General features: G+C 43.8%; 5 protein-coding genes across 5 annotated transcripts; 4 read left to right on the top strand and 1 right to left on the bottom strand.

Annotated features, from left to right (window-relative positions):
- The first annotated feature begins 239 nt into the window (after positions 1-239).
- On the top strand, positions 240-20,680 carry LOC146990573 (receptor-type tyrosine-protein phosphatase-like N). The gene is made up of 23 exons (XM_085795427.1): positions 240-454; positions 4,088-4,138; positions 5,646-5,756; positions 5,939-6,062; positions 6,439-6,607; positions 7,955-8,402; positions 8,870-9,013; positions 9,105-9,142; positions 9,230-9,420; positions 10,076-10,162; positions 10,379-10,458; positions 10,919-10,983; positions 11,066-11,275; positions 12,448-12,741; positions 15,782-15,929; positions 16,480-16,553; positions 16,646-16,723; positions 16,817-16,936; positions 18,164-18,330; positions 19,396-19,449; positions 19,726-19,790; positions 19,884-19,957; positions 20,071-20,680. The coding sequence occupies exons 1-23, from the start codon at positions 340-342 to the stop codon at positions 20,140-20,142; spliced, it is 2,979 nt and encodes a 992-aa protein (XP_085651553.1). The 5' UTR covers positions 240-339; the 3' UTR covers positions 20,143-20,680.
- Positions 20,681-21,497: 817 nt separating this feature from the next.
- On the top strand, positions 21,498-30,655 carry LOC146990572 (tubulin alpha chain-like). Its single transcript, XM_085795412.1, has 4 exons — positions 21,498-21,560; positions 28,960-29,182; positions 29,320-29,468; positions 29,560-30,655. The coding sequence occupies exons 1-4, from the start codon at positions 21,558-21,560 to the stop codon at positions 30,532-30,534; spliced, it is 1,350 nt and encodes a 449-aa protein (XP_085651538.1). The 5' UTR covers positions 21,498-21,557; the 3' UTR covers positions 30,535-30,655.
- Positions 30,656-30,690: 35 nt separating this feature from the next.
- LOC146990571 (receptor-type tyrosine-protein phosphatase-like N) lies at positions 30,691-32,119 on the top strand. Its single transcript, XM_085804204.1, has 5 exons — positions 30,691-30,699; positions 30,877-30,926; positions 31,189-31,247; positions 31,359-31,432; positions 31,546-32,119. The coding sequence occupies exons 1-5, from the start codon at positions 30,691-30,693 to the stop codon at positions 31,615-31,617; spliced, it is 264 nt and encodes an 87-aa protein (XP_085660330.1). The 3' UTR covers positions 31,618-32,119.
- Positions 32,120-33,458: 1,339 nt separating this feature from the next.
- Positions 33,459-36,365, top strand: LOC146990570 (tubulin alpha chain-like). The gene is made up of 4 exons (XM_085795397.1): positions 33,459-33,503; positions 34,668-34,890; positions 35,027-35,175; positions 35,265-36,365. The coding sequence occupies exons 1-4, from the start codon at positions 33,501-33,503 to the stop codon at positions 36,237-36,239; spliced, it is 1,350 nt and encodes a 449-aa protein (XP_085651523.1). The 5' UTR covers positions 33,459-33,500; the 3' UTR covers positions 36,240-36,365.
- Positions 36,366-37,347: 982 nt separating this feature from the next.
- On the bottom strand, positions 37,348-39,146 carry LOC146990569 (tubulin alpha-1A chain-like). Its single transcript, XM_085795383.1, has 4 exons — positions 39,091-39,146; positions 38,777-38,999; positions 38,545-38,693; positions 37,348-38,471 (listed from the first exon to the last, which is right to left on the bottom strand). Exons 1-4 carry the CDS (start codon positions 39,091-39,093, stop codon positions 37,491-37,493), a joined length of 1,356 nt encoding a protein of 451 aa, XP_085651509.1. The 5' UTR covers positions 39,094-39,146; the 3' UTR covers positions 37,348-37,490.
- Positions 39,147-52,153: the final 13,007 nt, after the last annotated feature.

The following is a 52,153-nucleotide window of genomic DNA, read 5'->3' as shown; positions in this document are numbered from 1 at the left end:
CTCTCTCTCCCTCCCTCCTTCTCTCCCTTCTCTCTCTCTCTCTCTCTCCCTCCCTTTCTCTCTCTCCCTCCCTCCTTCTCTCCCTTCTCTCTCTCTACTCTCCCTCCCTTTCTCTCTCTCCCTCCCTCCTTCTCTCCCTTCTCTCTCTCTACTCTCCCTCCCTTTCTCTCTCTCCCTCCCTCCCTCCTTCTCTCCCTCCCTCTCTCTTTCCCTCCCTCCCTCTCCATCTCCATCAGTCTCGTGCAGCAGCAGCAGCAGCAGCGTCTCCTCAGACATGGATCTCTGGTGAAGTCTCCCTCCTCCTCCTCCTCCTCCTCCTCCTCCTCCTCCTCCTCCTGGATGTTGGATGTTGGATGTTGGACCATGAGGTCTCCGCGGCTCCGCGCGGCTCTGAGCCTCCTCCTCCTGCTCCTCCTCACCGCCTCCTGCCGCCTCAGCGCGGCCGCCAGACACGGTAAGACTTCTCCTCCTTCTTCCCTCCGGCTCGCGTGAATCACGACTCCCACCACCACCACCGGTTCGATTCCGGCGGCGCGAGTCGCTGCACTTGATCTTGTTCACGGTGAAACGGATTTTTAGAAAAGGAGCAGGAGTTTGGATTTCATGTTTTTTTTCTGCAGAACTCGTGTTTAAAGCAGGAAATGAACTGAACTCAGCTGGATCCCGATCAATAACTGATCAGTTTAGGTCAATAATAATAACAATACCCTAATAATAATAATAATACCTCAATAATACCTAGTAATAATAATGATAACTCAGCTTCTTCCTCTGACGCACACACTCTGAGCAGTGTGTGTGTGTGTGTGTGTGTGTGTGTGTGTGTGTGTGTGTGTGACTGCACCAATTGATCGATCATTTTGTTGTCTACAAACAAACAATCAATCAATCAATCAAACAAACAAACAAACAGAGAGGGGAGGGGGGATGATCTGGTTTGTTGTGGTTCATTTGGAGCCAGCATCCGGTCTCCAGACCAGCAGTGATTATAGTTTATTGATTATATATATTTAATCCAGACCATCTTTTATAGATTATATATCAGGAAGCAGTAATTCCAATTCATAATATAGTCGACTGAAAACCACTGAAGCTCTTTATTATAACAAATCAATGATCAATGTGTCAGAAATAAACAGAGTCACGTACAGAGGAGGAGATACTATTATAATATTTAGTATAAACACTTGTGCAACATCTGTTTCTACCTGCGAGGCTTTAATCCACACTGCAGGATCAACAGATGGGCTCCAGTCTGTCCACTCTGCCTCTGGGCTTTAAAACCAGTACGATCCAGTATAACTTCACTGCTGGGAGCCGCCGAGACACCAGATCTCGACATTATGAAGCCATTAAGTCTGTAATTGACTCATAAACGTCCTGAGAGGAACATGTGCAATAAAAGGGGCGACGCTTACACTTTTACACTGCCATTTACCAAAATAAAAGCGTAAAGCAGGAAATAACAGGGATCAGATGGATCAGATGCAGGTGAACTGTCTGTGGATGTGTTGAAAATCGAAGCAACAGATCGTGACTCATACGTGACCTCTGGCCTCCTCCGTCTCCGTCTCGCTCCTCGCTGTAATTACACTCATTTCCTGTTTCCACGGTGCCACAGTGTTTCAGCACCATGGACAGAGAGCGGAGAGTTTCAGCACCATGGACAGCACCAGATCCTCTGTTTTAATGTGAGAAAGAGACAAAAATAGGAAAAAATCCACTGCTCACACACTCACACTGGGATTTCTATGATTCACTTACACACACATGATCATTTTTAATATTATTTTAACACTTAAACACACTCTAAATAGGCTTGTGTTGAGTTTTATGATGCTTAAACTTTTCTTTGTCATCTTTGTACATGATGATAGTAACATACGTAATATTTTATAATAAAAACCCACTATGAAGCATCATTGAATCTATATTTTGTTATTTATAAAGCTATATTCTAATCAGTATGTAATAATAATTGTGTTTCCATCCTTAATAATTATAATAATATTGTAAAGATGGAAGAGTTGGATGTTTTATTAATGATGAATTATGTTTTTAATGATGCTTCACTCGTTGCCGTGACATGAATGCACATCATGCGGACGGTGTGTGTCTCCATGGCGATGAAGGGGGGGACAAAATGTCGCCTGGAATCAGAGTGTGTGTGTGTGTGTGTGGAGCTGAGCGGTCAAAGGTCGAGCAGAGAGCTGCGCAGTGTCACAGCCTCAACACCACACAGGTTTGAGTCTGTCTGGTCCAGGCTGACTCATTCCACCTTAAATACCCTCTGGCAGCCAACACACACTCACACACACACACACACTCTCTCTGAGCTGCAGCAGCCACAAATGCCAGCAGCACCATTATGAAAACGACACTGTGGACGTTAATGGAGGGTAAAAGCGAAGCACAGAGACACTGACGGTGATGAGTTCAGTGAGTCAGCCTGAATTTTCTCTTCTTCTAATTAAACCTTTTCACTGAAAACACACTCTGAATATATATAACACACACACACACACACACACACAGCTGCAGAGAAACAGTGAAGTCACTGTCGACACTTTCAGCTTTTTAAAAAAATCTTAAAAGCTGCTTCAGTTTCCTGCTGTGGATGTGTGTTAAATTACTTTTTTAGATGAAGAATCCTGGACCATGTGGGCCACCGTAGACGGATTATTCAACATACATAACACATCGTACACCCCGGAGGAGAAGTTTCATACTTTGCATTTGTTTTAATTGAAGGATTTCCCCATAGAATTCACTATATAATATAAACAGTACATATTTGGGCTTTTATTTTGACACAGCCTCGGCCCAGGAAACAAAATGGAGCTGGAGAGGCGGCGGCGTGTGATGGAGCCACAGTCTCTCTCTCTCTCTCTGATTGGATCTAAGTGGTGGGAGAAGTTGTGTTGTGTTGTGTTGTTGAGTTTCCCCCAGAGAAACACGAGCTGCTGCTGCTGCTGCAGCGACACAACAACGACTCTGAGTCACTTTCTGCACAAACTGCACCGAGCTGCACGGTTTATTTGTTTCTTTGTCTGTTTCTATGACTCCCAGGATTCAAACGCTGCAGCTGCTGCGTAGCCACACACACACACACACACACACAGAGAGAGAGAGAGAGAGAAGGTTTTGCTCTTATTTTATCAAAACAGAGGAAGATCTGAAGAATAATTTTAATGCAAATCCACTCTGTGCAGCAGCTTCACTCGTCCTGCTGTGTTTATTGTTCTTTGCTGACTGTGCAGACTGTTGAGAATAAACTACAGGAGTAGAATTAGATGAATCACCATGTTTTCACAAAAATAATAATGAAAACATGCTGTTAAAATCATGATGGAAAATATTTAGTGAGAAATACAACTTATTTTTATATTATAATTATTATTATAATAAATAATGTTTCTGCAGAAACGTTCCTGCCATAAATGTGCAGTGAGACTGAGGAACATTTTTTACAGTGCGTGTTCCGCTAATGAGAGATTCAATTAGACAGAATGAGCAGTAATTAGTCGGTAATGTTGTGTTTTACAGGTGACTGATGATGGAGGGAGGGAGGGAGGGAGATGTGTGGGCGGAGGAGAGAGCAGAGATTAGTCATCATGTGAAGTTTGGACGGAGAGAGAGAGAGAGGGATGGATGGATCCAAAAACACGCACTTAGCAATAACAGTTAATTATGAGGACGTTTTGTTAAAATCCAGTAAAAGTGGATTTAAAATGATAATTTAAACATATTTTCTGGTGATTTGATTTAGTTTATTTGCATCCCCATTAGTTGATGCAATACTACACATCAACTATTCTTCCTGCTTAAAACATAAAACAATAAGAATACACAATCAAGGCATAAACCAAAACAAAAAGATTTTACAAATAAGAATTATCTACAATTATATAATATAACATATGACCAGTAATTAACCACACACAAAGAAGCAGAAATGAATCATTTAAAAGTTAGGTAGGACTACAATCTTGTATGAGCAGTCAGTTTAATTATTCTATTTAATTATATTTAATGAACTTTGTGTGTTTGTTGTAGTTTTGATGTTTTTCTGCTTGTTTGTTTGCAGGTTGTTTGTTTGAGAAGAAGCTCTGTCCCAGAGATCAGCTGTGCAACGATGGTGAGTGTTGACCGGCGCTTCGTTGTGACATCACAAAGTACAGGAAGTACAGGAATAAAAAGGACACACGACACGGACGGACGACGTCCTCCTGTCCTGAGTCCAGGCTGCTTCCTGTTCAAACATGATGAGGACGTTGTTACAGGAGTGTGCGTGTGTGTGTGTGTGTGTGTGTGTGTGTGTGTCAGCCTTGAGACACAGCTGCATTATTGATGGCCGAGTGTGTGTGTGCGTCTGTGTTTCCCAGAGACGTCAGAACATCTGGTTACCAAGGTGAACACGTGGAATCAAATCAACGTTTTATAAAATCTGAAACATCTTCAAATAATCTGAATGAAACCAGTTTGAGTCCAGATTTCATTCAGAAAACGAAGACTTTTCAACATCTGGATTATTTACATGAATACGGATTAAAATCGAGATAAATAAATGTCACATTAGACAAATAAATAGAAACATGTCACAGTCTGTAATCTGTCTTCACACGTTAAACGTTACATCTGAGTGAACTGCAGCAGTTTTGTGTCACAGATGCTGAATTCAGTTTGTTTCACCGCTGCGTTCGAGTGTGTGTTTGCTCTGAGTCATCGCTGGAGTGTGTGTGCGTGTGCGTGCGTGTGTATGAGAAGAAAGACCAGTTAGTCCGTGAGGTTCATCACAGTGGCAGCGATAACCTGGCAGACACACACACACACACACACACACATAGAGGATGTTGAACATAAACAAGGTCTCCCTCCGTCAGCTGCTCGCCGGCCAATCGCAGCTCAGCCTGCTCGTCTCTATGACAACAGTGACATCACTTGCCTGACGACTGTGTGTCTCCCTCGTGTGTGTGTGTGTGTGTGTGTGTGTGCGTTTGATGCGATGAGACGGGAGGGGATGACTCACCAACACAAACACACACACACATTGTGCTTTACTCTCTGTGCAGTGGAGTGTGTTTTCACACTTGTCTCTGCACAGTGTGTGTGTGTGTGTGTGTGTGTGTGTGTGTGTGTGTGTGTGAACCCGAGGTGTTTTTTGTCGGTGCAGATGTGGTGTCATCCACATCGATGTGTGTCATATCGATGGCTGTGATTATACAGCCTGTAATCACCAATAACATATATAGGCTATATTTCATAGTAATAATATTCCAGTTATAGTGAACTTAAATTATTAAACTATTCTTATAGTAAAATAATAATATGATAATAATTTAGATTTCCTTTATTAATCTGATCCAAAACTATTTGTGTCACTCTCATTTTATTCAACGTTAAGTTTATTTATTTAGCGCAAAAAAAAATGCGTATAACACTGCACAAGTAGGGAACAAAGACATACAGTACATGAGCTAAACAAAAACAAGAGACAAAAGATCAATAGCAGCAGGAATCAAGGTCGGACTTCAAGCAAATAACAGCAAAAATTTTTTAATTAGATTCATGTGGAAAGTAAAAATTCCTTCAGATTCTTTTATTTTGGCGGGGTGCTGACATGCTGCTCTCTTCCTGCCGTTCAGACGGGTTGTTCGGACGCTGCCAGCCTCCTCGCCAGGACCCGGTCCAGTACCAGGTGTCGGTTCCCGTCCTGCACAGACTACAGGAAGTCCTCAAAGAGCTGATGGAGCAAGGTATGTATATTGCATGTTTTGATATATTATATTATGTATATTTATATTTATTCTGTCTTTATAACATGGATGGGCATGGATGAGTGTTTCTGCACAGGGAAAGTCTCCATCGATAGGTTTAGGGGTCAGAACGAAGCGTGGGAAACCAGAGTGTGATGCAGTGTGTCTGTGTCTGTGCTCAGGTCTGACGTGGAGGGACGACGTCACCCAGATGATCATCAGACAAGAGCTGAGCAACGTCCCGACCGCCAGCTCCTCCTCCTCCTCCTCCTCATCCTCCAGGCTGCAGGAGAAGACGCCGAAACAGTGAGTCCAGAGAAATAAAACGGATATAGGAACAACAACAGAAAGAAGGATTTAATTTACAGGCCGATAATTCTAGAAATAGTCTAGAAATAACCATCAATTTCATAGTAATGTCGTGTTTTTCATAAAGGCAAAAGATTGTGGCAGCCTGCATGCATGTCCTAAGGGACAAATACTTTAAAATACTTGAAAATTTAACTAACTAACTAACTTTTCATGCCACCAATTCCTTGCAATTGTCAGTTACAGTCAGTTATTTCTAGGCTATTTCTCGACATTATGACACAATTACTTGTTATTTCTTGACATTATCACGTACTTCGCGGCCTGTAGATTAAAGGGTGACCGGATTTTCTTTTCTTCTCCTCTCTCCCAGGTCCCTCAGACTGCCGGGCCCCGGTCAGCGGCGGCTCCAGGGGCCCCAGGATGCAGCCGACTCCGAGATGCTGCAGCAGTACGTGGACTACATGGTGCTGGATCCGTCCCGCTCCTCGTCCTCGGTCCACATGCAGACGCCCCTGCTGGACCCGTACACCTACCACCAGGTAGAGAGCACGTGTAGCGGGCCGGGGTCTATTCTGCGTTGTGTCTGGCTCAGTGTAGGACAGGACGACCACGTGGATTCAGGCACATTTATTACTCCTGCATGAAAACAGCAGAGCACAGTGGTTTTCTGAAATGGTTTCTTCACAAGGATTCCTGTGCCTTCTCCCATTGAATCCAGAGAAAAAGGGCCGAGAACACATAAATAACATGCATTACCTTAGAAAAAAAAGATATATATATATAAAAATATATAAATCTGAATAAAACAATATCCATCACATTCCCATCAATATTTTACATTAATAGAATTACAACATAACTCGCATTGGGGGACAAAACAACAAACAAGCAGAGCACAGTGGTTTTCTGAAATGTTTTTTTTTATTTATTTAACCTTTATTTAACCAGATAAAAGCCCATTGAGATCAGGATCTCTTTTGCAAGGGTGACCTGGCCAAAAAGGTCAGCAGCACAAGACATAGCAGCAGTACATGTCAACACAGATTACAAAGAGTAACAGATAGAATAAAACATACACATTTTAGAGATGCAACAGTAGCACAACAAACACACAAATGGAAATGGTTTCTTCACAAGGATTACTGCGCCTGTTTGACCACCAGATGTACTATTTTCAGTATGTGAACACAGTAGCCATCACTAGCAATGCAACACGGAGCACTAAGCACTTGATGCAACCACGCTATCATTTTCCGGACCATAAACATCCCTGAATGCATTCAAAATTACATTTTACAACACACATTACTATTAATACATTTTTAATAAGAAACAGCGACACAAAAATCATATTGCTCCGATTATTATAACAACATTAACCGAGTAAAGAACTGCATTCCTTCTCCCATTGAATCCAGGGAAAAAGGGACCGTTGCTATTCCGGTGACGGGTCATCTCAGTGCAATGGGAGAATCCATTAAACTACTTTCTCTTTAAACACATACCAGCCACCCCACACCACAACCCATGGGTTCTGTGCGATTCAAAATAAAGAAAATAATTTGCTTTTACATTTTTAACAACACAATAGCTCCAATAGAATAAATGCGGAAGTTACCCACCCTTTCTGAAGTGAACTTTACCGCCTTTCAAAATAAAAGTTCTTGGAGCACGTATTGGTTCCTATCAAAATAAAAACTGATAGTCATATTCTAGGGTAACAACATCTCCATGCTACACACACACACTCTGCCCCCTAGTGGCTGAAACCCTGAGGTGTGTGTGTGTGTGTGTGTGTGTGTGTGTGTGTGTGTGTGTGTGTGTGTGTGTGTGTGTGTGTGTATGCGTGTGTGTGTGTGTGTGTGTGTGTGTGTGTGTGTTTGCAGCAGCAGCTGGGCCTGCAGGAGGAAGAGGAGCGCTCCCTCAACTCCCTGGACGACGGCCCGGCCTTCCCGTCCTCTCGCTCCAGATCCAGAGGAAACCCTGTGGACCAAGACCGGCAGCTCCTCCAGGACCTGGTCTCCTTGTACCTCACCTCCCCTTCCTCCTCCTCTTCCTCCTCTTCCTCTTCCTCCTCTTCCTCCTCACCTGTGCAGTCATTCTCCCGTCACAGGGGGATGGAGGCAGGTTTCCCCTCTTCACTGTCTTCCTCTTCATCCTCCTCCTCCTCTTCCTCCTCCAATTTCTTCCCGGAGCTGGACTTCCCTCTGGACTACGGCGAGGACTACATTTCCCAGGTGTCCCAGCTCAGCAAACAGCAGCAGCAGCAGGAGAAGCAGCAGGAGCAGGAGCCTGCAGAGAAGAAGGCGCAGACGGAGTACGACTCGGTGGACGGTGAGAGGAAACACACCCCGACCTCCGTTCAATTAAAAACACATCACACTCTGTTGTGTTTTTACTGCTCTGTCTGTTAAAGAGTTGAAGTCCAGAGCGTCACAGGTTGGAGATATGAATGAATGGATGTATTTCAAACGAATGTGTCTAAAATTGAGAAGAAAAACAAACAAATTAATTAATGCATGCACCACTCATCATGGTTTATATATCTACTACATAATTATCCATATCAATAAACATATATATCCATAAGAATATATAAAACATATATATACTACATAATTATCCATATCAACTTATAATATCCAATATGTTTAGCAATTTTTATCCTTCATCTTCCATACACCTTTTTGGAAATATGTTTTTATATCTCTTTTTAGATATTTATGTTTGTACTTTGCTTTATCTCTTACTCGAGACTATAATAATATACATAATAATAATAATCTGTGTTGTGTTGACAGAGCGCTCTCTGCAGAGACTCGCTCTCCTGCTCGACCGCTACGGCCTGGACATGAAGGACTTGTTACCGGAGCAGAAGGACGACGTCCCTGCCCCTCTGAAGCAGCTGCAGCTGGAGAGCTCCTACGGCCACAAACAGACCAAAGGTTGGTCAAAGGTCAAAAACATGAAAAACCTCCAGAAAGAAAAGAAAAGACACGTGTCTTTATTCTGATGTTCTGTCTTTGTGTTAATCAGATAAATACGGAAACGACGCGGCGGCTGCAGGAAAGAAGGTGAGACGGTGACAAACATCATCGCTGCTGCAGAGAGAGAGAGAGAGAACCAAGCTTTAACTTCCTGTCTTCATCTTATCCAATCAGATCTCAGAGGGATCCGTGGCGAGCAAGATGGCCGCCGCTGAGGCCCCGCCCTCCTCCACCGCCGCCACCACGCCCCCCAAAGCAGAGGGCGCCAAGAAAGAGACGACGTCCAACCAGGACAAACCAGGAAGGAAGGAGGAGGCGAAGGAGGGAAGAGTGGAGGGATACGGCTACATCGTCACCAACCAGAGGTAAGGAGGGAGGGAGAGAGGGAGGGATGGATGGATGGATGGATGGATGGATGGATGGATGGATGGATGGATGGATGGATGGATGGATGGATGGATGGATGGATGGATGGATGGAGGGATGGATGAAAGATGGATGAATGGATGGATAGATAGATGGATGGATGGATGGATGGATGGATGGATGGATGGATGGATGGACAGATGGATGAATGGACGGATGGATGAATGGATAGACAGATGGATGGACGGGTGGATTGATGGACAGATGGATGGACAGATGGATGGAGGGATGGATGGATTGATGGATAGTTAGTCTGTAATCTATGGATGGAGGGAGTGAGGAAGGGAGGGAGGGAGGGATGGATGGATAGATGGATAGATTGATGGACAGATGGATGGACGGATGGATGGATGGATGGATGGATGGATGGATGGATGGATGGATGGATGGATAAAGGATGGACGGAAGGATGTGGTTTCAGCTTATGAATGTTTTGCTGTTGAACGTCTGTGTGGAGGAAATTAAAGATGAAGAAAGACGAAAGAAAGAAAGGAGAACGAGTGGCTGAGTCTGTTTATGTGTTGTGTGTGTGTGTGTGTGTGTGTGTGTGTGTGTGTGTGTGTGTGTGTGTGTGTGTGTGTGTGTGTGTTGCAGCCCCCTCAGTCTGAACGACGGGGTGCGACTGCTGCAGCTGCTCTCGGAGCGGATCGGCCTCTCCGCCGGCTCCTTCATCAACATCAGGTAGGACGGCGGCCGTGACCCCGCCCCCTTTCTGCACCTGGCCCCGCCCACGTTACCCTACGCCTCCCTACTAACCTGCCTGCACCTGCCCGCCCCGCTCGCTCGGTGCCTCTGGATCGCTGACCCGAACCCCTCTGCCTCTTCCTGCCTCCTCATCGTCACCTGACTAACCTTTCCTCTTCTCCTTCGTCTCCTTCTCTTTCCTCTCCTCTGCAGCGTCGTCGGTCCTGCCATCACTTTCAGGATGAGACCGAACTCCAAGAACCTGACGGCTGGAGACGTGGCGGACGCTGCAGGTGAAGTGTCTGAAAGCTTTTATTTTGAAAAACTAAACAGCTTCATCAATAAGACGGACAATTAAATAAAGTTTTGTTTTGAAATATGCATATTCTAATCCTTCTCCTATATTGCCATATATGACATTCTGTGTTGAGGTCTGGGGAAATGTATAAAAAAACAAACATAGACCCAATAATTAAACTTAAAAAAAAGAGTAATTAGAATAATAAACAACATGTGATATTGTGAACCTACAAACCCACTATTTATAAGATCCTGTGCATTCAAATGATCAGATTTTATGTTCTTAAAAACAATGGAGATCATTTTTCGAGTAAAGAATAACAGCCTTCAGTTATTTAAATTAAGAAAAGGAAATTATAATTTGATTGGGTTATTGATTTTCAACATGTGTAAAGTGAGAACAAAAGTAAGGACAGTTTAATAAAGTTATATTTAAATGTTTCACGCCTGCAGTTGCAGAGAAGAAGGTCCTGGAGTCGGAGACGGGCCTGAAGGTGCTGCAGAGTGGTGTCGGAGAGGTGGGTCAACCTGTCAATCAAACTCCGTCCCCCTAAGGCTCGACCTTATTGGCTGACACACGTTGATTTTTCCCACCCACAGAGGAATAATGGGAAATCGTTGCCCCTGGTGACCCGGGTCCAGCCGGGCTCCCGCTGGCTGTTCGCCACCCTGGTTGCCATGGCGTGCATCGGCGGCATCCTGGTGGCGACCATGACCATCGCCTGCCTGCGTCACCACGCTCACCGTCTGGCGGCAAAGAAGCTCGGCCTCGGCCCCGAGGGCGGCAGCTTCACGCACCAGGAGTACCAGGTGAGGGGGAAGATGGTGGACTCACTACACTGATGGTTTTCAATATTTATTTCCATAAACCAACTCCATAAAACCAACGGGAGAACTGATGAAACACAGAAAATACACCAGTTACATTTCTGTTTCCACTCAGCACTAAGGATGTTACAATTACTTGTTTTCACAATTAACCGTGGTATTAAACACCACAATTAAAGCAGAAGTAAGCGATCCAGTGGTTTTGGCTAACTTCCTGTCAGCAGATGGAGTTAGCAGTCCCCGCCCTCGTCCCTACGTCACCACATTCACGCGCATCCCTTGGCTGCACACACAGAGAGGACCGCCCCTTTATGCCGTTCTCTCTCCTCATTGGATAAAGGTTGTAGGATACAAGGAAAGTTTTCTCCTCAGATTACAGCAGAGCAGAGGGACTGACAGACCCGTGTTTCAGACCAAACACTCTATATAAGTGATTGCTGTAGGAAGATTTAACTATTTAAGACTTATATTAACACAAATATTCCGCTTACTTCTGCTTTAATTAATCGTAAAGATTCCTAAATACCGTCACTTCCCAAAAAAAGATCATGTATGAACTGTATCGTCAGATGTGGCGCCAAAGTAAAGGTAAATGCACAGATACTGGTCCATTTACCTACGTAGCATTGAATTGGTAGGAGTTTGAATGCTAGAGTGTCATTTATAATAAAAAAAAAAACATTTGGTATCGATGACACTTCCCCTGGCGGATTAATAATTGGTCATATTTTAATAGATATTTAAAATATTTTATAATTAGTAATGTAACTATATTTGATTTTACACATTAATAGTGTTGTGAAATTAATTAATGCATAATAATCATCGTGATAATCGTAATACCGTGATTATTTCTCTGACAATAATCGTACCAAGAAAATCTATTATTGTGACATCCCTAGTGACCAATATATATAATATATGTAGACCTATAGGGAGCTGTCCAGCTGTCTGTGTATTGTTGTGTTGTGTATCTGTTTGTATTCCTTTGTGTTTTATGTTGTATTTGAACATGGATTGTATTGTATGGGACATAAATTGCATTGATAGATTGTAAATATGTCGTATGGACCCCAGGAAGAATAGCTTTGGCATTGCCATGGCTAATGGGGATCCAAATAAATCAATCAATCAATCAATCAATCAAAAACCAGGACCTGTGTCGCCAGCACATGGCCTCCAAAGGCGCCTTCGGACGCCTGGAAGCCGCCGCGCTGGGCGCCGTGGGCGGAGCCAGCGGAGGAGGAGGAGGAGGAGGGGCTGGTGGAGTGGGAGCAGCAGGAGCAGCAGGAGGAGCAGTAGGAGGAGCAGACTCCAGAGTGAGCAGCGTGTCGTCCCAGTTCAGCGACGGAGCGCAGCCCAGTCCCAGCTCGCACAGCAGCACGCCGTCATGGTGCGAGGAGCCGGCGCAGGCCAACATGGACATCTCCACCGGACACATGATACTGGTCAGTACCGGTCCGACACACACACACACACACACACGCACACTGGTTTCACGGTATTGATGTTCGATACCACAAATTTCTCAAAGGAGTTTAACCCTCTAGGTACCATGTTGCCACCACTTTTTGGCCTGTCACATCTCCACAATTCATCCCATTTAATGCTGTAATACTTTAAAAAAGAGAGGAGACCTTAGAGAACCAATAACAATGCTTTAATTTATCACATGACTTTCAAGAAGCCATACTGAAACCCTTTTTTGCAGACTTTTTCAAAGGAAACATGTTTTCCATTTTGCTCCACTAAAACGGAACTTCCTGGCCATTTTTCACCTGGAAAAAAATATATTTACACTAATATATTAGTAAATGTTGCCTACAGTCAAAAAATCCCCCAAACTTCCAAAAATAAATAATTTTTTTGAAATTTCTTTAGATTATGTTTATTTAGTCTATTTTGAGACATAAAAACACTCCAAACATTTTTTCCCCCACTGGCATCATAATGCGTACCATAGAGGGTTAAATCGAAAGCAACTGGACTTGGTTATTAGTCTAGAAAGACGTTTCACCTCTCATCCAAGAGGCTTCATCAGTTCATGTAGCATCTGACCAGACTGGGACTAAGATGCGAACATGAACTGATGAAGCCTCTTGGATGAGAGGTGAAACGTCTTCCTAGACAAATAACCAAGTCCAGTTGCTTTCGATTTAAACTCCTTTGAGATACTATGACCTGGACAAATGAGAATATGCACAGGCTACCACAAATTTCCTTTCCGATCCGATATCGATACTTTATGCAAATACACCTAATTTGCCTGGTAAATCTAAAAAAAAAGTAGCGTATTTCAAGTCATAGCTTCCTAAGGATACAAGACATCAGAGTAACGTATTCATTTATTTATTTTAAACTCTGAAGTATATTGAGGTAGCAGCCTCGTTTACAATATAGCCGAGCTAATACAACAACATTAAAAAACAAACAGAGGACACAATCATACAAAATATGTGAAAATGGTGTTTCAGACACTAAAAAAAGCGTCAGCGTGTGGCGTGTAGAGGTCAGCGTGTGGCGTGTAGAGGTCAGCGTGTAGAGGTCAGCGTGTGGTGTGTAGAGGTCAGTGTGTAGAGGTCAGTGTGTAGAGGTCAGTGTGTAGAGGTCAGCGTGTGGCGTGTAGAGGTCAGCGTGTGGAGGTCAGTGTGTGGCGTGTAGAGGTCAGCGTGTAGAGGTCAGTGTGTAGAGGTCAGTGTGTAGAGGTCAGCGTGTAGAGGTCAGTGTGTAGAGGTCAGCGTGTGGTGTGTAGAGGTCAGTGTGTAGAGGTCAGCGTGTAGAGGTCAGTGTGTAGAGGTCAGCGTGTGGTGTGTAGAGGTCAGTGTGTAGAGGTCAGCGTGTAGAGGTCAGTGTGTAGAGGTCAGTGTGTAGAGGTCAGCGTGTAGAGGTCAGTGTGTAGAGGTCAGCGTGTAGAGGTCAGTGTGTAGAGGTCAGTGTGTAGAGGTCAGCGTGTAGAGGTCAGTGTGTAGAGGTCAGCGTGTGGCGTGTAGAGGTCAGTGTGTAGAGGTCAGCGTGTAGAGGTCAGTGTGTAGAGGTCAGTGTGTAGAGGTCAGCGTGTAGAGGTCAGTGTGTAGAGGTCAGTGTGTAGAGGTCAGTGTGTAGAGGTCAGCGTGTGGCGTGTAGAGGTCAGTGTGTAGAGGTCAGCGTGTAGAGGTCAGTGTGTAGAGGTCAGTGTGTAGAGGTCAGTGTGTAGAGGTCAGCGTGTAGAGGTCAGTGTGTAGAGGTCAGTGTGTAGAGGTCAGCGTGTGGCGTGTAGAGGTCAGTGTGTAGAGGTCAGTGTGTAGAGGTCAGCGTGTGGCGTGTAGAGGTCAGTGTGTAGAGGTCAGCGTGTAGAGGTCAGCGTGTAGAGGTCAGCGTGTAGAGGTCAGTGTGTAGAGGTCAGCGTGTAGAGGTCAGTGTGTAGAGGTCAGTGTGTAGAGGTCAGTGTGTAGAGGTCAGCGTGTAGAGGTCAGCGTGTAGAGGTCAGCGTGTAGAGGTCAGCGTGTAGAGGTCAGTGTGTAGAGGTCAGTGTGTAGAGGTCAGTGTGTAGAGGTCAGTGTGTAGAGGTCAGCGTGTAGAGGTCAGCGTGTAGAGGTCAGCGTGTAGAGGTCAGTGTGTAGAGGTCAGCGTGTGGCGTGTAGAGGTCAGTGTGTAGAGGTCAGCGTGTAGAGGTCAGCGTGTAGAGGTCAGCGTGTAGAGGTCAGTGTGTAGAGGTCAGTGTGTAGAGGTCAGTGTGTAGAGGTCAGTGTGTAGAGGTCAGCGTGTAGAGGTCAGCGTGTAGAGGTCAGCGTGTAGAGGTCAGCGTGTAGAGGTCAGTGTGTAGAGGTCAGCGTGTAGAGGTCAGCGTGTAGAGGTCAGTGTGTAGAGGTCAGCGTGTAGAGGTCAGCGTGTAGAGGTCAGCGTGTAGAGGTCAGCGTGTAGAGGTCAGTGTGTAGAGGTCAGTGTGTAGAGGTCAGCGTGTAGAGGTCAGCGTGTAGAGGTCAGCGTGTAGAGGTCAGCGTGTAGAGGTCAGTGTGTAGAGGTCAGCGTGTGGCGTGTAGAGGTCAGTGTGTAGAGGTCAGCGTGTGGCGTGTAGAGGTCAGCGTGTAGAGGTCAGCGTGTAGAGGTCAGCGTGTAGAGGTCAGCGTGTAGAGGTCAGTGTGTAGAGGTCAGTGTGTAGAGGTCAGCGTGTAGAGGTCAGCGTGTGGTGTGTAGAGGTCAGTGTGTAGAGGTCAGTGTGTAGAGGTCAGTGTGTAGAGGTCAGCGTGTAGAGGTCAGCGTGTGGTGTGTAGAGGTCAGTGTGTAGAGGTCAGTGTGTAGAGGTCAGTGTGTAGAGGTCAGTGTGTAGAGGTCAGCGTGTGGTGTGTAGAGGTCAGCGTGTGGTGTGTAGAGGTCAGCGTGTGGTGTGTAGAGGTCAGCGTGTAGAGGTCAGCGTGTGGTGTGTAGAGGTCAGCGTGTGGTGTGTAGAGGTCAGCGTGTGGTGTGTAGAGGTCAGCGTGTAGAGGTCAGCGTGTGGCTCTCTGACCTCAGGCCTACATGGAGGACCACCTGAGGAACAAGGACCGGCTGATGAAGGAGTGGGAGGCGCTGTGCTCCTACCAGGCCGAGCCCAGCGCCGTGTCCGTGGCCCAGAGCGACGCCAACGCCAAGAAGAACCGCTGCCCCGACTCGGCGCCCTGTGAGTCCAACACACACACACACACACAGAGTACACTCTCCATTTTTATTTCTGTGTATTTGTCTAGTTGTTGTGAATGTTGCTGTAGACGGGCCAGCCTGGTGACCTTTTATGCTTACTACATTTGTATGTATGCCAATTTTCTGAAATAGTTCTTACATAACTACATCTATGTACAGTATCTATCTATGTATGTGTGTGCAAAATATGTGCACTTTGGCAATGTGCAATATCCATTCAGCACCTTAAAACTCTAGCACTTTAACATTCAATGATCACTTTATTCTTATTCTTGGTCTGTCATGAGTCATTGTCTGTCTATGATGTACTGTACCTGTCAATTACCATGTTAAACACCAACCTGCCTAAGGGCAACGGATGGAAATTAGCTGATTGCTATAATCCTGCATATTTACATGAAAGTGTCCATTAATAAGTACTAGTGTCCCCTGATTTTTATTATAATCAAAATAAATATTCATTCATTCATTCATTCATTCATTCATATTCATTCCATCAACCACAACATGACCATCTGTTCTGGATCCAGACGACCACTCCAGGGTGAAGCTGAAAGCCGAGGTCAACCCGTCGCGCTCCGACTACATCAACGCCAGCACCATAGTAAGAGCTCCGCCCCCTTCATGATGTAACACACACACACATGTTAATGCAGTCGACCTGACGTGACCTCTGTTTGCCCCCCCCTCCCTCAGATCGAGCACGACCCCCGGATGCCGGCCTACATCGCCACCCAGGGTCCGCTGTCTCACACCATCGCCGACTTCTGGCAGGTCAGCGCTCACTGCTCCTGATGGCGGCGGCTGCACCTGAACGCACCGTGACACACTGACCCTCTATGTGTGTGTGTGTGTGTGTGTTTGTAGATGGTGTGGGAGAACGGCTGCACTGTGATCGTGATGATGACGGCTCTGGTGGAGGACGGAGAGAAGCAGTGTGACCGCTACTGGCCCGACGAAGGCTCGTCCCTCTACCACATCTACGAGGTGAGAGAGAGCAGCACAACCACACACACACACACACACACACACCTTTCATTATTACAACAACTAGTGTGTGTTTTATTTATTTATTTATTTGTTTATTTAGACGGGACAGTGTATACTGATGTTACATTACATGGACACGGACTAAATTTCATCCGTAGTCCCCAAACAATACAACAATTGACATAAAAAATCCATAAAAACAGAGGACTGATAGATAAGAAAATAAGTAGATTGACATGATTGCAGGAAGATTGGACATGATTCGTTGAGTTGTAAAAATATACAATTACACACGCTCAGACTAGATATGATTACTTTACCCAGACTGAGCATGGTTACATGATTGCACCCTGACTACCTTATTACACACGTACCGGCCATAGACATTCACAAATAATAACTAGCTACACTATTGCACACGCACCAGCCATAGGCATACAACTGCACACACAAGAAAAACCCAGATTAACCCTCCTGTTGTCTTCTGGGTCAAATTGACCCAATCTGTTCCCTTCCTTCCTTACTTCCTTCCTTCCAGCCTTCCTTCCCTTCATCCTCACTTATTCTTCCTTCCTCTTTTGATCCAATTGACCCTCCATCTTTCTTTCCTTCCTTCTTTCCTCCCTTCTATCCCTTTGTCCTTCCTTCCCTTCGTCCTTACTTCTTCTTCCTTCCTCTTTTGATCCAATTGACCCTCCATCTTTCTTTCCTTCCTTTTCCCTTCCTTCTTTTCTCCCTTCTTTCCCTTCTTCCTTCCTGCTTCCTTCCTTGAATGAATCTATTCCCTCCCTCCATCTTTCTGTCCTTCTTTTTTCCCTTCCTTCTTTCCACAATCCTTTATCCCTCCCTCCCTCCCTTCCTTCCTTCCTTTTTGACCCAATATGTTCCCTCCCTCCATCTATCTTTCCCTCCTTTTCCCCTTCCTTCTTTCTTCCCGTCTTTCCCTTCGTCCTTCCTGCCTTCCTTCCTTCCCTCCCTCCTTCCTTCTTTCCTTCCTTCCTTCTTTGACCCAGGTGGACAACAGGAGGGTTAAACATGATTACAGGTGCTCACAAGTTTGTTTGTCTAATATCCAGTCTGTAAGTTGTGCTTTAAAAGTCCTAAAAGTCGGACACTCTCAAATATTGATGGGTAGCTTGTTCCATCCTAAACATCCTTGGATTGATAACACGTTTTGAGAAAATGTTGTGCGTCTAAATTGTGTGTGTGTGTGTGTGTCCTCAGGTGAACCTGGTGTCCGAGCACATCTGGTGCAACGACTTCCTGGTCAGAAGTTTCTACCTGAAGAACGTGCAGACGCAGGAAACCAGGACGCTCACCCAGTTCCACTTCCTGAGCTGGCCGGCCCAGGGCATCCCCACCTCCACGCGGCCCCTGCTGGACTTCCGCCGGTACTGCAGCCGCCCGACACACACATTTATTTATGTTTTAGTAAAAATATTTCAACCTTTTTCTAGACGTTCTTGTAAATATTTACATTTAAAGCAGAAGTAAGCAATCCGGTCGTTTTGGCTAACTTCCTGTCAGCCGATGGAGTTAGCAGTCCCCGCCCTCGTCCCTACGTACCACATTCACGTGCATCCCTTGGCTGCACACACAGAGAGGACCGCCCCTTTATGCCGTTCTCTCTCCTCATTGGATAAAGGTTGTAGGATACAAGGAAAGTTTTCTCCTCGGCTTACAGCAGAGCAGAGTGACTGACAGACCCGTGTTACAGACCAAACACTCTATGTAAGTGATTGCTGTCGGAAGATATAACTATTTAAGACTTATATTAACACAAATATTCCGCTTACTTCTGCTTTAAATATATAAAAATATGAGTAAAATAATATTCAGATTACAGATTTCCAGTTCTGGAGCTTTGGATGCCATCACACAACATTTGCTGTAGTTGTTGTGAGATAGTAGATTATAAATTAATATTATTTATTTACTGGTTAATAAAAATAAAAATTTGATTTTTAATCAAATTCTAATGCAAAAAAAAATAAAAAGCATTTACCTTGAACGTGATCGGCCAGCTGGAGCTCTCCCATCGTTCAGTCTTTCCTCCCCCACTCCCTCCTCTTCCTCCTCCTCCTCTTCCTCCTCCTCCCTCCCTCCCGTCCTCTCACCCTGTGCGATGGAGGTCAGCGGGGCCCTGGTTTAATTTTGAACATATCTGTCTGTGTCATTCTTGTGGTTTGCAGCTAGTAGTCTGGGTCCAGTTGCATAGTCACAAAAATGATCATGGACTGATGTGGCTGCAGCAGGAGGTCCATCGCCGAAAACCCCACCCCCCTTTCCCACCCACTCACTCACTCACTCACTAACCTACCCATCATGCATCATGCCTCTGAGAAATGGAAATGTGATCAATTTTTATTTTGAAAAAAACCCAAAAAAACTTCAGAATTAGGAGGAAGCATTCAAAGCCAGTGATGGTCGTCTTGTTTCTCATGTTTTTGCCTCAGGAAGGTGAATAAGTGCTACAGAGGACGCTCCTGCCCCATCATCGTGCACTGCAGGTGAACCCACGTCTTCGTTTTTTCTTAATAAGATGAAATATAGTTTAATTTAGATTAAAAAATAACACATTTAAATGATTCAGATGCAGACACATGGCCTGCACTGTAGTACCACCTCAGCCCACTAGGTGGCAGAAACCTGCAGTGTTTTTTGCAGCAGAGCAGGTCTCGGATCAGATTAATTGTTGATTTTAAAGTTTATTGTGAAATTTCAAGCAGAATTTCATCATTTTGATTTTTTTTTTTTAACTCTGTCTTGGGATGCTGTTTCCATAGCGACGGCACAGGCCGGACGGGGACGTACATCCTGATCGACATGGTTCTGAACCGCATGGCTAAAGGTGAGGCTGATTCAGAGTCACGTTTATCGGTACAGTGTGAATGTTTTAATGTAAAAGTGCCTCTCACCTGTTGTTGTGCTGCTGCTGCTGCAGGTGTGAAGGAGATCGACATCGCCGCGACACTGGAGCACGTCCGTGACCAGAGGCCTGGGATGGTTCGCACTAAGGTGATTCATTCAGTTATAAAATGCACAATAACACAGAAATGAACAGGTGTGTGACTGCTCCTCTGAATAACTCAGCCATCTTTAACTGTAACTGTCCTTCTTCTTGTTTCCAGGACCAGTTTGAATTCGCTCTGACCGCCGTGGCCGAGGAGGTCAACGCCATCCTCAAGGCTTTGCCCCAGTGAAACCAGTTTGACCTCCTCCCCCCTTTGACTCCTGCACTCAGACTTACCTTTGCTTTTCTCTCTATGATGATGATGATGATGATTGTCATGATCTGTCTGTCGGGCGAGGCCTCCAATTGTAACATCGTGACCTTAAAGGTGTCGAAGGCCGATTTCTAAGTGTTTGTGCTGTGATGTGTTCAGGGACGATCAGAGCTATTCTAACAAACTGCATCAAAAATAAAGAGATAATGAAGCTGCATGTCCCAACACTAACATTCCCAGCTTCGTTTAACAGCCACTGGAGACGACTCTGAAGGGATGAGTTTGGATTCTGCTCGTTTCCACATCTGTCGCTTCCCTCCCTCCTCACACCACTAACAGACTGCGTCCTTCTCTTTGTGCCATTCAGATCATTTGAAGTGATAGATCGTTGTTTACCTCATGCAAGTCAGAAAATGAAATAAAAAAATTAATAAAAAGAAAGAAATGCTGTTATATGGAAAAAAAAATGCTATTTTGTATCTGTGGGACCGTAAATAAATCTTTTTGTGTTTAAGTGCTGCAATCACTCGGTTTGACTTTTTATTATTCACAGCCAGTTTAAAACCCTTTAATGTATGGTGTCCACTGTCCGTGGGCAGAAATTTGAAAGCCATTTTCAACTATTTAGGTTTTAGTCATGCCCCAAACTCTTGTCTACAATCCCATATGATTATTATCTTTGTACCTTTTTGTCATTTTGAGGTATTGTAGCCTATCATAAATTCATAATGACGGACTGAGAGATGCACAAAGTTGGTCAGGAATAACAGCTAAAACCTTAGGCTATATGTCCAGGGAATCAGGCAGGTTATCATAAAAATAATAAAATAAATTGATTTCGAAAGATACAGCAAAGAAACACGCATGAAATCACATGGGAAATGAACGTGGGTCATTTTTGATCCATGTCGTGGTTAAAATAAGAGTTTGTTACTTTGTTATCTAATAATTCATGCATGAAAGGGATAAGTTGTTGCAGTGTTCAGGGAGTGTTCAGGGACTCTTGTCTACAATCGTCTGTTTTCTTGCGCTGAAGCTGAATAAACGTAAAAAGTGCGTTTCAAAGTAGAATTACAATAAAACAGAGCGCGGGTTTTTCGGCGTATTTGTAATTTTATAAACAAAATCGATCAGATCAGCTGACAGAAGTTGCCGTTGTGTTATTTTTTCATTGTTTCAGGCGAGTCGTCAGTTTTGTTTGTTTTTTTCAGTTGCACTTGAACGCACCGCCGGCTAACGCCTGCTCCCGCCGACGGGAAATTCAAATCGTCACTTTGGCCACGCCCCCAGCTCGCGGACTATAAATACGACGCGCTTCACTTCCTCCTCCCAGTACTGCCTTCAGCAACCGATACTTCACGTCGGAGAGAAGGAGAAAAACAGTCGTAACAATGGTGAGTTATCAAGTTTGAACGCATTTTACATAGAACGTATCACTGGGTATTTAAAACTGTCAAAAATCTGTCTGTTGTTAGTAATGGGGGAAAAAAACAATTGATAAAAAGAAAACGCCCTTTTTTTTCTTTTTAAGGCAATTGTATAGGATGGTTTAACATCACATAATTAATCGTGCATGTAGAACTATTAAAGATGCATAAAATGGGTTTAATTTACGTCAAGTCGTTTGTCGGCCATGTTTCCGCCTGTGTGAGTAACGTTAGGCCTAGTGTCAAGCTTTGAGGATAATGGGTGTGTGTGATCTGCGTCAGTGAACGCACCGCAGAGAACTGAACAAGCCAACAACAGAGACGACGTCATTAAAACTGTTTAAAGGTGTAAAGAAATGGCCGTTTGTCCTGTTTGTCGCGCCGAGTTGTCACGAGCTGCAACACGAGTTTACCCGAGTAAGGAAAACGAATTTGGTTGGTCGTTATCGAGCGGGCGGGATATTCAAAGCTGGGGGCGAGCCCCATGGATGTATTATATTAACTGGATACCGGACCGGAAAATGGCCGCCGTTCATTTCAGTGGAAGTTGCTCGCCTGGCGCATACGCCGAAAAGGTTTATGACTTCCGGGTTTACTTCCGCGTTATGCGGCCCATAGAGCAACATATGCTACGTGCTTAGATAATTATGTTATGCTTACAATAAAGCACAAAAAAAAGCATGTCACTACCCTTTTTTTTTTTCAATAAATCTTTATTGACAGAAATATAATCAATACAAAGGCAGTTATTATTAATGTATCTTCAAACAAACAATTGAACAACAGCCAGGGGGTAGGCTATTACATAAATACAGAGAATAAAGAGCACAAATCATATGTTTTCATAGCTTTCTTATTATTCGAGTCACAGATACTTTGCATGTACTGTTCCGTTTCCCTTTGGAATGCCACAAACCAGGGTTTAGAGTGACTAAATTTAGCTTTGTGTATGTGATATTTCCCTAATATTATTATCAAGTTTATGACATACAGTTCTTTCTGTTTCTTACTTTTGACATCGTGGACACCAAAAAGTACCTTGTTCCAATCTAAAGAAAAATCTGAGTCAATCTTCAATGTGATGTAATGCATTACTTCTTTCCAGTAGGTGGCAGTATAGTTACAGTTCCAAAACAGGTGCATCACAGTTTCAGGCTCAGACTCACACAGAGAACAATTCACACATAAATCTTTCTTAAATTTTAACAAATAATGTTTGGCAGGGTAATATATGAATTAGTTGAAAGGAATTCAGTGTCATTTAGTAAATTTCCATTATCATTGAGTAGTTGGGTAACTAAAATAATGTTATTATCAAACCATGAATTAAGAAATAGAGATTTATTTTTATATTTGATGTGTTGATTTTTCCAAATAAAGCATCTATGTGGAGAGAAGTTGTGCTTATAGATTAAAGCCCATGCCAACAGCATTTGTTTATGAAAGTTGGATATAATTTGGGGAAGTTTTTCTATTTTATAATCACATAATAACACATATTCAAGGCCTCCAATGGTAGAAAAAATAAATTTGGGTATAAAATTCCAGATGGATGTAGGATTATGTAAGAACTGCTTTATCCAGTTAATTTTAAAGGTATTGTTGAGGGTAGTAAAGTCAAGAAAATTGTGAAAAATAGTGTTCATAATAACAGATTTTTTCACATAATGCGTCTTGTTTTTCCAAATAAAATAAAAACTATCAATGGCACCACATATTTGCTTTTCGACAGACAAGGGAATAGCTGCATAAGTAAGACGAGACAATCCTTCTGCCTGTTAGCAGTATTCAACCTTTTAGAGATAAATCCCTTTGAAGCCATTGGTTTAGCTTTTTCCTTGTCTTAATAATCATATTAAATTTTTCAGAGCACCTATCTGTCTGATTTTTTACAATGGTTATCCCAAGGTAGGTGATTTTGTTTTTAACAGGTATATTAGCCGTGTTTCCACTGCAGGAGTTCCTGGTAAAGGGAGGGGGTAGGAACTTCTACAGGAACCGTCCTCTCACTCGGCCCTCTCAGTGGCCGTGTTTCCACTGCAGACAGGACCCCGGTCACCCCGCGGTGACGTCATGAGTTTCGATCGCCGCTTAATCGCTGTGCGACAGTTTCAACCGTGACGTCACCCAGGCAGGTCACAAGCACATGCACAAAAATCATAACAACGAAGAAGGATGGAAGGAGCTGAGGCAGTAGGCGCGTTTCTGGTGTGTGTGTGTGTTTGTGCACATGGCGGTTGATTGTAATCCTGCTTGAATTTTTTTTTTTTTTTTTTACTTTTCACAGCATTGTTTTGGGGCGTGATGGATCCCCAGTGTGTCGAGGTGCGCTGATATTTTAATTTCGCCGCGATGACTCAAACCCCCTCTGAATCTCCTCGGTGCCGTAGACTGCAATCAATGCCTGCACCTCATCGTCGGTCCATTTGTGTATATCTTCCTGCTGTTTTCTTGTTGTTTACAGCGGTGTCTGCTAGGCTAATGCTCCCCTTCTGCTCCCCCTTTTTAAAATGCCGGTTGTTTTGGTGCTGTCTGGTAGCGTCAGAGCCTGCTCTAGCTTTAGCCAATCAGCGCCGGGTTAACCTCGAGCCCCACCCAGGAGCTTTTCAGGGCCGAACGGAGTACCTACCCTGGAGTAGGTACTCCGTTGGCCCCTGTAAAAGTTCCTGTAAATGGCCCTGTGGGGGAGGTTCCTGCAGTGGAAACACGCACCAATGTGGCCGGCCCCGTAAAATTACCCCAGAGTTCCTGCAATGGAAACGCGCCTATTGTAAATCATTGAATCATCGCAGTTTTTAAGAGGAAAAAGCTCACATTTCTTCAGATTTAAGGCAAGTCCAGAAGCTGCAGAGAATACATCTATTGTATGGATAGCAATGGGAACTTGTGAAGCATTTTTTAAGAATAATGTGGTATCGTCTGCCAGTTGACTGATTATAATTTCTTTATCTGCAATAAAGATACCTTTTAACAAGCTATTTTTAATATGAGTAGAAAGTAGTTGAGTGCATAGGATAAATAGATAAGGGGAGGCGGGACAGCCCTGTCGAATGCCCCGCTGTAAATCAAATCTCGGGGAAGTCCCACTTTTTAGTCTGATGGAGCTGTTACCTTTAAAGTACAAAGTTAACAGCTTTTATTAAAAAAAATTACCAAATCCAAATTGTTCAATTGTCTGAAATATAAAATTATGTTCTACGGTGTCAAATGCCTTATAAAAATCAAGGAAGAAGATAAGATTGTCATCAGAACACAGAGAAGAGTAATCAATTAAATCTAAAACAAGTCGAATATTATTGGAGATACGTCTTTTTCTCATAAATCCCGATTGGGTCTCATCAATAATTGGGTCTAAAACATTTTTAAGTCGTTTGGCAAGTACTGAAGCAAATACCTTGTAATCAGTGTTGAGTAATGAGATGGGTCGCCAATTATCAATAAGTAGATGGTCTTTTTTAGGTTTTGGAATCAAAGTAATCAGGCCTTGTGTTAGTGTAGGAGCTAAAGCCTCTTGTTCCACACTTTCTAAAATTACCTTAAAGCAGAAGTAAGTGGTCCGGTCGTTTTCGCTAATGCTGCGTTCCAGGCAGGCTTTTGAAATCGTAAATTACAGCTTCAAGTCACAACTTACGACTTTGTAGCGTTTCAGGCAACCCACTCGTGTTTTTCCGACCTGTTTTACCGGTGAAAGTCACTATAACGGCCACTCGTAACTTCCGACCGGTGAACTCGTACCAGATCGAACTGGTACGACTTCACGGTCGGAAAAATACGAGTTTCTTTGAACGCACCATAACAGTCCTCGTCCCTACGTCGCCACATTCACGGCGTCCCTTGGCTGCACACACAGCCCTGCATGCCGTTCTCTCTCCTCATTGGATAAAAACTGTAGGATACGATAAATGTTTTCTCCTCGGCTCAGAGCAGAGCAGAGGGACTGACAGACCCGTGTTTCAGTCCAAACACTCTATGTAAGTGATTGCTGTCGGAAGAAACTATTTAAGACTTATATTAACACAAATATATCACTTACTTCTGCTTTAAGTAGAAAGGGTGCTAAATCTTCAATAAATGTTTGATAAAACTCTGTGGAGAGACCATCAACTCTGTGGAGAGACCATCAATTCAACAACCAACAACAAGACTAACAAGATTTGTTAGTCTTGAGGTGTTCGATCACATAAGTGACTTCCTGTAAAGTTATAGTTCCGTCACACATCTTTGTCATCTTCAGAAATTTTAGTGATGTTACTCAGAGAATTGAAAAATGAAGATGCTGACTGCTGACAGTATTTTGTTTTATATAGCTTGCTGTAAAAACTGGTGCAAAAGTCTGCTATTCTATTAGAATCATCAGTTATATCACCATTAATATTGAGTTGTTGGGTTAAATTGAGCTTCCATGATTTCTTTCTAGGTTAAAAAAAAATAGGCCGAATTCTGTTCTCCTTCTTCGATCCATCTCTTTCTTGATCTTACGAAGGCACCTTTAGCCTTAAGTAAATAGATTTCATTTAGTTTAATTTGTTCTGAGATCAAGTCTGACCGATCCCTTTCTGACATATCAGCAGGGCTCTTCTGTGATAATAAACTACTTTCTCTTCCTCTAGTCTTTGATTTTTGGAGAAAGTACTACCATAGTTTCTTAAATATTGAGCTGCTTTAAATTTCAAAAGTTCCCAGTTGCTACCATAAACATCTTCAGCACTTGCCTTATTCCAAAACTCTGCTATTATCCTCTTTATGCCTAATTTAACAGTCTCGTGTTTTAAAAGAGAACTGTTTAGCTTCCAGTAAGCATTTCTATATATCTTTGTGGAGGCAGAGTGTAATGGTATAAAAATGGAGACTGCATTATGATCAGTTAGTGGTGTTGTAATAATGTTAGCTGATATTTTATCAATGTTCAGATTATTAGAAACTAACCAAAAATCTAGGCGCGATTTCCTGGTGGCACTTCTGTTACTCCATGTAAAGCTACTGGCGTTATGATGATGATATCTCCACACATCGATTAAATTAAATTTTTGCATGAAGACTTTCAGGTTTTCATCGACTGTTCATTGAGTTGCGTTGAGGCCAGCAGTCCAGGTTGTGATCAAGTATCATGTTAAAGTCTTCCCCTACTACAATACCTGAGATAGGAAAGTTATTAGAAGCATTTTGAATATGATTTTCTAATGTATCCAACAGTATGTCATTATCATTGTGTGAATTATAGCCATATATGTTAACAGTTAAAGGGACAACGAGGAGTTTTGGAAAAGCGAAGCGTTTTCACACTACATTTATGAGCCTCCGCGCACACCGTAAAATTCTTTTGACCGGCGCAAGACGGACTCATGTTTTCATTCATCAATAATTAAAGTCAGAGGTTCAAAGAGGTTCACACACCGTCGTAGTTCCCACCATAAACGGCGATTCAGCTACGTTATTCTCATGACTCGTTGCGAAACTGAAAGTAAAGAAACGCTGGTCGGCTCGACCAGCATCTCCGCCACCACTAATAGTAACAAAATAACGATAGAGACAGAATGATATATTTATCGAAAATGGGCCCATTAAGAAGTGTGGGTAGCGGAGATTCATCCACATTAACGTGAGACTTTTTTATAACCGATTAGAAATCTTCGTTGTCCCTTTAACAATATGAATTTTTCAATGTCTACCACTTGGAGAATAAAATGACCTGAGGGATCACAAGTAGTTAATAACACGGATCCTGAAAAGTTGTGCTTTAAATTGGTAACACCGGCAGAATGTTCAGATCCATGAGCCTGCCACAACTCATTACCCCATTGGGATCTCCAAAACTTTCGGTCATCAGGGACTGAATGTGACTCTTGGATAAAACAAAAATCAGTTTTGTGCTTCTTGGCAAACAGAAAAAGTGCCTTGCGCTTAATATTATTTCTTAACCCCCTGGCATTGAAAGTAACAATGGATAAAGACATATTAATAACAACGAATAGAACAATATATGTGAAAAGGATATAATAAACTTTAAGAGTATTATCCTCCTTATCAGGAGCTGACCCATCTTAGGTTCTATGTGCAGTGAAACATATTCAATGTAAACATAGAGAGGCACCTATGTTTTTTTTTTGTTTTGTTTTTTTTATGGCAATTGAACTCAACAAGCCATATAAAGTGTAAACCAACAGGGCAACATGTAAAGAGTGACCTGGTGTTATCAAAAAACGAGGTAAAAAAGATTCCTGAGTGAAATTGTCTTTGCTTATCAAAACTTCAGCAAAACAGGGTGCTTGGCAGATGTATATCACCTCAGTGCGGACGTCTTGCTCCTTATTTTCGGGCACTCCATACAAGCGCAGGTTCCAGCGTCGCGAGTAGTTCTCCAGATCGGTGACTTGTTGGTCCACAAGTGACACTTTTTTCTCCATCTCTTTGGCTCGAGCATCGACCTGTGTCACCTTTCCTTTTACCTCCCGAATCTCAGCGCAGGCAAAGTCAACTGTTTTTTTTTTTTCAGCCCCTCAATCTTCAGTGTATTGTCAGAAATCAGTTTCTCCATGTTTTTTTCCAGACTATCCAGCCTGGTGTTTAAGACGTCGGATATTTTTTGCACTAGACCCCCGTCATCCATATCCAGGGAACGGTGTGTCTTCTGTTTCTTTGGTGCGGGGGGTTTGGATGGTGTAGAAGCTGGTGTCGTGGGAAGAGGAGGGAATTCGGAATCCACAAGGGAAATCACAGGTTTATCTGCCATACAGTAGTCATGCAGGTTGTGCATAAGCGGGTTCTCTTTTGTTGACGGCGCCTCCATGCAGTGTCGTTGTGGTGCGCTAGCTTACTGATGCACTTAGCTTAGCAGCTTTCTTTCATCGACGTATGTCGTTGTACGGTAACAGTTCTTCATAAATAAAGGTTGTTGCCAGTTCAACACAGTGTACTCACCACAGCTCTAAAATTGCCACGAGTGGCGTTCGGTTTAAGATATGTTTCACTATTTTTTTTTTTTTTTTCATTTGTTGGTGTTCAGCTCCCAAACGCGCATGTGCTCACGCCGCCATCTTGGAAGCTCGTTGCCCCGAGCTCCATGTGTGTGTGTCTCAGATGTTTGAATGACGGATTACGGATCCAATATCAGTGGCTGGTGAATCGTGTACAGGCTGACGTATAATCCGTGCGCCTGCATTATCCAATGCGGGGGGGGGGAAAAATCCCGGATTTACTCATAATTAGAATTTTGCACAAAGTTTGGCCTACATCGTCTGATAGATGAGTTATCACATTAATTTTATGATCCAGAGTGGGCTCAAATTAGTTTTCTTTTCTGTACACCTTTTAAAGTGGTTTCAGCTTTGTCTGACTTTGTTCCTCTTTTCTTTCTCTCTCCGTGCAGCGTGAATGTATTTCTATGCACGTCGGCCAGGCCGGCACCCAGATGGGTAATGCATGCTGGGAGCTCTACTGCCTGGAGCACGGCATCCAGCCGGACGGTCAGATGCCCAGTGACAAGATCCGCGGAGGTGGAGACGACTCCTTCAACACCTTCTTCAGTGAGACCGGCGCCGGCAAACACGTCCCCAGAGCCGTGTTCGTGGACCTGGAGCCGACCGTCATAGGTAAAACACAGACTTCACTAGACGATTAAGGCGTGTCTGCAAGTTATGAAACTTAACGAGCAGTGTAGTTGGGTTTATGCCTGAAGGAAAAATGGGTCAATAATTGAGCTAAATCTTGTTTTCTTGTTGCTCCTCAGATGAGGTCCGGACAGGAATCTACCGCCAGCTCTTCCACCCCGAGCAGCTGATCACCGGGAAGGAGGACGCCGCCAACAACTACGCCCGTGGTCACTACACAGTCGGCAAGGAGATCATCGACCTGGTTCTGGACAGAACTCGTAAACTGGTGAGTTTGTTTTTAGAAAAAAAAAATATATGAAGTGTGTTGTGTTTCCAATATGACGACATTTTAATAATTAAACGGTGTTTCCCTGCAGGCCGACCAGTGCACCGGCCTCCAAGGTTTTCTCATCTTCCACTCCTTCGGAGGAGGAACCGGCTCCGGCTTCACCTCCCTGCTGATGGAGCGTCTCTCCGTCGACTACGGCAAGAAATCCAAGCTGGAGTTCGCCGTCTACCCGGCGCCCCAGGTGTCCACGGCCGTGGTGGAGCCGTACAACTCCATCCTGACCACCCACACCACGCTGGAGCACTCGGACTGCGCCTTCATGGTCGACAACGAGGCCATCTACGACATCTGCCGCAGGAACCTGGACATCGAGCGTCCCAGCTACACCAACCTCAACAGGCTCATCGGACAGATCGTCTCCTCCATCACCGCCTCTCTGCGCTTCGACGGCGCCCTCAATGTGGACCTGACCGAGTTCCAGACCAACTTGGTGCCCTACCCCCGTATTCACTTCCCCCTCGCCACCTACGCTCCCGTCATCTCAGCAGAGAAGGCGTACCACGAGCAGCTGTCCGTCGCCGACATCACCAACGCCTGCTTCGAGCCGGCCAACCAGATGGTGAAGTGCGACCCTCGCCACGGTAAATACATGGCGTGCTGCCTCCTGTACCGCGGAGACGTGGTGCCCAAGGACGTCAACTCCGCCATCGCCACCATCAAGACCAAGCGCACCATCCAGTTCGTGGACTGGTGCCCCACCGGCTTCAAGGTGGGCATCAACTACCAGCCCCCCACCGTGGTTCCCGGTGGCGACCTGGCCAAGGTGCAGAGGGCCGTGTGCATGCTCAGCAACACCACCGCCATCGCCGAGGCCTGGGCTCGCCTGGACCACAAGTTCGACCTCATGTACGCCAAGAGGGCCTTCGTCCACTGGTACGTGGGCGAGGGCATGGAGGAGGGAGAGTTCTCCGAGGCCAGAGAGGACATGGCCGCCCTGGAGAAGGACTACGAGGAGGTGGGGACGGACAGCGTCGGAGAGGAGGATGAAGGGGAGGAGTATTAGATCCCCCAAGCTGAACGCCAAAAAAGTGTCGACGCTGAACCGCTTGGACTCGTTCCTCTCTGCACATTCCACTTTCATGTCTCATTTTTATTCATCTTCACCAATAAAGAGAATAAATTGACGTCTGTGTGCTGTGTTTACTTGACTCATGTGACTATGAACAGTGTTAAAGGTCAGTTTCTGAATCCCTGAGATAGAAGTGTGAAGTTTACATCATCAAATCAATCAAAGGTTTTATTATTCTCACTATCAAGAGCCCAACCCCAAAAAACTTCAGAATTAGGAGGAAGCATTCAAAGCCAGTGATGGTCGTCTTGTTTCTCATGTTTTTGCCTCGGGAAGGTGAATAAGTGCTACAGAGGACGCTCCTGCCCCATCATCGTGCACTGCAGGTGAACCCACGTCTTCGTTTTTTCTTAAGATGAAATAAAGTTTAATTTAGATTTAAAAAATAACACAATTAAATGATTCAGATGCGGACACATGGCCTGCACTGTAGTACCACCTCAGGTGGCAGAAACCTGCTGTGGTTTTTGCAGCAGAGCAGGTCTCGGCTCTGATTATTTGTTGATTTTAAAGTTTATTGTGAAATTTCAAGCAGAATTTGATATATATATTTTTTTTTAACTATGTCTTGGGATGCTGTTTCCATAGCGATGGCACAGGCCAGACGGGGATCCTGATAGACATGGTTCTGAACCGCATGGCTAAAGGTAAAGCTGATGCAAAGTCATGTTTCTTGGTACAGTGTGAATGTTTTAATGTAAAAGTGCCTCTCACCTGTTGTTGTGCTGCTGCTGCTGCTGCTGCTGCTGCTGCTGCAGGTGTGAAGGAGATCGACATCGCCGCGACACTGGAGCACGTCCGTGACCAGAGGCCTGGGATGGTTCGCACTAAGGTGATTCATTCAGTTATAAAATGCACAATAACACAGAAATGAACAGGTGTGTGACTGCTCCTCTGAATAACTCAGCCATCTTTAACTGTAACTGTCCTTCTTCTTGTTTCCAGGACCAGTTTGAATTCGCTCTGACCGCCGTGGCCGAGGAGGTCAACGCCATCCTCAAGGCTTTGCCCCAGTGAAACCAGTTTGACCTCCTCCCCCCTTTGACTCCTGCACTCAGACTTACCTTTGCTTTTCTCTCTATGATGATGATGATGATTGTCATGATCTGTCTGTCGGGCGAGGCCTCCAATCGTAACATCGTGACCTTAAAGGTGTCGAAGGCCGATTTCTAAGTGTTTGTGCTGTGATGTGTTCAGGGACGATCAGAGCTATTCTAACAAACTGCATCAAAAATAAAGAGATAATGAAGCTGCATGTCCCAACACTAACATTCCCAGCTTCGTTTAACAGCCACCGGAGACGACTCTGAAGGGATGAGTTTGGATTCTGCTCGTTTCCACATCTGTCGCTTCCCTCCCTCCTCACACCACTAACAGACTGCGTCCTTCTCTTTGTGCCATTCAGATCATTTGAAGTGATAGATCGTTGTTTACCTCATGCAAGTCAGAAAATGAAATAAAAAAAATTAATAAAAAGAAAGAAATGCTGTTATATGGGGAAAAAAAATGCTATTTTGTATCTGTGGGACCGTAAATAAATAAATCTTTTTGTGTTTAAGTGCTGCAATCACTCGGTTTGACTTTTTATTATTCACAGCCAGTTTAAAACCCTTTAATGTATGGTGTCCACTGTCCGTGGGCAGAAATTTGAAAGCCATTTTCAACTATTTAGGTTTTAGTCATGCCCCAAACTCTTGTCTACAATCCATAGACTGTAAAAAGAATGGACGTAGCGTCCGTGACGTCACCCATTGGTTTTGGGGAGTCGTTTTTGTGACTCAAATATGGCGGCCTGGACAGCGCCATGTTGGATTGGCCGGCCGAGAACCCGCCCACTGGCCTCGAAGCAGCTGTTCACGGAGCTGCTCGGACCTGTCACTCAACGTTTCCGCGCCCTGATTGGCCAGAATTTTAACCTAATAACAGTAAAACTATAGAGTTAAAAAAAAATTCACCCCCCTCAGAGTGTGTGCGGGGGTAGAAACTATCGATTGAGACGAAAAAACGTTCTGACACCAGGCTTTTAACATGTTTATTGAGGATGTAAAGTCGGCGATTTTAACATGGGGGTCTATGGGGAATGCTCCCTTCTGACACCAGCCCCCAGAGGAATCCGAGGGGATTGCAGTTTTTTGAACGCGGAAGTGAGCTTCACTTCTCAGACCGACAACTGCCCCCTTGCTACAATCCCATATGATTATTATCTTTGTACCTTTTTGTCATTTTGAGGTATTGTAGCCTATCATAAATTCATAATGACGGACTGAGAAGGAGATGCACACAGTTGGTCAGGAATAACAGCTAAAACCTTATGTCCAGGGAATCAGACAGGTCATCATAAAAATAATCAAATAAATTGATTAAAAAAATTACAGCAAAGAAACACGCATGAAATCACATGGGAAATGAAAGTGGGTCATTTTTGATCCATGTCGTGGTTAAAATAAGAGTTTGTTACTTTGTTATCTAATAATTCATGCATGAAAGGGATAAGTTGTTGCAGTGTTCAGGGAGTGTTCAGGGACGTCCGTTTTCTTGCGCTGAAGCTGAATAAACGTAAAAAGTGCGTTTCAAAGTAGAATTACAATAAAACAGAGCGCAGGTTTTTCGGCGTATTTGTAATTTTATAAACAAAATCGATCAGATCAGCTGACAGAAGTTGCCGTAGTGTTATTTTTTCATTGTTTCAGTCGAGTCATTCAGTTTTTTGTTTTTTTCAGTTGCACTTGAACGCACCGCCGGCTAACGCCTGCTCCCGCCGACGGGAAATTCAAATCGTCACTTTGGCCACGCCCCCAGCTCGCGGACTATAAATATGACGCGCTGCAATTCCTCCTCTCAGTACTGCCTTCAACAACCGATACTTCACGTCGGAGAGAAGGAGAAAAACAGTCGTAACAATGGTGAGTTATCAAGTTTGAACGCATTTTACATAGAAAGTATCACTGGGTATTTAAAACTGTCAAAAATCTGTCTGTTGTTAGTAATGGGGGAAAAAAACAATTGATAAAAAGAAAACGCCCTTTTTTTCTTTTTAAGGCAATTGTATAGGATTGTTTAACATCACATAATTAATCGTGCATGTAGAACTATTAAAGATGCATAAAATGGGTTTAATTTACGTTAAGTTGTTTGTCGGCCATGTTCCCGCCTGTGTGAGTAGCGTTATGTGACGTGGAACGAGGCCAAACTACTGGCGCAGTTTCAAAATTGAAGAAGGAGGATAAAAAAAATGGCTGACACAAAACGAACCGTTAATCTAGATGTTTTTTTCACTGCTGTTCGATATAAAGCGGTAGCTGTAGCGGTTTGGGGCCATGTGGCTGCCGCTCGTTCCTGCGTCATTTGCAGGAACTGAGAGCGAAACTAGTGAGCGCCATCTGATAATGACGGCGGCGGCCCTGTCCGTGAACGTTACACAAAGGTAGGGCTCTTCTGCAGCGTGGTGGGAGGAAGGGAGGGGAGGGAGAAAGGGGGGCAACAGGACCTCCTCCTGCCGGTATGGATGTTTTCACACTCCTCCCTGATGGGTGGATTTTCTTTTTCTTTTTTTTTTTTTTGCAGCTCAGTTTCGGGGGAGGGTGAAGCAGAGTCTGCAGCAACCTGCTGGGTGACTCAGCAGGCAGCTTTCATCACCTGAGGCCAGGGATTTACTGAAAATTCGCCAACTTAAATCCTACATGCTGACACGATAATCTTTATACTTTGTATTTTTTTTAATCTAAAAAAAAATGTCAAATCAACAAATTAATAACTCAGTTAACACAAATTACACCGCAACAGGTGCTGTTTATTGCATATGTTCTAGTTGATCTAATAAAAACTATATTTTTAAAATAAACTTGAACGCAACTCGGTGCCAGTGATGTTTCTTATTATAAAAATTAAACCAGGGCACATCGTCATGGTGTCAAGCTCTGAGGATGATGGGTGTGTGTGATCTGGGTCAGTGAACGCACCGCAGAGAAGTGAACAAGCCAACAACAGAGACGACGTCATTAAAACTGTTTAAAGTGGTTTCAGCTTTGTCTGATCTTTGTTCCTCTTTTCTTTCTCTCTCCGTGCAGCGTGAATGTATTTCTATGCACGTCGGCCAGGCCGGCACCCAGATGGGTAATGCATGCTGGGAGCTCTACTGCCTGGAGCACGGCATCCAGCCGGACGGTCAGATGCCCAGCGACAAGACCTGCGGAGGTGGAGACGACTCCTTCAACACCTTCTTCAGTGAGACCGGCGCCGGCAAACACGTCCCCAGAGCCGTGTTCGTGGACCTGGAGCCGACCGTCATAGGTAAAACACAGACTTCACTAGACGATTAAGGCGTGTCTGCAAGTTATGAAACTTAACGAGCAGTGTAATTAGGTTTATGCCTGAAGGAAAATGGGTCAATAATTGAGCTAAATCTTGTTTTCTTGTTGCTCCTCAGATGAGGTCCGGACAGGAACCTATCGCCAGCTCTTCCACCCCGAGCAGCTGATCACCGGGAAGGAGGACGCCGCCAACAACTACGCTCGTGGTCACTACACAGTCGGCAAGGAGATCATCGACCTGGTTCTGGACAGAACTCGTAAACTGGTGAGTTTGTTTTTAGAAAAAAAAAAAATGAAGTGTGTTGTCTTTCCAATATGACGACATTTTAATAATTAAACGGTGTTTCCCTGCAGGCCGACCAGTGCACCGGCCTCCAAGGTTTCCTCATCTTCCACTCCTTCGGCGGAGGAACCGGCTCCGGCTTCACCTCCCTGCTGATGGAGCGTCTCTCCGTCGACTACGGCAAGAAGTCCAAGCTGGAGTTCGCCGTCTACCCGGCGCCCCAGGTGTCCACGGCCGTGGTGGAGCCGTACAACTCCATCCTGACCACCCACACCACGCTGGAGCACTCGGACTGCGCCTTCATGGTCGACAACGAGGCCATCTACGACATCTGCCGCAGGAATCTGGACATCGAGCGTCCCACCTACACCAACCTCAACAGGCTCATCGGACAGATCGTCTCCTCCATCACCGCCTCTCTGCGCTTCGACGGCGCCCTCAACGTGGACCTGACCGAGTTCCAGACCAACTTGGTGCCCTACCCCCGTATCCACTTCCCCCTCGCCACCTACGCTCCCGTCATCTCAGCAGAGAAGGCGTACCACGAGCAGCTGTCCGTCGCCGACATCACCAACGCCTGCTTCGAGCCGGCCAACCAGATGGTGAAGTGCGACCCTCGCCACGGTAAATACATGGCGTGCTGTCTCCTGTACCGCGGAGACGTGGTGCCCAAGGACGTCAACTCCGCCATCGCCACCATCAAGACCAAGCGCACCATCCAGTTCGTGGACTGGTGCCCCACCGGCTTCAAGGTGGGCATCAACTACCAGCCCCCCACCGTGGTTCCCGGTGGCGACCTGGCCAAGGTGCAGAGGGCCGTGTGCATGCTCAGCAACACCACCGCCATCGCCGAGGCCTGGGCTCGCCTGGACCACAAGTTCGACCTCATGTACGCCAAGAGGGCCTTCGTCCACTGGTACGTGGGCGAGGGCATGGAGGAGGGAGAGTTCTCCGAGGCCAGAGAGGACATGGCCGCCCTGGAGAAGGACTACGAGGAGGTGGGGACGGACAGCGTCGGAGAGGAGGATGAAGGGGAGGAGTATTAGATCCCCCAAGATGAACGCCAAAAAAGTGTCGACGCTGAACCGCTTGGACTCGTTCCTCTAAGTTCTGCACATTCCACTTTCATGTCTCATTTTTATTCATCTTCACCAATAAAGAGAATAAATTGACGTCTGTGTGCTGTTTACTTGACTCATGTGACTATGAACAGTGTTAAAGCTCATTAAATCATGATAAATTCAAAGTCTTATTAAAGATTCTCACTATCAGATACATCTTATAACTTTAAATGATCAATAACTGATAAGATGGATTTGATTAATGATGATTTAATGTCCATCAGCAGATTATTTTCTTTGACAATTCGAGCCTTTTAAAATGGGTGATGATACCCCTCCAGTATTTAAAATTGTCTCTTTTGGAAAGTATATTTATTTTAATTAAGATGAAGCTCAAAAATTTCCACAGGAAGCAGATTAAATCTCCATTTTGTTTAAAAGCTCTGCTGCAGAATGATCGTGTTAAAGCCGTGTGGTGTCTGGACCAGGCCACCGGGTCCGGTCGTGTGGTGTTTTCTGGGATGAGTCCACCGAGAGTTTGATTTCTGGGTCACAACTGGAGAAACAAACTGAGGTAGGAGACAAAAACTGTGTTGTGTTTATCAGTGAACAGCAGCAGCAGTGACGGTTGATGAGATAAGAGCAGACGGGTGAGACCAAAACATCCAAATCCTGCACTTTCATCACCTTCATGTTGTATTCAAGACCTGCAGGAAATCCTAGTGATCTTTAAAAAATGGCATCAAATGTTTATGTTTAAGTTTGAAGTTTACATCATCAATTCATTGCTGAATATACTGAGATTTTGCTTATTTTTTGCATAAGAATTATTGCAGCAAAGGTCAAAGAGCATGACTTGAAAAATAAAGCACAGAAGAACTAACAATAGTAAAGAAAAAGAAGTCAGAAACAAATTATATAAATCCTGTTAGTACCGGTAGATTGATTATTAGTATTGTCTTGATCAGATTTAAGATATGAAGGTGAGTAAATGAAGTGTGAGCTGTGTAGTTTGGAGTTCACACAAAGTAAAACAACAGAAACGTGTCTCAGTTTTATTGTTTCAGGACAAAGACACAGTGAAAATCAATTGATCACTGATACTTTATTAGATTCAGAGGAGTTTTATCGCGGTGTGAATTTGTATTAAATAATATCTAAATGTCACAATTTGTGGATTTTAGACTTAAAAGAGCAAACGATCAATCAGAGCTGGTTTTGTTCTTTGTTTCTGATTTAATACTCCTCTCCCTCTTCCTCTCCTTCGTCCCCGACGCTGTCCGTCCCCACCTCCTCGTAGTCCTTCTCCAGGGCGGCCATGTCCTCTCTGGCCTCGGAGAACTCTCCCTCCTCCATGCCCTCGCCCACGTACCAGTGGACGAAGGCCCTCTTGGCGTACATGAGGTCGAACTTGTGGTCCAGGCGAGCCCAGGCTTCGGCGATGGCGGTGGTGTTGCTGAGCATGCACACGGCCCTCTGCACCTTGGCCAGGTCGCCACCGGGAACCACGGTGGGGGGCTGGTAGTTGATGCCCACCTTGAAGCCGGTGGGGCACCAGTCCACGAACTGGATGGTGCGCTTGGTCTTGATGGTGGCGATGGCGGAGTTGACGTCCTTGGGCACCACGTCTCCGCGGTACAGGAGACAGCACGCCATGTATTTACCGTGGCGAGGGTCGCACTTCACCATCTGGTTGGCCGGCTCAAAGCAGGCGTTGGTGATCTCAGATACAGACAGCTGCTCGTGGTACGCCTTCTCTGCTGAGATGACGGGAGCGTAGGTGGCGAGGGGGAAGTGGATACGGGGGTAGGGCACCAAGTTGGTCTGGAACTCGGTCAGGTCCACGTTGAGGGCGCCGTCGAAGCGCAGAGAGGCGGTGATGGAGGAGACGATCTGTCCGATGAGCCTGTTGAGGTTGGTGTAGGTGGGACGCTCGATGTCCAGGTTCCTGCGGCAGATGTCGTAGATGGCCTCGTTGTCGACCATGAAGGCGCAGTCCGAGTGCTCCAGCGTGGTGTGGGTGGTCAGGATGGAGTTGTACGGCTCCACCACGGCCGTGGACACCTGGGGCGCCGGGTAGACGGCGAACTCCAGCTTGGACTTCTTGCCGTAGTCGACGGAGAGACGCTCCATCAGCAGGGAGGTGAAGCCGGAGCCGGTTCCTCCTCCGAAGGAGTGGAAGATGAGGAAACCTTGGAGGCCGGTGCACTGGTCGGCCTGCGGGGAAACTCAGCGTCAGAACTCCTCTCATACTCGGCCAGAAGAGTTCATCTCTAGCCGCCGAACTCACCAGTTTACGAATCCGATCCAGAACCAGGTCAATGATCTCCTTGCCGATGGTGTAGTGACCACGGGCGTAGTTGTTGGCTGCGTCCTCCTTCCCGGTGATCAGCTGCTCGGGGTGGAAGAGCTGGCGGTAGGTTCCTGTCCGGACCTCATCTGAGGAGCAACAAGAAAACAAGATTTAAAAACCAAAGATACACTGACAGTCCTTCCTTCCTGCAGCAGAACAACAATCTGACCTATGACGGTCGGCTCCAGGTCCACGAACACGGCTCTGGGGACGTGTTTGCCGGCGCCGGTCTCACTGAAGAAGGTGTTGAAGGAGTCGTCTCCACCTCCGATGGTCTTGTCGCTGGGCATCTGACCGTCCGGCTGGATGCCGTGCTCCAGGCAGTAGAGCTCCCAGCATGCATTACCAATCTGTGACCCAGCTTGGCCGACGTGGACAGAGATACATTCACGCTGCAAGAAGACATCAAACAGTTTTTATTTAAAACAAAAAGCCACTCATGTGCAGATCTGAGGCATAAATTAAATAATAACCCGTCCTCACCATGTCTTTGTCTCTTGCAGCAGACCCGTGTTCACCTGAGATGAGTGGTTGGGGATGTCGTGTCAGGTACGAGTGCAAGAAGCTGCTTTATGGTGCAGCATCACTAGGCAACAGCTTGTGGCGTGTTGTGGTAACCGGAGGAGCTGGAGACGCAAACACCACCTCCTTCAAATGAAACATGAGGAGGAGGAGGAAGACAAAACACAAAGAGGACAATCCACTGATCTCCTTACACAGGTGAGTAACTACCAACAAGAGGCAGTGAAATATGAAACATCCCAGATTGAAAACACTCCATCAAATATCTGTCACGAGGCAGAAAAACGAGTGGAGGATTGTTCATGAACACAACCTCCATCCAGCAGAGGGAACAGACGCCTCCTCTCTCTGACCTGAAGAGGCTTTTGTTTCACATCGTCTTCATTTGCAATGCAAAGGCGTCCGGAGGGAAAACGTTAGAGAGCTTCTCTGTGTGGCGTTATATGGATGTGTGGTCTCCAGCAGCGACGAACATGAACATGAACAAGACTCTGATGTGTGACCTCTGCAGCTGGAGGTCACCGCAGAAACAGTTGTAAAAGGAACATGTTTGTGTTCAGTTTCCATAGTTACAACGATCTCGTCAGGTGATCCTGATCCAAGAGGCGTGCCTGCAAACACAGTTCTCTTCAGCTCACAAAATAAAGGTGGTGGCCTCTCATTGTTACTGGGTATAGACTTTAGGCCCAAAATCAAACAGACACATGCTGCAGTTTTACTTTATTCTCCTTTTTATATCCTTTTCATATGAATGTTTCAGTTTTATGACAGTTGTATTTTAGATTTAACTCCTAAATATGAACTCTCCAAGTCCGGTCTGTCCTCCTCTGTGTCTCTAACCCTCCTCTCCTCCATGTGCATTTGTTTTCAACGAAGAAGCCGGTGAGAAATCAATCCATGGAGCGGTGGATAAAGTTATTTATCATCTATGTTACCATCTGTATATTCGTGTAGTCTTATCTGTCATAAACAAGATTTTACAGGTTACAGGGTGCGTTTGGGACGCTAGAACTAGTTTAACCAGCACTAGTAAGGTACAAATCCTGCATACTCCCTCTTTATTATTCCTCCTGGGCATCTGACTAGTGCAGTGCAGCTCCCAGCATGCATTGCCTATTATTTGGACCCTGGACAGAGAGTTAGCTGCTGCAGGCATTTCACTGCACAGCTCAGTCTGGACTCCACACCAACAGGCTTTGTTGTCGATAGACGTGTTGGGTTAACTGGGTTTAGCAGAGAGGGGGGAAAGCCAATAATTCAGCCGTGGAACACAATGTGCAAACATCCCTCCGCCACACATCAATAAGCCTTCGTCCTGCACCAAGATAATGTGTAACCACGACCACCACGGGCTGCACACAGAGCAAACGGTGCACATTGTTTTAGAGACAAATGAAGTCAGGGCTCTGTGAGGATCAGTTAATGTAACTTTAGAAATATAGTGTCTGTTTTGTAAGTTAAAGAAGTTTGTGCCTCCAGATATGAAATATAAATGGAATATGGAAAACAAAGCAGCTCAGTTTGATGTTAAATCAGGTGGAAATCATGTTTATCTGCAGTTTATAAAGTGATGACAGTGGAGTAAAAAAAAAAAAAAAAGTTTCAGTCCCAGTCTCTGTTGTTTGATCCACCACCACCCGCCGCTGCTCTGTTGTGTTTTCCACATGATTGGGTGTCCTGTTGTTATAGAAACGTCGAAGGTCACACACCACAGTCGCTGATATACTATGCAACCGACAGCGTGGATGTACAGAGCAACATGTCCTGTCTGTGTGGCCTGATACACAACTGTGTGTCTATAACTCTCTCCACACACGGATGAACATAAACACACACAAGCTTCAGTCCCTTATGTAATGGAAATGTAAAGGCGGTTATAACTGGGTTATATAATAAAACACAGGCTCTTTGTCACAAAACTGCACATTAACCCACAGTAGGATTAAAGTAGATTATGGTGCATTGCGTTCAATAGATCAAGGGCACAGACAGGTGGAGTTCAAAATCTTTATTTTATTATTATTAATGATAGTAATGATAGCTTTTATTATTTTATTTAGGACTTAGGTCCATATAAAAAGTAAAAGTGAAGTGTGTGTGTGTGTGTGTGTGGTCAGAGAGCAGGAATCAGTAGCAGCTCTACTCAGCTGGTTGATCACCTCCTTCTCCTCCTCTTCACCTCCAGGTGTCGCTGTCAAAGCTGCAGCAGCTTCCGCTTCACTTCCTGTCTCAGGTGTGTGACGTCAACAGACAACCTGAAGATCACCTGAGTCTACGAGAACTTTTCCCCATTATGTTTTTTCTTCAGTCGGCGGGCTCCAGTTCTTGTTGCTCTGCACTTACAATGCTGACAAACTTCCTCTCAAACTTTCCTCATTCCACAAACAAATGCTGCTAGCATGGTGTTTAATTTACAAACATAACTTTACTCCGCATAGGTTCTTTATCTGGAACAATAGATATCTTTTGTACAAAAACAGATCTATTTTCCTCCTACAATGGTTTGATAACAATATACTTTTACTGAGTCAGTTGTTTGACCGACATGGGCGTCTTTACAGTTATGTTGAATTTATGCAACAGTATGGAATCCCTGTTACACCCAAGGATTTTTCTATTGTTTTTGATGCTGTGCCCTCGGGTATTATTTCCCTCTTTAAAAATCTTAATGTAAACAACAACTTGCCCATATCTTTAAACATTACTGAAACAGTAATGGGGAAAGCTTGTTTCACAGGTAATAATAAAAATAAGTTTATTCGTCAACTATTTCAACAAGACATTGTAAGTTCACCCTCTGCTTTATCCTGCTGGTCTACATTTGTTGGAAATATTAATTGGGAAAAAGTCTGGCTACTACCTAATAAGTTTTTTTTAACCAACAAGGTCAAAGAGATTTCATTTAAAATGCTTAATAGATTTTACCCAACTAATCATTATATACAAAGGCTTAAGAAGGACATTGATGTGAACTGTACCCACTGTGTCTCTGTCAATGAAACATTGGTTAATTTATTTTGGTCTTGCCCACACACCAGATGGCACGCTTTATCACTGATCATATTTATCCCCAGTTTAATTTATGCTGGAAAAATGTTTTGTTTGGCTACACTGAATATGATAAAAAAAACTAAATTCTCAGTTTTATATGATTAATTTGTTAATTATTTTATCCAAATTTTATATACATAAGTCTAAATTTTCTGGTAAGAAGCCAAACTTCTTGGAACTGTCTGCATATGTTGGTCAATAGGCTATATCTCCTCCCTCTGTGATTGTGAGAATAAAAAAGCTGTTAAAACGTATGATCTTTGTAAGCTTTACAAAATATTTATTTAAGTTTATGTTTTTTCTGTCTTGCTGTCATCCCCTGGCGTATTTATGATTGTTTGGTTGTGTATTAATGTTGTATACACTTATTTCATCTAACTTCAGTCCTGTGTATACTCTTGTTATCAATAAATAAATAAAAAAGTCTACGAGAACTTCGCTCCAAGGCTGTGTTCGAAATCATCCACTCACTCCCTATCCACTACATCATGTGATATAGTGGACTACATCGGGAGGAGAATTCGGACACTAGACGGTAATTTTCTGGACGTGGTTGCGTCAGCTGATGCGCCAGGTGTTGCTGTGACGGAAGCAGACGCGCCCAGAATCATGTAAACAAACCATGGATGTAGGCTATGAAACAAACCGGACACATAAAAAATAAAATAAGAAAAACCGGACACTTGCGGGAACATTTTAGGATGTGATTCTGTGTGGTTGTGTTACTCGGACAATAAACTGTTGAAATATCGGAAGTTTGGTTTGGTAAACTACTGTTGTGTGTCCCGACCGTGAGCTCTGCTTGTCCATGTTCTCTCTTTCAGGAGCTGCTGTCCACCACCGAGTCCAGAAGAACTTCACCACTTGGTTCACAGAAGACACTGAAGACTCAACAATGTTAATTTATCGTGTGGAAATGTTTGTCAACCTTGATCCATCTCTGGTTTGTGTTGGCAGTGGAGTCTACCATGTGCTTCACTTGGTGAGTCAGCCATTTTGTAGACCAGGCCATGTGGCTGCAGGTGTTTGTTCAACAACCAGGAGTACTCTGACTGATCGACTCAGTTATTGAGCTGATCAGTCAAAGTACTCTGGTTGTTGGAACAAACACCTGCAGCCACATGGCCTGGTCTACAAAATGGCTGACTCACCAAGTGAAGCACATGGCAGACTCCACTGCCAACACAAACCAGACATGGATCAAGGTTAAACACAATGGAAGTTGTTTGAAAATGAAATAAAAGTACAAAATAAAAACCAAACCTGAAGTTAAAGACATAAGGCGCTGTGCTCCATGGCTCCATCTCAAAGTCACGTTGGGTCGCATCTTCTAGCTGGTGCACCAGCGAACTGAATGACTATTTGTAGGACACTGCTCCTCTGTTTGCTGCGGCTACTCATCAGGACCAGAGTGCAGACACCTGTGCTCGGCCAATGGGGAAGCAGCTCTGCCTTCCTGGAGGACGTCACCTCGTTAAGCACCAAACTGGAGACATCTGGAGTAAATGAGTTGTGTGACAGTCAGATACATAAACAATAAAACAAGCAAAAAGGCAAAGATGCAATAAATAGACAGATACAAGTTGTGGTAGTATATATATATATATATATATATAAAAAACATTTAGTCACACTCATCCAGACATTTAGAAATGTTTGAGCTGCTACAAATCACACTTACATCCAGAAACATTGAGGTGGTCACTCCTGGCTCCAGCTGGTGGTTTGGCGCCATCTGCTGGTCAAAGCATAGAATTACACCAGGTTAGTTTTAAATCACAGAAAACATGCAGTTTACATTGAAAACATGAATAAAGTTGACAAACACTTTCTTATTCTAATTCTCACACTGACACTATGCAGATAAAAAAAAAAAGAGTTTTACATGAAGGGGCTGTAGTTTTTACTTTGACTCAAAGACAAAAGTACAAAGTCAACAATCCAGCCTGTCTACATGAACTCACTAACATACATCTGCACATACTGTTAGAGCACAAAGTCTGGTCTGGTCCTCACCTAGAGCTCCTCTTTTCCCTGTTTCACCTGCTAGTACCAGGGGGTCATCCCTATGTTCCCACAGCCCTATGTTCCCTCAGCCCTATGTTCCCTCATTTCTAACTTTTGTCGTCACTGAAAATTAGGCCCTATGTTCCCTCATTTCTAACTTTTGTTGTCACTGAAAATTAGGCCCTATTCCCACAGCCCTTTGGTCCCACCATTGGTTGGGTTTAGGCAATGAAGAAAGGAGTTGGTTAAGTTTAGTAAAAAGACCAGGTAGAGGCTAGACAGGCCAGATAGACAGAGTCCAGATAGGTAGAGAGAGTCCAGAGGGAACATAGGGCTGAGGGAACATAAGGCTGAGGGAACATAGGGCTGAGGGAACATAGGCACGCTCCCAGTACCAGTTAGCTGTTAGCTGCTGAGCTCACGTCTCTGCAGCTTCAACAGCTTCTTCATAAACTTTGATTGTCAGTTTAGTGAAAGTTTTATCGCACTTACAGAGACTTGGAGCGAAGTTCTCGTAGACTCAGGTGATCTTCAGGTTGTCTGTTACTGTCACACACCTGAGACAGGAAGTGAAGCGGAAGCTGCTGCAGCTTTGACAGCGACACACCCACACACAACCCATCAGGACAGCCCTAGCTACAAATACCAATCTTTTTTCTTTTTTTTTTTGCATCATCCAGTTGTGGTCCAATGGATATGCACCCTGCCTGTCAACGCAGTGGTCGCTTGTTCGATACTACGCACAGTTTTCATCATCATCATCATCATCATCATCATCATCCTGCTCCAAAACAGTCTCATCAACAAAGACCAACCAAACATGTCAATGAAGGAGACTGTCAGAATTATTCACTTATCCATCTTAATGAGATAACTCCATCTCTTCAGCTCAACACACAAAGTCCACATGGTGACACCTGTAATTGGTGGTGGCACAGTGGGTTTACTCATGGTATGTGAACATGGAGGTTGCAGGATCGAGTCCATGTGCTGTTTTTGCTTTGTATATGGTGCTGTGCCACAGTACGAGACAGTACAATTTCCAACACACCAGGAACCATATCCAGTGGTTGGGGCAGTGGATCGGCTACTTGCCTGTCAACACAGACGTTGCTTGTTTGAGGCCACGCACAGCTTTTGTTATGTATGTTGTTGTGCAGCCGTACGAGTCAGTACAAGTTCCAACACATCTGGTCTCAGATCCAATGCTGGTGTAGTGGATCTTCCTCTGGCTATGGACTCAAGAGATTGTGGGTTTGAGTCCTGGTGTTGGCTCCTTGGTTTTCTCCTTAAGTTTCTTTGTATGTGCTGCTTTGACGATGTCAAATACACTATGACCAATGTCTCTGTCACACTGATTAATGGTACAGTGGGTTGCGCTGCTGCTTTGGGTTCAGCAGACCATGAGTTAAATCACCAGGGGGACAGTGAGAGAGGAAGAAGGCCGGTTACAGTGATGCATGAGAAGTGAGTAAATAGGTGGGATTTTATTTACTTTATTACTTAAAAATACAATAATAGTTCTTACTTTAGTTTATTTTTATTTACTAGCCTACTTACTTTTAGTTACTTATTATTACTTTCATTTTTCTACTTTATCTTATCTTATCTACTCTATTCCTTACTTTTAGTTCCTATTTATCACATTCATTCAGACGGACGAACAACACAACGACGAACGAGACATAAGTCGGGTCAGGACCAGTCGGGTCCAGTCGGTCATTAGTCGGTAACGCCCTTGTCCGGCCTTCTTCTGTCCCACCGTTGGGGCTGGGTACCCATCATCGTGGTGGTGGGGGGGAGGGGAGGGGACTGCTCCCACTGGGGCTCGAACCCATGGCCTTCGCTACCCAAAGCGGTAACGCAACACACTTGACCACCGAGCCGCGGGGACAATCCACTGGTCATAGTGTATTTGACATCGTTAGAGCAGCTACAAAGAAACTTAAGGAGAAAATCTCTCACTGTCACCCCTGGGGATCGAACCCATGGTCTGCTGTACGCATAGCAGCAGCGCAACCCACTCAACCATTAATCGGTGTGATATGGACATTGGTCATAGTGTATCTGACATCGTCAAAGCAGCACATACAAAGAAACTTAAGGAGGAAACCAAGAAGCCAACACCTGGACTCGAATCCACAATCTCTTGAGTCCATAGCCAGAGGAAAATCCACTACACCAGCGCTAGATCTGAGACCAGATGTGTTGGAACTTGTACCGACTCGTACGGCTGCACAACAACACACATAACAAAAGCTGTGCATGGCTTCAAACAAGCAACGTTTGTGTTTACAGGCAAGTAACCGATCCACTGCCCTAACCACTGGATATGGTTCTTCATGTGTTGGAAATTGTACTGTCTCGTACTGTGGCACAGCACCATATACAAAGCAAAAGCAGCACATGGACTCAATCCTGCGACCTCCACGTTGAATAACATGAGTAAACCCACTGCGCCACCAGACCACCATCAGCTCCAGGTGTGAACATCTGGACTTTGTACTGCAGAGTGATTGAATGTTGAGCTGAAGAGATGGAGTTATCTCATGAAGATGAATGAGTGAATAGTTATGACAGTCTCCTTCATTGACATGTTTGGTTGGTCTTTGTTGATAAGATTGTTTTGGAGCAGGATGATGATGATGATGATGATGATGATGAAAACTGTGCGTGGTCGCGAACCAACGACCACTGTGTTGACAGGCAAGGAGCAACTCTATTACACCACAACTCCATGACAGAAAAAGGAGGATCGTGGTGTTCAGGGACCAACAGACCCCTCAACCTTTTCCAGCATCATGAGAACAAACTAGCTATAGAGTCAAACAGCACAGATCAGCATCATGCTGATCTATGTTTATGTTTATCTGCCATTATCTCCACACAGACTGTTAGAGGCCTGTTAGGAGGTTATTGACACTGGATAAATGTTAAAGTGAGAGAACAGAGAGCTCCAGGGTGGAGTGGGATGAACAAATATAAAAACAGCTCTGACCTCTGACCAAGTCTTACCATCAAACACCCTCCTGGTTTTTCTCTGCAAGAGTCGGAGTGAATGGAGGATAAACCACTGTACACAGCTGTTAATTAACTGCAGTAAAGCCCAGAAGACGCTGTTTTAATAATAACAATAATACAAACAATAATAATTTCAGTACAAATACATATAATACTGTACACTGCTATATATCACTCTAGATGATTATTAATACTGTAAACCACTGTTAATTAACTGCAGTAAAGCCCAGAAGACGCTGTTTTAAACTGCAGTGAAGTTAGTTTTAAGTTGGATATTTGACAGACATTCGCTCCTTCTCAATACATTAAAAATTCATAGAAAATATAAAATGTGTTCAAATGCAATAAAAACAGGTGTGTGTCATAGAGGAGGCTTAGCCCTACCATCCTGTGGTGATTTTGAGTCAACAGGTCACATGACCATGGGAGTTATTGAGCTATAATGCTCATATTTACTGTATAAAATACATTAAAAATTCATATAAAATATGAAATGTGTTTAAATGCAATAAAAACAGGTGTGTGTCATAGAGGAGGCTTAGCTCTACCATCCTGTGTTGATTTTGAGTCAACAGGTCACATGACCTGGGAGTTATTGAGCTATAATGCTCATATTTACAGTATAAAATATATTACAAATTCATATAAAATATTAAATGTGTTTAAATGCAATAAAAACAGGTGTGTGTAGAGGAGACTTAGATCTTCTGTCCTGTGTTGATTTTGAATGAACAGAATATTTACTGTATAAAATATATTAAAAATTCATGTGACCTGTTGGCTCAAGATCAACACAGGATGGTAGAGCTAAGCCTCCTCTATGACACACACCTGTTTTTATTGGATTTAAACACATTTAATATTTTATATGAATTTTTTATATATTTTATACTGTAAATATGAGCATTATAGCTCAATAACTCCCAGGTCATGTGACCTGTTCATTCAAAATCAACAAAGGACAGAAGATCTAAGTCTCCTCTATGACACACACCTGTTTTTATTCACATTTAATATTTTATATGAATTTTTTATATATTTTATACTGTAAATATGAGCATTATAGCTCAATAACTCCCAGGTCATGTGGCCTGTTGGCTCAAAATCACGACAGGATGGTAGAGCTAAGCCTCCTCTATGACACCCATCTGTTTTTATTGCATTTAAACAAATGTAATATTTTACATGAATTTTTGATTTATTTTATACTGTAAATATGAGCATTATAGCTCAATAACTCCCAGGTCATGTGACCTGTTGACTCAAAATCAACACAGGATGGTAGAGCTAAGCCTCCTCTATGACACATACCTGTTTTTTTTTATTTAAACAAATGTAATATTTTATATGGATTTTTAATGTATTTTATACTGTAAATATGAGCATTATAGCTCAATAACTCCCAGGTCATGTGACCTGTTCATTCAAAATCAACAAAGGACAGAAGATCTAAGTCTCCTCTATGACACACACCTGTTTTTATTCACATTTAATATTTTATATGAATTTTTTATATATTTTATACTGTAAATATGAGCATTATAGCTCAATAACTCCCAGGTCATGTGGCCTGTTGGCTCAAAATCACGACAGGATGGTAGAGCTAAGCCTCCTCTATGACACCCATCTGTTTTTATTGCATTTAAACAAATGTAATATTTTACATGAATTTTTGATTTATTTTATACTGTAAATATGAGCATTATAGCTCAATAACTCCCAGGTCATGTGACCTGTTGGCTCAAAATCAACACAGGATGGTAGAGCTAAGCCTCCTCTATGACACACACCTGTTTTTATTGCATTTATTGCATTTGAACATATTTTCTATGAATTTTTAATGTATTGAGAAGGAGCGAATGTCTGTCAAATATCCAACTTAAAACTAACTTCACTGCAGTCTGTTTTAATGTGTGTTTGCAGTGAGCTGCAGTTCTCTAAAGTCACCACAGGATGGCGATCAAGAGCCAATGTCCTGTTATCAGGTTCTCAACAGTTTTATATGGAAGAAATTAATAGTAGACTGAAATATAAACATAAATCACACCTCACAGCTGCTGCTATTGGATCTTGTCAATGTTTAAAATGTATATATATATATATCTCACACACACCCAAAGAAAGAAATGAAATGTCTCAGCATGTTGTCATATCGTGTAGTGTTTGAATGTAGGATGAGCTTTCATTTTAAATCCCTGAATCCTTGCTCTTCCTGTTTGAATGTGTCAAACACTTATTTTTACAGTCTACTTTTTACAGACATTTAATTTAATGATCTCTTCAATAAATCTTTATTGACAAAGGCAGTTATTAATGACCAAGTCAGCGAGGGGCCAGCGGGGGCATCTTCAAATAAATACAGTGAATAAAAAAGCACAAATGAATGTTTTGACAGCTTTCTTATGATTTGAGTCACAGGTTGTTTGATGCACTCATCAGTTTCCCTCTGGAATTGACACAAAAACAGGCAGGAAGCAGAAAAGAAGCGCACTTTTATTGAGAAAACCGTGTGGTGCAGTACCGCTGTTTCACCGCCAGAGGGCAGCATACAGAGTAAAGACAGACACAATATAGCATGGGTGTACTTCCGGAACTCTTTCAAAATAAAATCAAAATGACGACCGCGGCGGGCTGTGGCTTTACCTCAACTTTGTCCAGTGAAATGAGTGATTTGTAGCCGTGGTGATGGTGCTGGGGGGTCCCGGGGGGGTACAGCTGTCCGAGCAAGAGAGCCAGAAGCTGGATTGGTCCCGGGGAGCGCAGCTGTCCGAGGATGAGACCCGGGAGTTGGAGCTGCTAACGGGCTATGTTGCTCTCGGTTGATATCCGCTGAAATGTGAGAACGTTACGACCGTATCATATTCTGCCAGGGTTAAATAAATAAAGCGTCTACTTCTGAAGCTGTTCCTCGTCTAAAACACTCTGTGAAAGGTCGCAGTACTTATCGTTACCTGACCGTAAAGTTAGGGCGGTCGAAGTTATTTTTTATTTAGAAAGCGAGTGGCGACTTCCGCTTGTGGCCTTATGTAACTTCTCTATCTTGACGCTACGGTGCGATGCAGTTCCCCGTTGTGACCAGCAGAGGGCAGCAGACACAATGTGTTTCAATGGGTTGGATGAATTGTATTTTTAAATCCCTGAATTCTTGATCTTCTTTTTTTAAATGTATCAACAGACATTTAATTTTATGATTATTTTTGTTTAATCTCTTCAATAAATCTTTATTGACAATAATAATTTCAGTACAAACTCAGTTATTAATGTATTAATGCTGACAGCAGCAGGGAGGAAGGATACTACTACGAATATGAACAAATTACTGTATTAATCCCCAAATCATGTACGTATATCAATATATATAATACTGTACACTGCTATATATCACTCTAGATGATTATTAATACTGTAAACCACTGTGCACAGTTGTTAATTAACTGCAGTAAAGCCCAGAAGACGCTGTTTTAATGTGTGTTTGCAGTGAGCTGCAGTTCTCTAAAGTCACCACAGGGTGGCGATCAAGAGCCACGGCCCTGTTATATCAGCTTCTCAACCGTTTTATATGGAAGAAAATTAATAGTAGACTGAAATATAAACATAAATCACACCTCACAGCTGCTGCTATTGGAGCTTATCAATGTTTAAAAAAAAAAAAAAAGATATCTCACACACACCCAAAGAAAGAAATGAAATGTCTCAGCATGTTGTCATGGTGTTTGGATAGGATGATCTTTCATTTTAAATCCCTGAATCCTTGCTCTTCCTGTTTGAATGTGTCAAACATTTAATTTAATTAAGTTTTCTTCTTTTTATCTCTTCAATAAATCTTTATTGACATGGCAGTTATTAATGAACAAGTCAGCGCGGGCCAGGGGACTTATTGAAATAAATAAATAGGCTACAGTGAATAAAAAGCACAAACTAAATGTTTTGACAGCTTTCCTATGATTTGAGTCACAGGTTGTCTGATACACTCATCAGTTTCCCTCTGGAATTGACACAAAAACGAGCAGGAAGCAGAAAAGAAGTGCACTTTTATTGAGAAAACCGTGTGGTGCAGTACCGCTGTTTCGCCGCCAGAGGGCAGCATACAGAGTAAAGACAGACACAATATAGCATGGATGTACTTCCGGAACTCTTTCAAAATAAAATCAAAATGGCGACCGCAGCGGGCTGTGGCTTTACCTCAACTTTGTCCATTGAAATGAGTGATTTGTAGCCGTGGTGATGGTGCTGGGGGGTCCCGGGGGGGTACAGCTGTCCGAGCAAGAGAGCCAGAAGTTGGATTGGTCCCGGGGAGCGCAGCTGTCCGAGGATGAGACCCGGGAGTTGGAGCTGCTAACGGGCTATGTTGCTATCGGTTGATATCCGCTGAAATTTGAGAACGTTACGACCGTATCATATTCTGCCAGGGTTAAATAAATAAAGCGTCTACTTCTGAAGCTGTTCCTCGTCTAAAACACTCTGTGAAAGGTCACAGTACTTATCGTTACCTGACCGTAAAGTTAGGGCGGTCGAAGTTATTTTTTATTTAGAAAGCGAGTGGCGACTTCCGCTTGTGGCCTTATGTAACTTCTCTAGCTTGACGCTACGGTGCGATGCAGTTCCCCGTTGTGACCAGCAGAGGGCAGCAGACACAACGTGTTTCAATGGATTGGATGAATTGTATTTTTAAATCCCTGAATTCTTGATCTTCTTTTTTTTAAATGTATCAACAGACATTTAATTTTATGATTATTTTTGTTTAATCTCTTCAATAAATCTTTATTGACAATAATAATTTCAGTACAAACTCAGTTATTAATGTAGGCTCAAACTGACAGCTGCAGGGAGGAAGGATACTACTATGAATATGAACAAATTACTGTATTAATCCCCAAATCATGTACGTATATCAATATATATATTACTGTACACTGCTATATATCACTCTAGATGATTATTAATA

Source organism: Trachurus japonicus, chromosome 2 (genome assembly GCF_045865225.1).
Source record: "Trachurus japonicus isolate A0001 chromosome 2, Traja_1.0".
In the NCBI taxonomy this organism is placed as follows: domain Eukaryota; kingdom Metazoa; phylum Chordata; class Actinopteri; order Carangiformes; family Carangidae; genus Trachurus; species Trachurus japonicus.
Note: the sequence above shows the minus strand (reverse complement) of the source record. Positions and strands in the feature narration are given on the sequence as shown.

Bases quoted from the DNA above. Each gene is read 5' to 3' on its own strand.
- LOC146990573 (XM_085795427.1), top strand. From the start codon at position 340: ATGTTGGATGTTGGATGTTGGACCATGAGGTCTCCGCGGCTCCGCGCG. The intron at 16,724-16,816 runs GTCAGCGCTCAC...GTGTGTTTGTAG, and splicing joins CCATCGCCGACTTCTGGCAG to ATGGTGTGGGAGAACGGCTG. The intron at 19,958-20,070 runs GTGATTCATTCA...TCTTGTTTCCAG, and splicing joins CTGGGATGGTTCGCACTAAG to GACCAGTTTGAATTCGCTCT.
- LOC146990572 (XM_085795412.1), top strand. The intron at 29,183-29,319 runs GTAAAACACAGA...GTTGCTCCTCAG, and splicing joins CCTGGAGCCGACCGTCATAG to ATGAGGTCCGGACAGGAATC. The intron at 29,469-29,559 runs GTGAGTTTGTTT...GTTTCCCTGCAG, and splicing joins TGGACAGAACTCGTAAACTG to GCCGACCAGTGCACCGGCCT.
- LOC146990571 (XM_085804204.1), top strand. The intron at 31,248-31,358 runs GTAAAGCTGATG...CTGCTGCTGCAG, and splicing joins TCTGAACCGCATGGCTAAAG to GTGTGAAGGAGATCGACATC. The intron at 31,433-31,545 runs GTGATTCATTCA...TCTTGTTTCCAG, and splicing joins CTGGGATGGTTCGCACTAAG to GACCAGTTTGAATTCGCTCT.
- LOC146990570 (XM_085795397.1), top strand. The intron at 34,891-35,026 runs GTAAAACACAGA...GTTGCTCCTCAG, and splicing joins CCTGGAGCCGACCGTCATAG to ATGAGGTCCGGACAGGAACC. The intron at 35,176-35,264 runs GTGAGTTTGTTT...GTTTCCCTGCAG, and splicing joins TGGACAGAACTCGTAAACTG to GCCGACCAGTGCACCGGCCT.
- LOC146990569 (XM_085795383.1), bottom strand. The intron at 38,694-38,776 runs GTCAGATTGTTG...GTTGCTCCTCAG, and splicing joins CCTGGAGCCGACCGTCATAG to ATGAGGTCCGGACAGGAACC. The intron at 38,472-38,544 runs GTGAGTTCGGCG...GTTTCCCCGCAG, and splicing joins TGGATCGGATTCGTAAACTG to GCCGACCAGTGCACCGGCCT.